Source organism: Dioscorea cayenensis, unplaced genomic scaffold (genome assembly GCF_009730915.1).
Source record: "Dioscorea cayenensis subsp. rotundata cultivar TDr96_F1 unplaced genomic scaffold, TDr96_F1_v2_PseudoChromosome.rev07_lg8_w22 25.fasta BLBR01000273.1, whole genome shotgun sequence".
NCBI classification, from domain to species: domain Eukaryota; kingdom Viridiplantae; phylum Streptophyta; class Magnoliopsida; order Dioscoreales; family Dioscoreaceae; genus Dioscorea; species Dioscorea cayenensis.
The window spans coordinates 12,209-84,297 of NW_024086664.1; the positions used below are offsets into that span (position 1 = coordinate 12,209).

The 72,089-nt window shown below is 33.9% G+C and overlaps 7 protein-coding genes, 1 non-coding gene and 1 pseudogene across 9 annotated transcripts; 8 read left to right on the plus strand and 1 right to left on the minus strand.

Annotated features, from left to right (window-relative positions):
- Positions 1-11,616: 11,616 nt before the first annotated feature.
- On the plus strand, positions 11,617-14,221 carry LOC120253983 (annotated as a pseudogene).
- Positions 14,222-17,235: 3,014 nt separating this feature from the next.
- On the plus strand, positions 17,236-19,187 carry LOC120253979 (putative 12-oxophytodienoate reductase 11). Its single transcript, XM_039262142.1, is given in 6 exon segments — positions 17,236-17,415; positions 17,662-17,802; positions 17,891-18,021; positions 18,097-18,221; positions 18,224-18,272; positions 18,351-19,187. Coding segments are annotated over 6 exon segments (1,104 nt in total). The 5' UTR covers positions 17,236-17,353; the 3' UTR covers positions 18,947-19,187.
- An 8,175-nt stretch (positions 19,188-27,362) lies between these two features.
- Positions 27,363-29,132, plus strand: LOC120253977 (putative 12-oxophytodienoate reductase 4). The gene is made up of 5 exons (XM_039262140.1): positions 27,363-27,526; positions 27,677-27,817; positions 27,906-28,036; positions 28,126-28,299; positions 28,379-29,132. Exons 1-5 carry the CDS (start codon positions 27,465-27,467, stop codon positions 28,972-28,974), a joined length of 1,104 nt encoding a protein of 367 aa, XP_039118074.1. The 5' UTR covers positions 27,363-27,464; the 3' UTR covers positions 28,975-29,132.
- Positions 29,133-38,219: 9,087 nt separating this feature from the next.
- Positions 38,220-40,114, plus strand: LOC120253978 (putative 12-oxophytodienoate reductase 11). The gene is made up of 5 exons (XM_039262141.1): positions 38,220-38,345; positions 38,592-38,732; positions 38,821-38,951; positions 39,026-39,199; positions 39,278-40,114. The coding sequence occupies exons 1-5, from the start codon at positions 38,284-38,286 to the stop codon at positions 39,871-39,873; spliced, it is 1,104 nt and encodes a 367-aa protein (XP_039118075.1). The 5' UTR covers positions 38,220-38,283; the 3' UTR covers positions 39,874-40,114.
- On the plus strand, positions 38,255-57,418 carry LOC120253980 (putative 12-oxophytodienoate reductase 5). Of its 2 annotated transcripts, XM_039262145.1 has the most exons (6): positions 38,255-38,295; positions 55,799-55,848; positions 56,119-56,259; positions 56,348-56,478; positions 56,556-56,729; positions 56,807-57,418. In XM_039262145.1, exons 1-6 carry the CDS (start codon positions 38,284-38,286, stop codon positions 57,400-57,402), a joined length of 1,104 nt encoding a protein of 367 aa, XP_039118079.1. In that variant the 5' UTR covers positions 38,255-38,283; the 3' UTR covers positions 57,403-57,418. The 2 variants fall into 2 exon arrangements, with proteins under 2 accessions (XP_039118079.1, XP_039118077.1); XM_039262143.1 differs by lacking the exon at positions 38,255-38,295 and having other exon boundaries at positions 55,787-55,848.
- Positions 48,202-49,971, plus strand: LOC120253981 (putative 12-oxophytodienoate reductase 4). Its single transcript, XM_039262146.1, has 5 exons — positions 48,202-48,365; positions 48,516-48,656; positions 48,745-48,875; positions 48,965-49,138; positions 49,218-49,971. The coding sequence occupies exons 1-5, from the start codon at positions 48,304-48,306 to the stop codon at positions 49,811-49,813; spliced, it is 1,104 nt and encodes a 367-aa protein (XP_039118080.1). The 5' UTR covers positions 48,202-48,303; the 3' UTR covers positions 49,814-49,971.
- Positions 57,419-65,139: 7,721 nt separating the features above from the next.
- Positions 65,140-67,002, plus strand: LOC120253984 (putative 12-oxophytodienoate reductase 11). The gene is made up of 4 exons (XM_039262148.1): positions 65,140-65,306; positions 65,691-65,869; positions 65,946-66,119; positions 66,198-67,002. The coding sequence occupies exons 1-4, from the start codon at positions 65,140-65,142 to the stop codon at positions 66,791-66,793; spliced, it is 1,116 nt and encodes a 371-aa protein (XP_039118082.1). The 3' UTR covers positions 66,794-67,002.
- A 645-nt stretch (positions 67,003-67,647) lies between these two features.
- On the minus strand, positions 67,648-71,324 carry LOC120253982 (succinate dehydrogenase subunit 6, mitochondrial). Its single transcript, XM_039262147.1, has 4 exons — positions 71,080-71,324; positions 70,200-70,302; positions 69,590-69,733; positions 67,648-67,994 (listed from the first exon to the last, which is right to left on the minus strand). Exons 1-4 carry the CDS (start codon positions 71,257-71,259, stop codon positions 67,957-67,959), a joined length of 465 nt encoding a protein of 154 aa, XP_039118081.1. The 5' UTR covers positions 71,260-71,324; the 3' UTR covers positions 67,648-67,956.
- Positions 71,325-71,426: 102 nt separating this feature from the next.
- Positions 71,427-71,500, plus strand: TRNAI-UAU. The gene has a single exon. It is a non-coding gene; the product is annotated as a tRNA-Ile (tRNA).
- Positions 71,501-72,089: the final 589 nt, after the last annotated feature.

Genomic DNA, 72,089 nt, shown 5'->3' on the forward strand with positions numbered 1-72,089 from the left:
AGTCAGTATGTCCACCGGCCTTGGAGGAAAGATCGAAGAAAGCATTGTCGTTAAGAAGTTCTTGCGTGCTGTCCCCAATAAATTCCTACCCATTGTAAAGTCAATCGAGCAATTTGCCAACTTGACGATGATGAAAGTGGAGGAGGCAATTGGTCACCTCAAGACCTATGAAGAGAGAATTCATGGTGTTGGTGGCGATGAGGATGAACAACTTCTACTCACGAAGACAGACTGGAAGGCACGCGGGAAAGACTCTAGTGATGGCTCATCATCAAATATGTCCAAGGAACACACCAAAGGTGCCAGAAGCGTGCGCGGGTGTGAGCGCGGCCATGACACTGGTAAAGGAGAGGAGTATAATGACGAAGAGCATGTTGAGGAGAAGAAAAGGCTTGACAAGATGAAGATCAAGTGCTTCAATTGCGATGTCAGCGGACACTACCCAAGCAAAGCTGTCATAGTGGCGAGGCGTCAAGATTAGGTGCATCTTACACAGGCTCAAAATGATGAGCCCACGTTGTTGATGGCGAAGATTTGCAAGCTTACGAAGCCCAGTAACATCATGCTCAACGAGATTGACGCATAAGTACACCTTGACCGTGCAGAACAGCACCATGATGACGCATGGTATTTGGACACCGGGGTGAGCAACCACATGTCTGGGTGCAAGGCAAGCTTTATAGAGTTGGATTCTAACATAAAGGGCTCGGTGATGTTTAGAGATGACTTTGTCGTCGATATTTGTCGGCGCAGAATGGTGTTGTTCATGTGTCACAATGGCGAGCACCAAGTATTAATGGATGTCTACTATATTCCAAGGCTTCGCAATAACATAGTAAGTCAGCTAAATGGTTGCCGGATGCTTATCAAGGATGGTACACTGTTGATCTGTGACCAATAGTGACCGCTGTTGGCCAAGGTGAGAAGAACAAAGAATCGCTTGTATGTGCTTAATCTGGTTTTGGTACGACCTGTGTGTTTAGCAACTAGATGCAATGAAGATACATGGCGATGGCACACGCGCTATGGGCATTTGAATTTTCAAGCTCTCCGTAAGCTGGAGCAACATGGCATGGTTCGTGGGCTACCACAAATTAATCCAGTGGATCAAATTTGTGATGGTTGCCTTGTCGGCAAGCAAAAGCGAGCTCCGTTCCCACAGAAGGTGAACTATCGCATAGAGAACGTGATGGACCTGGTACATGGCGACTTATGTGGGCCCATCATGCCAGCCACACCAAGAGGTAAGAAGTATTTCCTGCTCTTGGTGGATGATCTCAGCCGTTACATGTGGGTGACACTACTAGAGTCTAAAGACAAGACAACGTTGGCTATCAAACAGTTCCATACGAGAATTGAGCTAGAAGCTGGGCGCAAGTTGAAGGCCCTCCGTACTGATTGCAGAGGCGAGTTCACGTCTACGGAGTTTGGTGAGTCTCTGCGGACCCGGGGCCTCAAGCACTATCTCACAGGGCCATACTCGCCGCAGCAGAATGGTGTCGTCGAGTAGCGAAATCAAACGGTAGTTGTAATGGCCAGGAGCCTGCTTAAATCCAAGGGGATGCCAGGAAAGTTTTGGGGCGAGGCTGTCACGACGACGGTATTTATCCTCAACCAAGCACCAACCCACAACATTGACTGCAAGACGCCTTTCGAGGTATGGTACGGGAAATGTCCGAATGTACACTACTTCCGTACATTTGGATACATTGGACATGTGAAGATAACGAAGCTAAACCTGAAGAAATTGGATAACAAGAGCATGCCCATGGTGCTCATTAGCTACGAGCCCGGCTCTAAGGCGTATCAAATTTATGATCAGGTCAGCAGAAGGGTATATGTGACCCGTGACGTTGTGTTCGATGAGGAGGCAAAATGGTAGTGGGATACATCAGGGGGTGATGAAGAACTGACTACTCATGGTGAGATATTCATAGTAGAGTATACTTCCCATTCTATCGCACGTGGTAGTCATGATGACATGCCAACACATGGGAGTGACGAAGCGTCGGTATCTGATACTCCACCGATGGCGAAGCCAGCTGCACTAAGTGGTGTTGAATTTGTAACTCCACCAAGCGACGTTTCACCTACATCAGATAGTGCATTGCCGTGGCACCGCACGTTGGTGAACATTTACGAGAACACATCTGAGGTTAAGCACGAGTACGATGGCTTGTGTCTCATGGTGTCTGAAGAACCTAGGAGTTTTGCAGAAGCAGAAAAACACAAGTGCTGGCGACAAGTAATGCAAGACAAAATAAAATCCATCGAGGAAAATGAGACTTGGCATCTCACCAATCTGCCGAGTGGATATCGACCTATAGGCCTAAAATGGATTTACAAAATTAAGAAGGACTCGCATGGTGCTGTGGTGAAGCACAAGGCACAGCTTGTCGCAAAAGGGTACATACAACGACAAGGTGTGGATTTTGAGGAAGTATTTGCTCGGTTGCTCGTCTGGAAACTTTGCGACTGCTCGTAGCATTGGCCGCTCATGAAGGTTGGGAATTGCATCACATGGATGAGAACAATAATCAAAAAGCATTGAAACTCAACAGAGCGCTCTATAGCCTACATCAAGCTCCTAGAGCATGGAACTTGAATCTTGACAGTAGTTTCATGTCACTTGGGTTTGAGAAGAGTCCATCGGAGTATGTTGTGTACAAAAGAGGTATTGATTCATCTAGTTTACTTGTGGGTATTTACGTCGATGATCTTATTATCACAGGATCACATCCGCAAGAAATCAATAAATTGAAGGAGGTGATGAAGAAATTATTCAACATGAGCGACCTAGGTTTGTTGAGCTATTACCTGGGCATAGAGGTGCAGCAGACTGACGATGGTATCACCTTGAATCAGTCGACCTATGCATTGAAGATTTTGGAGAAGTGTGGCATAGTTGGCTGCAATCCATACCAAGTTCCTATGGAATCAAAGCTCAAGTTAAGCAAAGTAAGTACCAGTCCTTCAACGGATGCCATGTTCTATAAATGTGTCATGGGAAGCCTGAGATACCTGGTATGTACACTCCCGGACATTGCTTACTCTGTGGGACACGTGAATCATTTTATGGAGGCTCCAACCACTGAGCACCTAGCAGCCGTGAAACACATTCTGTGGTACATATGTGGTACTCGAAATATGGGCTGCTACTATGAAAGGAGGAGTGAAGAAGAACCACACTTGATCGGGTATAGTGACAGCAGCGATAAAGCAGGAGATGTCAATGACCGCAAAAACACAATAGGTGTGTTGTATCTACTCAGGAGGAGTCCTATCAGTTGGCAATCGTAGAAGTAAAAGGTAGTGGCACTGTCAACCTGTGAGGCAGAGTACATTACTGCCACAACTGCAGCATGCCAAGGAATTTGGCTAGGACGTCTACTCGGTGAGTTGTTGAAGTAGGAGCCCAGCAGTGTCACACTCAAAATGGACAATAAGTTAGCGATATCCTTATGTAAAAACCCTGTTTTCCATGACCGAAGTAAACACATTGATTCCAACTATCATTTCATTAGGGAGTACGTTAAAGGAGGCAAGATTGCAGTCGAGTATATCAGCTCGGATGATCAACTTGCTGACATTCTAACAAAATCACTCGGGTATGTCAAGTTCCTGGAGATGAGTAAGAAGATTGGGCTGTTGGAAGTCAAGCAAATTCAACAAGATTAGGGAGTGATTGTTAGATAATCTTATCACATTGAGTATGTTAGTTATGTTAGCCTGTATGTAGGAGGAAGTGTGTTTGAATTATCAAAGTAGGAGTCAGTTAGTGATCCACTTTTATTGGATTAGTGGCGTAAGTTGTAAGGAGTGTTTTCTCTCTGATATGTACTTTGAGTTTGTTATAACAGAGATATCAGTTCTCATAAAGCGTTGTGTGTTCAAAAGAAAATCTCTTCCCAGTCTATTATATAGTATAAAAGTTTGTTTGATTTACAGAAGTCACTCCTTGGTGTGTACTTCTCTGCATTGTTGTCATTGCACATGTGCTAGTAGCAATTGATGGTGACTCGCCTGTACCCAAAACACTATAGTACATCTTGCTGGCTATCATTCTCATGATCACTTTGTAAGTAAGGGTAAAGAACTTTGTCTTGAGCTAGCCAGGTAAAAGCCGAGGCCAAAGTACTGACGGAGGAAGGCTTTGACAAGGAAGATTACCCTATAGAAGCTAAGGTGGAAGGAGGAGAGAAGCCGGTGGGTGGACAGGAATTCCATGGTGGTGACGCAGTGAAGATTGAGCCGGTGAGTGCTGTAAGCGGGCATGGACATTATATGGTAGCTGTAGCCCATGTACTTGCTAGAAAGGGAATAGGTGCAGTTGGCGAAGGTGATGTCATTGATAGTGAAGCACTTGTCGGCACCGAAAGAGGAGGAGATGAGTGAAGCATGGCTAGAGCCAAAGCATAGAAGCATGGCTAGGTTTGTGAAATGAGCCTATGGACATATGTGCATATTGGTAAATGAACTCCAACATATGTATTCTAGTAAATAAAATTTAAAAATGAAATATTTTTAAAAATAGCCTTTCTCTTTGAACCAGCTCATTAATTGCTCTTCATCACTACTCTATCATGTTTCGATGTAGTGAGTGTGGATTTTGTGAGAAGATTAGCTAACCAATGTGCCCATGCTTTGGCTTAAGCCGTTGGATCATGATCTGATCGGATGAAGTATCTCTGCCCCTCTATCGTTCATGTTGTCTACTTTGCAAGCTAATATCAATGGAATCTTTCAGTTTTTCAAAAAAGAAAAAAGTTAATTGGAATCTTTCTCTTTTTCAAAAAAAAAAAAATGTTAATTGGTATTGACTATGTAAATACCATGACCAAAGAGGGTGGGCCATCTTGAACTTAATTAACTTCAACAACTAACATAATTAACTTGTTAGTTGTGTCTGGACCCATTAGTACTAGTCTCTCTCTGGAAATTAAATTTAGGCTAAATAACTTAAATGGTCTCTTACCTTTCGTGTGTTCCTATTTTGGTCACTCAGTTTAAAAAAGTTACGATTTAATCATTTTTTTAATTTTTGTTACAATTTGGCCACCTGAACATATGCCATTAATGGCGATCACATGTGACATATGCTAACTCAGATGCTAACTTTGAGAAAATTGTGTCCCGTAGTATGCCACATGTGATCACTATTAACGATATATGCTTGGGTGACCAAATTGTAATAAAAACTAAAAGCAAAGGATCAAATCATAACTTTTTTAAAGTTGGATGGCCGAAATTGTAACACAAAAATAATTAGGGGACATTTAAATTGTTTACTTTTAATTTAATTACTACTAAAGAGGATACTTTTTAACCTCTATGACACACATTGCAAAAAAAGAAAAAAAGAAAAAAAAAAGGTTTTCTTTGTCAGGGATTTTAAGCTATCTCACAATTTTTTGGGAATCTTATTATGTGATAAGCATTGGCTTAATAGTTATGCTCCAGAACATAGATGGCATGAGCTCCCACACCCTATGAGCAATATTTAGGAGATCCTCACCAACCCTCCATATCCCACTGCCTTTGTAAGTGAGGATTTGCGTTTCAACTCCCCACATCCTTTTAGCATGTTTTGCAATTACAAGATCTAGTGTCATGAAGCCAACATAGTTTTTTACCACTTTCGTGACATGGTAGATTAAGATGTTTGTTGACCTCGCTTATGTGCTACGGTCCTTATCTCTATAAAATCAACATTTTTAATTAACTTATCTAGGATAACAAAATTTTTACTTCAGACAACTTAGCAAATGAAGACCATAACAAACTGTCAATTGCAATATATGCTTAGTTTGCTACACAATAGTAGAGGAATCCATCAATCACCTTTTCTTCACATGGCCATTAATTAACTAAATATGGAATAATTTGAAAAACTAGTATGCCCTACAAAGCCAATTTTAGTTATTGTTTAATAATAAAATAGTTTTATTTCATTGCATGCATAATTATGGGTATTGTATTATTCATGTTTGATGATATATTATTATGGGCTTGCATTGTATAGATTTCAAATTAATGATAGAGATCATTAAAGTGAGACATGATTATCTATGTTCCTTGCAAACCCAAAAATAGTTCACAACTTATGAGATAAAAATATGATTTTTGTATTCATTATTGGTTGTCACATGTTAGTACTACTATGTGTGATAGAGTGGTATGTCTCAACCCACTAGAGTGGAGACTCTTAGTAACATTGTGGATATTTGTAGTTGACAAATATTGAACTGGACCATACGTAACTCTTAGACCAAACACTCGTCATAGAACAAAAAGAGTTATTCGTTACAGAAAAGTCCTTATTACTTGAGGATGTTATTAAATCTTATGTATAAATTATATGATTTTGATAGTGTCAACCGGTAATGCTAATTACAGGCTATATACGGACATGTTGGGTTATATAATAAATACATGAAGGTTTGTAGTCATCCAAGATGGGATCTATCACTCCTATTGTAGGAGAGAATATTCTAGATTGTGTTTCTTATGTGTTGGATAAAAATCCGGCCAGTTATTTTTTTGAAAGTATTTTATTATATATAATATATATATACATATATTTTTATATATTTTTCCTTAAATTGTTTTATGTCCAATAGTGAAAAGAAACACACATATAAGTGGAGATCGACAGTGTCATTGGTGGTCTAATTATCCCACTTATATGGAATATTTATTGATAGAGGGACTAATATGTAAAAATATTATATTGGGGTCTCACATATGAATATCTCTAATCTTTGGATTAAATTGCAATTTGTTAATGGACATGATTGTGATTATAAAATTAGTATGGACTAATTTGCTAAAGATGTAGTGATCCCAAACGGGTCCACGCTACATGTTCTAACCTTATCCGAATATATTTACTCCCTATAAATATGTGATATGAGATTAGGGTTTCTTGATGAATTAATTTTTGATTAGTGATTGCCATCAAAAGACGCTACTGCAAAAAAACCCTAATATTCACAATAGTTGCTTGGAGCAATAGAAGCCATCACTTCTTCCCGGATCGAGTCCGAAAAGTTCGAGAACATCGCGTGCGTGCGCTGGAGGATTTTTGAGCTTGTGAAATCTCCGTGAGCAGTAACTCCCGATCTTTCACATATATTCATGTGTTCATGTGATCGATCCTTGATAATTAATCAATTGTTGATTAAATATCAATTAATTGTAATTGATAGTCCTAATTTGATTAGAACGATTTTTCTAACCCTAATTTGATTAGATCGATTTTTACTAACATAATTTTGGCTCAATATTTGGTGCTTTCCAATTCCGCAACACTCTTGTTGAGTTATGAGATTAATATTGATGCAATCTCAGGACCCATAGTTGCAATGTTAGGGAGCTTAAGGCTATTTCACATTTACTATCCATTATTGCATTAGGTTTGATTCCTTTTCATCCTTTAAAGTTGTGTCACTTTTATGGTCTTTTTTGGGGTGACATTTGCAATGATAGTAGTCTCGTGCATTTGCAGTGATAGTAGTCTTGTGTTGTGAAAGGAAGTAGCCGCACATCACATGACCAATAAAAATAGCTACCAAAATAGGACTTGCAAATCACACTCACAAGTCACACCAAAAGGCTCTATTAAGGTTGTCACTATACCATCACCAACGGTCCTGATTTGTTGTTGTGCATCAGCCGCGATTTCTAAAGGACATGTACATGAATGGCATTTTATGAGGGTAAGTTTCACTGATGGTCATAAATGTTTCATTATTATAACGCTATGGCTACAAATATTTTTTTTGTAATGTTGTGGCCACAAAACTATTCTCCAGTTGCACTGATGGCCACATTGGCATGTTTGGGGGCTATTTCCGGCGAAGTTGATGATGTGGCCACAAAACACATGATCCACATAGGAAGTCTTTGTGACCACAATGTTATATTGATCAAACATTTGTAGCCACAACGTTACCAAAAAAAAAAACATTTGTGGCCATCAGTGCGACCGTTGAATAGTTTTGTGCCCACAACTTTATAAAAAAAACAAATGTGGCCACAACGTTATAATGATGAAACATTTGTGGCCACCAGTGAAACTTACCCCATTTTATGACCAAGACATGCTATACGGTATTGAACTATTTCCATGTGAATTGCATTCAGACATCGCCAGTAATATTTTAAAATTAATTGGGAAACCATTTACTTATAAATAAAATTACAAGACTTTCTAAATTTGTTTTAACTGAAAATAAAAAAAATTCTCAAACTCTTTGAAAACGTTGATTAAAAAAATTATTTTATACTTGCATTTCACTACTCTTTTATCCAGGTTACGGTAAACATTACCCAAACACATATATCTATAACTTAAAATATATTTTTTATTTTCATTAACATACTTATATTCCTCATTTACAAAAACATTATAATGAGTTCAAAATTTTCACTTTTGTTATTATAAGACTTTATTTTACTTTTTATTAAAATATTTAACGAACACCAACCACTTCTTAATGTATTGGCAGGGGTTCCTTGCGTAAAGTATTTGTATCCTTACTAATGAGATATCTTCAAATATTTAGCTCATATCAGGTATAGGCACAAGTGTGTTAAGCTATTAACACCATGTCTGTACATGTCCCCAACATGGTTTATCCATAATTCATAAAAAAAAAACAAACAACTATATAAAAATAAATAAAATGTTATATGAAACAGTGACACCACATCAAATAATATCCTTTTCCAATTATAAATCACCACATCATACTAAATAGGTTTTTTAAATGATGTGGATGCCAATGTGGCATTTATGTCATCATCCACGTTATTTTTTTTATAAACTTTTAAATCCAAACTGTATAAATCTTTAAAATTTTAAAATTATAAAACATTATAAAACCATACCTAAAACCCTACAATTTTAAACCCAAGTACTACAAAACCTATACCCAAAATTCTAAACAATAAATCCTAGGCCTAAACCATAAACCCTAAACCCTAAATTCTAAGCCTGAAACCCAAAGGGGTTTGAGGTTTACAATTTTGGGTTCACGAGGGGGTTTCGGTTTAATGTTAGAAGTTTAGATAATAAAAAAATTATTTTTTTTTTAAAAGAGAGATAAAATTATGATATGGTAATTTATGATTTTAGTGGATAAAATTCTACGTGGTATCTCCATTTTGTTAAATCCTAATGCATAAAAATAATAGTAAATATTAATCTTCATGATAAAAAAATAAGAGAGCGAAAGAGAGAGAAAGAAAATAGGTTGGATAGGCTCAGGGGAAGAGTTATTATCAATGTTTTTAGACCCCGGACCGGACCGGCCGGTCGGACCGGGTTGACCCGGACCCGGGCTTCAAACCGGTCTGGTCCTATATATAAACCCGGATTTTATTAAAACCGGGATTGAACCGGTAACCCGGCCGATCGAACCGGTGACCCGGTGACCCGGCCGGGTCACCAACCCGGGTTTGCATAATTTTTTATTTTTTTTTAATTTTTTTATTCTATGTTATAATATATTAATATTTTGGGGGTTAAAATGTAAAAATGTAAACAAAGGGTATTCAATTATGAATTATTTAATTGTTTATAATTGTGGATTATTTAGTTGTTTATTTCATGTTTATAATTTAATTTATGGAGTTTTGAACAAGTTTATATTTGATGTATTTGAATTTATGAAGATTAAATACTTTTATGCTTCTTTTTTATGGATTTCTTAGTTGAATATTTTTTATATTTTTCAATTGATTTTGTATTAGTTTATTTTTATATTATTTAGTGTATAAGTGTATTTCACATTTTGAATGCGGTGTACTTCAATATATTTATTTATGTAAAATACTTGCTTAAAATCTTAAAGTTTTAAAAGTTATGTTTTTATTTTTTTAATTTTTTTATTCTTCAATATTTTATTTTTTTTAATCACATATAACTAAAATTTAAATTATTTTTAATAATAATTGTTGACCCCCGTTGAACCCCTTACCCCTATTTTTTTTTTGTGTCGATGCCCAGTTCAGGTCTGAGAACCTACTATTTTCTAGTAAATATTTTTATGTTTCTCAATTAATTTTGTATTAGTTTATTCTTATGTTATTTGGTGTATTTCACATTTTTTAATGTGGTGTATTTCAATATTTATTTATGTAAAATACTTACTTAAAATTTTAAAAGTCATGTTTTTATTTTTTTATTCTTCAATATTTGATTTATTAATTATATATAACTAAAAATTATATTATTTTTAATAAAAATTATTGACCCCGGTTCAACCCCGGTTGAACCCCTCGACCCCTGACCCCTACCCTTCTCCGGGTCGATACCCGGTCCGGGTCTGAAAACCCTGGTTATTATACTAGTTATTTTGGCAAGGAGGAGAGACAGGTGAATGTTGATCCATCAGGCCCTGTGGACTTGCGTAGATTCAAAGCTTACTCATTTCCCTAAAAAAACGTGTGCTTATAACAAACACAAACACATATCCCCTACCCCTTAATCATATCATAATTTAAGTGTGCGTTTGGATGCCCTCAATCATTAATCATTGATTACATATTCCCTTCCATTTGTTTGGATGTTATTTTATGTAGATGATCATTGAGGGTTGGTGGAATTCATTACCTCCACCAAAGGAATAAGTTATTCCCCCCACATTGAGGGGAATACCCATTACTAATAGTTGAATTTATGTTTAAATAAAAATTTTACTTATATATCCCAACTTAAGACCTAACCATCTTTAATTAACTTAATTAATAAAATAATTAATTAACTCAATTAATTAAGTTACTTAATTAATTCAGTTAATAAAATAATTGATTAAATTAATTAATAAAATAGTTAATTAATTTAATTAACTTAATTAAGATAATAAAATAATTAATTGTATTAACTTGATTAATTAAATAATTAATTAAGTTAATAAAATAATTAATTAACTGAATTAATAAAATAGTTAATTAACTTAATTATTTAAGTTAATTAAATAATTAATTGTATTAATAAAATAATTAATTAACTTAATTAATTCTTAATGTCATTAAACATATATACATAATTGTTTTTTAAAAGGGTATAAAAGTAATTGTTTCACATATTCTCCACTTGCTTTTTACATTCTCAATGCATAACCCTCAACCAAACACAGTTTTTATTCCTATCCCCTCCCCATTACCCCTATTCCCATTTTTCCTCTTCATTATCCCCTCCCCATTACCTCTATTCCCATTCCTCTCTTCATTACCCCCATTCTTATCCCAATTCCTATTCTGTCATCCAAACGCACCCTAAGTTTCAAAGTAAAGAAGTTAGACATGACACATTTGATCTAATGATATTTGATCTCGAATAGAGTATGTGCTCAATATTTCTTTACTACTGCAAAATCGAATAACATGACTTTCACTAAGCTTAGGCCAATGAAAAAAAAAACAAAACAAAATAGACTCCAAAATGGCACTTTCAATATTATTACAAAAGCCTGCCTTGTTTCCTAGAAGCCTTCTCCCTTTTGAGGTCTTCTCATACTCTATATTAGACCATGAAACGGACCTCAAAGTCTTCAAAACAATAATAAAAAAAAAATCTAGTGTTCAAGATTTGGTGACTAAGCTTAAGAGATGGCAGCAGAGATCCCTCTGCTTACTCCTTATAAGATGGGCAAGTTTCATCTCTCACATAGGTTCATTACTCATCTCATCAAACTTATTATTCACCCAACTGATGATGCTTTGTTTTGAGTTCTATCTATTTCTGACTTTCTGTCTAATTCATTCCGACAACAATGAGGACTTATTACAAACTTGGTAGTGCTCTACAAAACTGCTCTATCTAATTCATTATGATAACAACTTAGTATCTACATTATTTAATTAATCTTGTCACATTTATTTATTTAATTGGATATAATGACGACATAATTAACATATGTTTCACTTATTTCAGAGTAGTTTTGGCTCCATTGACAAGATCAAGATCTTATGGCAATGTTCCTCAATTCCATCCATTTTGTACTACTCTCAAAGGACTTCCAAAGGAGGCCTTCTAATTGCTGAAGCTACTGGAGTTTCTAATACTGCTCAAGGGTACTTAATTCATTTAATCAACTTTTAAATCCTTTTAATTTTCCATCTTAATCATAAACAAAATGCTTGCTCTTAATCTGAATTGCAGATACCCAGAAACTCCTGGAATTTGGACTAAAGAACAAGTGGAAGCATGGAAACCAATTGTGAAGGCTGTGCATGATAAGGGTGGTGTGTTTTTCTGTCAGTTGTGGCATGTAGGAAGACTCTTAAACTATGGTAAAGTTCAATCATTCACTCATGGAAACATTTATGTGTTTACACTAACAATCTTTGAAATTTTTGTCAAAATAGGTTACCAGCCCAATGGACAAGCTCCGATCTCCAGTACTAACAGGCCAATACTGGCTCAAACACATCCTGATGGTAAGGTTGAAGAGTACTCTCCACCCCGACGCCTAAGAACCAATGAGATCCCTCAAATTGTCATTGATTTCAGATTGGCTGCAAGGAATGCTATTGAAGCTGGTAAGTTCTTTTCATAATAAATACAAGTTCAAACTACAAGCCAATCACATTACCAATCTTTGTTGTTTTTGAAATGCAGGCTTTGATGGAATTGAAATCCATGGTGCTCATGGCTACTTGTGGGAACAATTCATGAAAGAAAGCACTAATGACAGAAACGATGAATATGGGGGAAGCTTGGAGAACTGATGCCGCTTCACTATTGAAGTGATTGAAGCAATTGCAAATGAGATTGGTTCTGATAGAGTAGGCATTAAACTCTTTCCATTTGCACATTTCATGGAAACCTGGGATTCAAACCCAGAAGCTCTCTGGGGCTACATGGTTAATGCACTGATCAAGTTCGGCATTCTCTGCTGCCTTATGGTCGAGCCAAGGATGGCAATTATAGATGGTAGGCAACAGATTCCACACCGTCTTCTTAACATGAGGAAGACATTTAAAGGAACATTTATAGCTGCTGGAGGATATGATCGAGATGAAGGTAACAAGGTCATTGCTGAAGGTTATACCGATCTCATCGCCTATGCATGGTCGCTTGTTCTTGGCATATCCTGATTTACTGAAGATATTTGAGTTGGACGCACCATTGAGCATGTACAATAGTTCCATCTTCTACACTGTGAAGAAACTGATGTACTATATGTAATTGATCAACAAGAGAGTGGATTGGAAAGCAAAAATACACTTCCTTTGGTTTCATTCAAGCTGATACATGCTCTAATTTGAATTTTAAAATACTTGTTGAAAAGATGAGAAGAAGATAAGGATTGTTAAATAGAATGACCTGGTCTCTAGGTAGAGCTATTCTTTAGGCTTTAGAATAGCACACTACTTCTAGTTCATGCACATGATCTCCAGCACTTCTTCTATTTGTGTTATTGTAACTGATTGCCTGTAACTGAAATCACCAATATATATAGCTATGCTACTGCCCAATGATTAATAAGGAGCCTTTCAATACTTTATTCTTCTTCTTGTGTCTTCCTTACATGGTATCAGAGACCTAGAACTCCACCAGAGATGTCGATCCATTCCACAACCACTTCCTACCACACATCTTCTAGTGCTGGGCTCTTACCTACACTCGATTTCCCACCTTCTTTTGGTCATCTAATAAATATCAAACTGACCCGTGACAATTACCTCCTCTGGAAGGCACAAATCCTTCCTTATCTTCGCAGCCAACAACTCTTGGGATTTGCAGATGGTACAATTTCAGCACCGGCAAAGATGATTACCCAAGGCACCGACAGTGGCGCAACTCTTGTGGCAAACCCCGAGTACCAGCAATGGGTTCTCCAAGATCAACTAGTTCTCAGCGTACTCCTAGTGACGTTGTCTGAGGAAATCCTCTCTCAAGTACTCTTCTAGACCACTTCTCATGAGGTTTGGGTCTCACTTGAGCACTCCTTCTCTTCTCGCTCAAGAGCCCGCATCATGCAATTAAAGATTCAGTTGTCTACCATGCAAAAGAAAGAGAGCTCAGTGTCAGATTATTTCCACAAGGTGAAACACCTTGCGACACTCTAGTGGCCATTAACAAACAAAAATTTTTCAAGCTCATAAATCAAGAGCTGCAGGATCAAATTCAGATTTCATTTCAATATACACTCAGGACCCTGTCGTCGGGTATACAGATTTCCCGTTTCTCGACGGGCCTTCTCCTTAAGTTCCTGAAGATTTTGCCTGCCTTCAAGATTTATTCTTGTATCAGTAAAAGAAGAAAGCCACATTATAGATTGAAGATACAAAATTCTCATGTACCCATATTTGAATTGACTGCAATAAAATTGCTTTAGCTCACCAATACAATGCGTGCGATCGATCCTATGCTCTCATCATCAATTAAACAAAACTAAACAAGATCAATCAAATAGAGGAAATTACAAGATTATTAGTTCCTGTGCTTAAGCAGAACACCAAACCAAAAGAAAGAAAATGTTCAGTGAGTAATTAGCTATATCATTTGAAAATCAGAATGACAGAACCCGAGAAAATTTTTGAAGTCTAATCATAGTGCCAAAACACTTGGTGCAGGAAAGGCAGAAAGGAAGCCCATCTCGGTAGAGTACTAGAATCAGGCCTAATCATTGTTGGAAAATCTCCGTAATTGAATTGGAGTTAGCAATTACTATTCGTTGATATTTAATCAGCAATTGATTAATTATCAAGGATCCATCATATAGAAATTTGAATATATATGTAAAATTAGGGTTATCTCACTGAGATTTCACAAGTGTCATCTCACAAAAGTTTCATAAGTGCAAAATCCTCCAATCCTCCAACGCAATTAATGATATGGAACCAAAGACTATCAATTCTTGTGATCATACAGAACATGAAATAGAAAAGAAAATGTTGATTAAGTTAGCTACCTAATGACATGGATAAGACTCAAACATTGGGCCATCCTTATCATTTGAAAAATAAGAATGACGGAACCCCAGAATAAGATCTAAAACTCGTAATTTTACCAAAACGTTTTGTTGCTGGAAAGATAGAAAATAAGCCCATCTCAGCAATAGGACTAGAATCATGTCTAATTTTTGTCGGAAAATCTTCCTTATTAAAATTGAGTTATCAATTATGATTGATTGATTTTTAATCAATAATTAATTAATTATTAAGGATCAAGCTTATAAACTGACATCAAACATATGAGTTAGATCAGAGTTACAACATAATTTCACAAGTCCAAAATCCTCCAACATTTACCCACCATTCATTAATTAAAATGCAATAATTTTGGCTCATTATTTGGTGCCACCCAATTCTACAAAGTAATCTTGTTGAGTTACGCGAGATTATTAGGCTCATTTGCTCTGACGTATTATCAAAAAGTGATCATTTTTAGTAGAAGCTGCTTTCCCGGAAAAAGTGTTTCCTATAGCAAGTAAAGCTAGTGACTTTTTCAGATTTTTGTATTTATGATATTTTCTAGAAAGAAAATGTTTGAAAAAGTTGAAAAAATTGCTTTTCTCATAAGCTATTCATGTAAAATGTTTGAAAAACATTTTTCGTAGTTCTGGCCACGAGCTCCGAAAAATGCTTTCGCTCTGACACTTTAGAAAGCCCCAATCTAAAAACTTTTTGAGCCAAAAATCTTAACTTATAAATGTGCTCTTCTAGGCTTTTTAAAAAGCTAATCCAAATGCATCAGCAGGGATGCAATCTCGGGACCCACTCATTGCAATGTGAGGCAGGTCGGGAGTGAAAATTTAGATAAAAAATGAGCATAATTGAGGTTGTCTTTTAAAAAGTTTATATTAATTAGGTTTTGATTTCTTTTCATTCTTTTAAGTATGGACTTTTTTAGAGTGATATTTGCAATGGTGCTAGTCTTGTATCGTGAAAGGAAGTCGCCACACGCCATATGACAAACAAAAACAATTCACCAAAAATGGGACTTGCAAATCATCACTCACAAGTCACACTAAGAGGCTCAATTGAGGTTATCGCCATGCTATCAGTCTATCACCAATAGTCTTGATTCATTGCTATGCTGCCACTGCGAATCATAAAAGACACCTAGACAACTGGTATTTTATGGCCAAGACATGCTACATGCCATTGAACTGTTTCTATGGGAATATTGTTCAGACATTGCCCATAATCATTTAAAGTTAACTGGGAAACCGTTTACTTATAAATAGAGTTACAAGACTTTCTAATTTTTTTAATTAAAAATAAAAAATTCTCAAAATCTTTTAAAAATTGATTGAAAAAACTATTTTATACATACATTTCTCTACATTCTTTTCCAGGTTACGGTTAACATTACCCAAACACATATATATTCATAACTTTAAATATATTTTTATTTTCATTAACATATGTATATTCCTCGTTTAAAAAAAAATTACAATGAGTTAAATTTTTTACTTTTGTTATTATCGATAGACAACCTGTACAGCTCACCAGTGGATTTCTCTCCAATCAAATTAGGATAGTTTTCAAATTGATTATTGATTGATTCATGTTAATAAACTTTCCAACTATCTCTTATTGTACTCCTATATATGGTGCACCAATCAATGGACAATGTATCTTTTTTTTGCAATCAATCTTTCAATTATAAGATTTTATTTTAAGTTATATTAAAATATTTAACAAACACCAACCACCTCATAATCTATTGTCATTACTCATCAGGTCCTTTACTTAAAGTATTCATGTTCTTACTGAAGAGATATGTTTAAATTTTTAACACAAGTAAAATAAGGGCACAAATATATTAAGCGATTAACTTTATATTTGTGGACGTGATCAATTCATATTTTATAAAAATTGTTTAACAAACAATCATAAAAAATAATAGTAAATATTATCATTTACAAACGATAAAAACTAAGAGAGATATTGAGGGAAATAGGTTAAATGGGCTCTCCTGGTGGAGTTATTATAATATGTTTTTTCGCGGGTAGAAGAAACCGGTGGACTTGTGTAATTCAAAGTCTACTCACGCCCCTAAAAGGATGTGTGCTCATAACAAGCATGTATCCCCTCCCCCTCCATCACATCATAATTTAATCTCGGATGGAGTATGTGCTTAATATCTCTCCACGACTGAAAACTTGAAGGACATGACTTTCACTAATGACAAAAAAGAAAATAGACGCCAAAATGGAACTTTCAATATTACTTACAAAACCCTGCCTTGTTTCCTAGAAGACTTCTCCCTTTTGAGGTCTTCTCATGCTCTATATCAGACCATGAAACGGAGCTCACAAGTCTTCAAAACAATCAAAAGAAAAGGAAAAAAAAAGTCTAGTGTTCAAGATTTGGTGATTGAACTCAAGAGATGGCAGCAGAGATCCCTCTACTTACTCCTTATAAGATGGGCAAGTTTGATCTCTCACACAGGTTCATTTACTCAAATCTCATCAAACTTATTATTATTCAACCTACTGATAATGCCTTATTTTGAGTTCTATCTATTTCTCTCTAATTCATACTGAAAACATTGAGGACTAAATACAAATTTGGTAGTGCACTACTAAACTTCTCTGTGTAATTCATTATGAAAACAATTAGTATATACAAAGTCACATTTATTTATTTAATTGGATATAATGAAGACATAATGAACATATGTTTCACTTATTTCAGAGTGGTTTTGGCTCCATTAACAAGAACAAGATCCTATGGCAATGTTCCTCAACCTCATGCCATTTTGTATTACTCTCAGAGGGCTTCCAAAGGAGGCTTTCTAATTGCTGAAGCTACTGGAGTTTCTGACACTGCTCAAGGGTACTTAATTCATTTAATCAACTTCTAAATCCTTTTTATTCTCCATTTTAATCATAAACAAAATGCTTGCTCTTAATATGAATTGCAGATATCCTGAAACTCCTGGTATTTGGACTAAAGAACAAGTGGAAGCATGGAAACCAATTGTGAAGGCTGTGCATGATAAGGGTGGTGTGTTTTTCTGTCAGTTATGGCATGTAGGAAGAGTTTCAAACTACGGTAAAGTTTAATGCATTCATTCATTCAAAGATTTGTGTTTAATCTAACAATCTATAAAATTTTCGGCAAAAATAGGTTACCAACCTAATGGACAAGCTCCAATCTCCAGCACTGACCGGTCAATACTGGCTCAAACATATCCTAATGGTACGGTTGAAGAGTACTCTCCTCCCCGACGACTAAGAACTGATGAGATCCCATAAAATTGTCAATGATTTTCAGATTGGCTGCAAGGAATGCTATTGAAGCTGGTAAGTTCCTTTATACTAAATACAAGTTCGAACTCAAAACCAATCACATTACCGATCTTTGTTGTTTCTGAAACACAGGCTTTGATGGAATTGAAATCCATGGTGCTCATGGCTACTTGTTGGAACAATTCATGAAGGAAAGCACGAATGACAGGACCGATGAATATGGCGGTAGCTTGGAGAACAGATGCCGCTTCGCTATTGAAGTGATTGAAGCAATTGTGAATGAGATTGGTGCTGATAGAGTCGGCATTAAACTCTCTCCATTTGCACATTCCATGGAAACCTGGGACTCAAACCCAGAGGCTCTCGCACTCTACATGGTTAATGCACTGAACAAGTTCGGCATTCTCTACTGCCACATGGCTGAGCCAAGGATGGAAATTATAGATGCTAAGCAACAGATTCCACGTGGTCTTCTTAACATGAGGAAGGCATTCAAAGGAACATTTATCGCCGCTGGAGAATATGATCAAGATGATGGTAACAAGGCCATTGCTGAAGGTTATACTGATCTTGTTGCCTACGGTCGCTTGTTCTTGGCCAATCCTGACTTGCCCAAGAGATTTGAGTTGAATGCACCATTGAACAACTACAATTTTTTCACATTCTGCACTCAGGACCCTGTTGTTGGGTATACGGATTACCCGTTTCTTGATGAGTCTTCCGCTTGAGTTGCTGAAGAATTTGCCTGCCTTCTCAAGAGTTATTTCTGCATGTGTTTCGGCATGGTACTTAGAGAAGAAAACAACATTACAGATTGAAGATATTTTCAGCCATAGCAAACTGGACAAGAAAAGCAGAGGAATTGGAACCAATATGTTTAAAGAAAACACAGTGATACTTCGAATCTATTTTGTTATGTCCTGTCTATGGTTGGATATTCACATGAATATGAAGGATTAATTAAAAACCCGTGGTGCTTCTTTATATATAATCCTTTCCATAGGACTCTAATGATAAATTCATGAACCACAAGATTTAATTTGAATTTAAATACAAAAAGAAGATTTCCAAAATGAATACATGAGATGCAACCATGCCGGAAGGTCCATTTTCATTTGACCACATCGATCTTTGTTAGTAATGATAGACAATCTTCTCAGAATTAATTTCTTTTGAAGTCCTAAATCATATCTATTTGTTAAGGTAGAAAAAACCAAGGATGCTGTTCTAATCACTTAATTAGCAAAGAGCTAAGGTAAATGAAATATGAAAGTTGCAGGGAAAGGCCTGAAATAAAGTTAATAAAGATAAACGCAAGCAATTCATAATAACAACCAATATTGTTATGTGAACAAAATTGTTACATTAATAAGAAAATATTTTCATGAGAGTTCTTGGCACAAAAGTATAGCTAACACATTATCATGGGGACTCTTTGAATTTGTCCATGAAATTCCTCCCAGATGAGTTTTTTTTTTTTTTTTTAAACCAAAACTCTAGCATAAATCAGCAAGTTCAAGCATAACATGAGAGGAGAGAAAAACTAAAGGACACTAGATCTGGAAGTTGCAATCTAAACAATTAAATCACAGAGGAAACAATGAAGTTGCATCATTGCAAGCATGCATGTAAAAATAACATAAGCAAATAAAAGATTATCAGCATCAAAAGGATACATTATCCAATTATCAACTCAGGATTAAATTAAGAGATTTCCCTTTTTAAGGCTCATGAAAACCAATAAATTTGTCTATCATCGCACCAATTTGTAAGACTTAAACAATGTGTCATGAAACTATAATGTTACAAGAATTTTGTACACTCAATCTCTTGTGAAGTTGTCATGCATGACCAGATCAAGTAGCCAACATGATCAGCAATCTAAATGCTGATTATGACACATTAAAGTAGCTGCAATATTCACTAGAAGGGCATACCTAAAGCCAAAGTATGAGAAAACGTTTATAAACTTTTGAATACAGTTAATTAGATCACAAAACATACACCAAAAAAAATATTGAAAAGATGATAAAGCAATTTATATTCAGATAAAAGCCGCTTCACAGCATTCAACTGTAATTGCAGCACAAAAACATAATGGATGAGTCCAATCCAAGGCACATTCTCTATTTTATTTTTTTAACATGTGGACAAGCCACATGTCAAAGGTGTGTATCACTGGAAATTGATCTTATGCAGTTATCCAGCGAACAGAAGAATTACTTTACAAAACCACTTCGACAGTTGGAAATCTTTTTTGATGTCATTGTGTCCGTATTTCAAATTATGAGTAACTAGAGTTTTTATAAAATACCTTTTGTAATCAGGCTAGTACCATTAGAATAACCACATACCTTTTGGTGGAGGCACACAAACTCTGTTTATTATTATTATTTTTCTTTGAAGGCCCACTAATCCAACGGCTGTTAATGCCTGATGGCTTGATATGTACTCTTTGTTATTTTTTATTTTTTTATTTTTAATAATTAATTGAGATACTTTACTTAATAATGAATTATACACTATTTTTAAATTGATTTAACATATATATCCTTGGCAAATCTGAAATTTACACAAATTTCCATAGATTCTGGCCTTTCATAAAATTATTATTTTCCCTTTCAAATTATATATATATATATATATATATATATTACAAAATATAAAATATACACAAACAAAGAAATAAAAGAATTTTTTTTCTCTAAGTATAATTTAAAAATATCTATATAAGTGCCACATAGAATGGCATATATGATACCAAACTCAAATATAAAAACATAGCTTGCATTTGTCAAATTGGGAATTAATTGATAGAAAAAGGGCTTAAAGCCCATACATAATTCTTTATTTTGGTCAAAGTTTTATAGGTCAATGACATCCACCCTATTTTTAAAGCCATTGGTGTAAGGCATTTGAATCAATCTTGCTGAATACAGTGATGGTAATGGATTCAGAGTTGTGGTTTCAGGCTTACAATTCAACCCCCGCGCCACTGGGTAAGGGCAAACTGGCTAGATATTTAATTCTTAGCTTGTGTGCATACCCCTAATAGTGTTTGTCAAATCTGTCAAAAAAAAATTTATTTTGATAATTTAATTGAAGATTACTGGTCTCTTAACCTACTAGTATATAAAGTCTCATGTCTCGAGGGTGACGAAAAATGAATCCTTGCAGGCATAGAATCAACGTGCATGGAATATTTAAAAAAATTGCGCACTTCTTTGACGAGTTTTATATGGGCTAAGATGTTCATTGTCCGATGGTTATGTAGACTACTGTGGCATGTTCATTTTCCTAAAAGTAAATAAATAATAAATAAATAAATAATTTATTATTTATGAGCACATCTAATGGGCCGGATGAGAGTTTTACAAATTTTTTTTTTTTTTGCAAAAAGCTGAAGCTAAAAAAGAAAAAAAAAAAACAGAAAAAAAGACTTAAAATGAAAGCTGCAATTGCTAGCACAAATCTTTCGAGCCAGTGAAGGGGGTTGAGGCCTTATGAAAAGAGAGAAAGTTGAGGGTTTAAACAGCCGAAAACAACTAGGGAGTCTGCAAGAGTGTTTGAGTCACGGTTAATAAGCTCAAGCGAGAGGTGGGGGAAGTGATATATTGAGACAGTCTTGCATCTGTTGGAATTTCGGCTTGAAGGGCTAAGAAACTGTTTTTTGAAAGTTATTAATCATTTGAGTTATTCCTGGGTAGTCGCAGAAAAGTCTGTTTGGATGCCATCCATTGGAGATGCAAAGGCTTAGAGCTTGAATGACGGCCTCCATCTCAACCAAGATTGGTGAGTCGGATCTGCTACCACAAGCTCCTGCAATCAAGATTTTGTTGTAGTTAGAGATGATAACATATCCTACTCCACACTCATGAGAAGCTATGATCCGGGTTGTATCAGTATGGACAATGATGATAGGGTGAGTATTTCTGGGTTTAGAGAACTCCCTATGTTTGCTGGTAATTGCATGATCAAAATCTGAGCAGTAGGACCAAGCTTTGTCTACAATGGTGTTTAGATGTGGTCTCTGGTTCTTGAAGATAAGGTTGCATCTCTCTTTCCAATTAACCAAACATTAGTGACAATTAGAGCTTTGGCAAAGTGGCTTTTGTGGTGGTGGTTGAAGGAACTGGTAATCCAGAGCCCTGAATTGAGAACATGAAAGTTAAGAAAAGGTAAACCCAAACAGTCTAGGACTTTGTACCAGCAAGCAATGGTCTTTGAACAATTCCAGAAGAGATGGCTTGCGGTTTCAGGCTCTAATTCACAGAATTTGCAAAGAGTGTAAGGGCCGATGTTGAGATCATATAAATAGGCCCCTGTTGGCAATTTACCATGGAACATTTTCCAAATAAAGATCTTGATGAGAGGGATAACTCGAAGTCTCCAAATCTGATGCCACCCAAACCAACCTTCGGCATCACAAACATTGAGATGATCATAAACTGTAGAAGCAAGAGTAATTTTGATAGTTTCATGACCCCAAATTCAGAAGTTTTTCGGGGCATTAGCATCAATCTTGTTTATCCACTTCCAATCCAGATTTTGGCCGAAAATATTACTCAACTTATCTTGATCCAAGGAGTCATTGCAAATAAAGTCAACAAAGGACAAATTCTTCTAGATTAAGTTCATGTTGATGTAGGTCGGCTTCATGTTAATGGGTAAATCCATGATACAAGGGTCTCTCCACATATCAATAGAAAGAGGGTTGCAAGAAGAAATTTTCAAGTTTACTCTGATGATCTCATTAGTTTTACAAATGGATTTGAAAAACCAGGAGGTTCGATTTAAGCAATTCATATTCGAGACATTCCAATGACCATAGTTTGGAAGATATCCACCCAGATTGTCCTCAGAGTTTAAAATTGCAAAAATATTTTTGGTCATTAAGGAATGCTTAACCAGATTTAGATTGTGAATACTTAAGCCCCTTTCAGATTTGTTAAGCGTAGTAATTGTCCAACCGATAGAATGGAAGCCGTTTCGATTGCTTGTCCTACCCTAGATATGCCAACTTAATTAAAATGACATGTGCATGATATGTAAATGGCTCAGAAAAGAAAAAAGGGCAGAAGAATAAAATAAAATTAAATAATTTATACTTAATTGAAGGAATTTTTTAATTATTATTTAAAAGAGCAAAGAATACAATCCTGCCCTAGTGGAGGGATCAGTAAATTACAGTAAAACTAAAAAATTATAAAAGTAATAATTTTTAAATCAATTGTAAAGTAGAACAATTTAATTCGTTAGTATCTTCTACATGGCATTTGCAATGACATTATTAGGGAAACAGTCTCCTTATAAATTGAATTACAAGATTCTTCTCATTATTATGGTTAAAAGTTAATTTTTTGAAAAAAACCCCTAATTTATACTATTTAAAATATATACTTTTTAAAAATTTTAAAAAATTAATTTATTTACTAAAGTTATGGTTTTTGAAATATAATGCATATTAGAGAGATAAGGAGTGAAGCAGCGGAAATTGTGTTGATGAAACTCCTTGGTAAATTAACTAAAGTCAAGATGTGATCATGATTTTTTTCTAAGTTATAGTAGCACTTATTTTAAAAGTGCTTGTGAGAGTAAATTAAGTGCTTTTTAATGTTTTTTGTTTGGGTAAGCTAATGTAAAAGTACTTTTATATGTTTGAAGTTGTTTGGATGTTGATTTTTAAAAGGGCTTTTAGGGGTGGCAAATTACTAAAGTGGGCATTCATTGAGTTATTATTATACATTGCTATTAATAATGATAATAAAAATATTAATGATAATAATAATAATAACTTAATGTATTATAATTATAATTAATAATTATTATTATAACTTAATGTATTGTAATTATAATATAATTATAATTATAATTACAATTATTATTAATTATTATAACTTAATGTGTTATAATTATAATAATAATTATTATAACGTAATGTATTAATAATAATAATTATTATTATTATTATTATTATTATTATTATTATTATAGTCATTTTTTTGTTGTTTAATAAGCTAAGGCTGAGGCCATTAATTTGTTTAATTGTTGAGGGTAAACTGGTAATTTATAACACCAAAAAATAGCATTTTAGAAGTGCTTTTTTCAAAAGCACCTCTTAACTAGCTTTTGAAAAAAAGCTGAATTTGAGCTTTTTTTAACAGCTTCTACTTTTGCAGAAAAGCCAATACAAACATCTTTTCTTTTATCCAAAAGTGCTTAACTTATAAAAAGTGCTTTTGGGCTTCTTAGAAGCCAATCCAAACAACCTCTTAGCTTGTTTATAATTCTATAAGAAGAACTTCGTATAAAAAATAATTGAAAAATTAATCAACACTTCTTGGTCTAATGGCAATGGGCATCCTATGTAAGGTATTTATGTACTCACCGAAGAGATGAATTTAAACCTCAATTGCATTAGATTACGGAGATTACTAATTGAATTAGATTATGAATTTGCATTAAGTTGTTTTTTAATTGGATTATTTGTTACTTGTTAGTTGAGTTCATTGTTAATTATATAGATATGATAGATGTTTTACACTTAACCCAAAATTTATAGATGTACATATATTTCATATAAATTATTATTGTAATCTCAAATTTGAATTAATGGAATTGTTTAAAATGTACTTTTTTTTAGAAAAAATTTTGAATTCAGCATTTCCTTAATTTTGTTTCTGGTTCCGCTATTGACCTCAACTCACGTAGGGTGAGCATACAACTATGCTAAGATATTAACTCTATGTTTGTGCAAGCTCCTAACATGGTTTGTCCACATCTCGTCAAATTATATATATATATATATATATACCCTAAAAAAATCATATTTATATATATACCCAATGGAAAACAATATAATTATGAGTATATCTCACAAATTTCAATCTTTTCTTTAGATAGTTATTAATAAAAAAATATTTTTATAGTATTTAAAATTGAAATACCTAAAATTCACATCTCTTCTTTTTTTTTTTTTCACTTCTTTCCGGTTTGGAGTTTTTCTTTTTAATTTCTTTCTTTAAAAAAATTGTATTAAAGAAAGGAAACTCAATCCAATCAGATATAAAACAATATGGGTATATAGTAATTAATTTTCAACTTTTTTTTTAAGGATATATATATGCATATGATATATATATATATGAAAAAAAGACATTTGCTCATAAGTAAAATATTCCTGTATTTTAGTTAAAATTGACTAAAATTCCGAAGTGAAAACAAGGAATGAAAATTATTACCCAAAACAATACCCATAAAGCATTAATAGAAATTATCAATTTCTGGTAGTTTAGTTTTAATGAAACATAACTTTTATTTTATTTATTTATTTTGACAGAAACGTCAAGAGATAGACATTTACAGAGATGATATTCAAGTAATTCTGAAGAGATGTCACTCTTTTATTTTAATAGTAAGTGGTTTATCCACCTTTTATTCAAGAGATCGAAAATATAACTCTTCCACATAAGATCCACACTGAGACCCAATATATAATGAATAAACATTACCAATAAACAATACTACGACAGTAAAGTTTTGAGCTCTCACTCTCTTCCCTTTACATACTTTGTAGTGAATTATTATAATTATCATAAATACTTTTTAATTAAATTAATTTTATTATGATTACTACGTGGTAATAATCGAGCGGTCAAGATACTTCACTCCTTTGTTAAGTGCTTGCATTGTAATAACAAAAATGTAGTTGGGGTGGTTTCTTGCTGAAAGTATATATATAGTATAATTAGCATTGTAAAGTCTGGTTTTTGGCAAATTAGAATGTCCTTCAACTTCAGCATGCAGCAGAAATATGTGCTAAAAATAAGATAAAATAAAATAAACTTTTATTATTGTCTCTTATGGGTGACATTTGCAATGACGCTAATCCACTATCATGAAACGAAGTAGACGCGCAGCACATGATTAATAAAAAAACAGCGACCAAAAATGGGACCCGCCAATCACTTTTTTTATAAATAAGTTGTCAGCCTGCCACATCAAAAAGGGACCCGCAAATCACACTCACAAAAAAGAGACACAATATAAAGGTTGTGACCATACCATCTCCAACGGCTTCGATTCATGGATTTGTAGCCGCCACGAATCTTAAAGAACATGTGGATGAATAGCTACTTATGGTCAAAATAAGTTACCGGGTTACATCTGTCGGTGGTGCATTGAACTGTTTCATTGGCAGCCGAGTTCAGACATCGCCCACCACTGTTTAAAATTAGTGCGAAAACGATTTCATTATAAAAATAATAACAAAACTTTTTTTTTAAAGAGAAAAAGAAAAAAAAATCTCGAATCTTCTAAAGATTTATTTTTCAAAGAAATATACTATTTTCATATAAACATTTTATTTTATTTTATGTTTTTCTTTTACAAACACAGCCAACATTATCTCTTAAAAGTTGTCAAAAAAAACAAATAAGTACAGTGGTGCACAAATTATAGTCGCTTATCAACCTTTAATTATTTATTAACTTGGTCACCACTCGACTTCCAATTTCAGTGGCTTATTGATCATTAGAGATTTATTAACTCGATTAAATATCACATAGGGTAATTAAAATTTTACCAAATGCACTCTCAAAAGATTTTTAGGAATCAAATAGAGCTGATCAATCTCCTACTATTCAACCTTGAAGAAGAAGAATGAAACAATATTCTTCTCAGGAGATCCAACAGACAACATTGAAGATTTGATCCTGAATCTACTTATTCACAGTCCAAATAACAATCCCCTATATTAAGCAATGATTTATCCCCTCCAACTTCGGTTTTCAATTTTAATAAATTATGATTTTTTTGTTTTTTTAAATCTTAAAAGTATGTAGATTTTTTTTTTAGAAATTTTTGAAGCATAATAAAGATGTCATACATGACACACTCCATCTGATAATATTTAATGTCAAATATTTGTGTACTCGCATGTTTCTTTGTGGCTGCAAAATTGAAGAACATGACTAAATTCAATGTATATTCCAAGTCAAATGCGTTTGACTCCTGCTCATCTTTGACCAAGGACAAAAAAGTAAAATAGCAGCCAAAATGGCACTTTCAATATTATTTGCAAAACCCTTCCATATTTCCTAGAATCCATTCTTCCTTTTGCTATAAATTGACCATGAAATGGAGCTCAAAGTCTTCAAAACAATCAAAGAAAACAAGAAAAAGAAGAAGCTGTTTCTTTTCTGTTCCTCAATTCAGTGTTCAAGTTTTGGTGATTTAACACAAGAGATGGCAGCAGAAATCCCTCTACTAACTTCTTATAAGATGGGCAAGTTTGATCTCTCACACAGGTTCAATACTCAAATCTCATCAAACTTATTAAACAATCTGCTAATGATGCCTTTTCTTAGTGTATAAACTATTTAATTAATCTTGTTACACTTTGTTTATTTAATTGGATATAATGAAGACATAAACAACATATGTTTTACTTACTTCAGAGTAGTTTTGGCTCCATTAACAAGATCAAGGTCTTATGGCAATGTTCCTCAACACCATGCCATTTTGTACTACTCTCAGAGGGCTTCCAAAGGAGGCCTTCTGATCACTGAAGCTACTGGAGTTTCTGACACTGCTCAAGGGTAATTAATTCATTCTATCAACTTCTAAATCCTTTTAATTCTCCATTTTAATCATAAATAAAATGTTTGCTCTTAATCTGAATTGCAGGTACCCTGAAACTCCTGGAATTTGGACTAAAGAACAAGTGGAAGCATGGAAACCAATTGTGAAGGCTGTGCATGATAAGGGTGGTGTGTTTTTCTGTCAGTTGTGGCATGTAGGAAGAGTCTCAAACTATGGTAAAGTTTAATGCAATCATTCATGCAATTCATTCGTGCAAAGATTTATGTGTTTAATCTAATAATCTATGAAATTTTTGGTAAAATAGGTTACCAACCTAATGGACAATCTCCGATCTCCAGTACTGATCGGCCAATACCGCCTCAAACCCATCATGATGGTACTGTTGAAGAGTACTCTACTCCCCGACGAGTAAGAACCGATGAGATCCCGCAAATTGTCAATGATTTCAGATTGGCTGCAAGGAATGCTACTGAAGCTGGTAAGTTCTTTTTATACTAATTACAAGTTCGAACTCAAAACCAATCACATTACCGATCTTTGTTGTTTCTGAAATGCAGGCTTTGACGGAATTGAAATCCATGGTGCTCATGGCTACTTGTTGGAACAATTCATGAAGGACAGCGCGAATGACAGGACTGATGAATACGGAGGTAGCTTGGAGAACCGATGCCGCTTTGCTATTGAAGTGATTGAAGCAATTGTGAATGAGATTGGTGCTGATAGAGTCGGCATTAGACTCTCCCCATTTGCAGATTACATGGAAGCCTGGGACTCAAACCCAGAGGCTCTCGGACTCTACATGGTTCAGGCACTGAACAAGTTCGGCATTCTCTACTGCCATATGGTCGAGCCGAGAATGGCTATTATAGATGGTAGAAGACAGATTCCACACCGTCTTCTTAACTTGAGGAAGGCATTCAATGGAACATTTATAGCTGCTGGAGGATATGATCGGGATGAAGGTAACAAGGTTGTTGCTGAAGGTTATACTGATCTCATTGCCTTTGGTCGCTTGTTCTTGGCAAATCCTGACTTGCCGAAGAGATTTGAGTTGGATGCACAGTTGAACAAGTACAACAGGTTTACCTTCTACACTCCAGACCCTGTCGTCGGGTATACAGATTACCCGTTTCTCAATGAGCCTTCTGCTTGAGTTCCTGAAGATTTTGCCTGCCTTTGAAGTTTATTCCTGCATTTGTTTCAGTAAAAGAAGAAAACCATATTACAGATTAAAGATACAAAATTATCATGTACCCATATTTATTTAAATTGACTGGAATAAAATTGTTTTAGTTCACCAATACAATGAGTGTGATCCTGTGATCCCATCATTAATTAAACAAAAGTAAACAAGATCAATCAAACAAAGGAAATTACAAATTTACAGCAAGACTATTAGTTCCTGTGATTAAGCAGAACACGAAACCTAAAGAATAAATAAAAATGTTCATTGAGTTAGCTACCCAATGACACTGATAAGATTGTTGAACATTTGGCCATACCTGTCATTTGAAAAATCAGAATAACAGAACCCTAGAATAATATCCAGAACTTGTGATTGTGCCAAAGCATTTGGTGCAGGAAAGGCAGATAGTAAGCCCATCTCGGTAGCGGACTAGAATCAGGCCTAATTTTTTTGTTTAAAAAAATCTTCATAATTGAATTAAAGTTAGCAATTATTACTCATTGATATGAAATCAACAATCAATTAATTATCGAGGATCCATCATATGAACATATGAATATATGTGTTAAATCTCACATAGATTTCACAAGCACAAAAAAATCCTCCAATCCTCCAACACGATCAATAATACGGAACTAAAAAGACTATTAGTTCTCGTGATCAAGCAAAAACACGGAACCAAATGAAAGAAAAATATTGATTGAGCTCGCTACCTAATGACACTGATTAGACTATCGAACATTAGGACATACTTATCATTTGAAAAATCAGAATAACATAACCCCAGAATAATATCTAATACTCGTCATTTTGTCAAAACATTTGGAGCAAGAAAGACAAAAAGTAAGCCCATCTCAGTAATAGGACTAGAATCGTGTCTAAATGTTTTTCTTTGTGACAGAACCCCACAATAATTGTTTCTCTAATTGACAATGTTTTGTTTAAATGTTCTATAGTGGTCCAATTTAGTGTTTGTTAACTACAAATATCTACAATGTTATTAAGACTCTTTATTCTTGCAGCTGAAATATATAACTCTATCACATACATTGGTACAAAATATTGTAATTAATAGTGAATACAACATCATATTTTATTTCATAAGTAGTGAATTATTTTAAGTTGCTTAAGTTGCAAGAAACATTAATAATCACGTCTCAATTTAATTATCTCCATCATTAATTCGATTTTTGTACAATACAACCCAAGAATAAATATGCCATTAAACATGAATAATATACACATAATTATATATATGCAATGAAATAACATTATTTTATTATTACTCCCTCTATTATTATACAATTGCCACTTTTAACTGTTTCACATGTATTAAGAAAGTTAGTTACATGTAGAGATGCAAGTGGGGCGGAAAATCTCCGTTTCCTACTGGAACCCGCCCCGGCAGGGCAGGGAATGGGGAAAACCCCCTCCTCGAGTTGCGGGGTGGGGCAGGGAGTGTATTCCCCACCCCGCTCCCCTTGGGGATTCCACGACTTTTAAATTAAATATTATATATATATATATAATATTTATTAAAAATATCTCATATGATTAATTTTATTTATTAAAAAATTCAATATTAATATAATATTATAATGACCAAATATTTGGGTTTTAAAAAAATTAATGAAATATGAAATTTTTGTAATAGTTTTTGTATTATGAATTTTATGAATGAATTTATACATTTAATTTACTTTCAAACTTTCTGTTATTTTCAATAATTAGTTTGTTATTTTCTCATACATAATATTATGTTTATTTTAAAAAATATTTTGTTAATTTTTTTAATTTCATATATGATGTCTTACATATGTAATGTTATACAAAAAAAAATTTGGTAGGGCAGGGATTCCCCGACCCACAAGAGAGTGAGCCGGAGGAAATTCTCCCCCGTGGGAAATTTTGAGACGGGAAATTCCCTGTCCCGTGGGAAAAAGGAAATGAGGATGGGGATCCCATTCCCCCGCCCCGCCTCCCCGCCCCCACTTGCATCCCTAGTTACATGCTTTAATTTTTGTCAAAATATCACTTTGTTTTCCAAAAATTACCCTTTACTTTTATAATCTCATTGAATTTACTCTTTCTTCAATCTTAAATGAACCATCATATTATCTTTCCATAATTGTTGTGAAATATAGTAAATATGATGCATGCTTATTTTCTAGAAAATAATTCCCTCATTCCATGATTTTTAAAATCTAAAAAAAATAAATAAATATGAAAATTTGAATATTCATTCCTACCAAAATTTGTTTTAGAAATCAAAAAGACCACACACACATATATATTTTTAATTAAAAAAATAAAAAAAATACTCCCTCCTATTATAATTTTTTTAAAATATGAAAAAAATATTCAATTAAAAAAAATTTGAACATTCATTTCCACCAAACTTTATTTTGAAAATAACATAAAAATAAAATAAAAAATATATAGTTTCAATCAAAAATTAAAAATATCCCTTCAAAAAATTTAACAATGCGCAAAAATTCCAATTTAATTTTCAACATTTACTCTCACCAAAATTTGTTTTAAAAATAAAAAAACTCAAAGATATATATCTTTGATAAAAATTTTATAAGTTTTTCACAATGCATAATAATTAAATATTATTTTATTGGAAAACAAAAAGGCAACCTATTTTTAGTTGGAGCCACCATTTACTTATTTACTTATGGCATGCATTTTGAAGAGATAATGCATTTAATTCTTTCATCATAATCCAAAACAAAAAATTAATTCTTTTGATTTTTTAGAGTAACAACTAAAAAGAAAAAGCCTTCTAGAAAGTGACAAATAAAGAGTAACAAAATGAGTAAATAATGACTAGAATTGCCTTTGCAGGGCATACTAGTTTTCCGGTTTTCTATTTGTACTCAAAGCTAATCAAACACAAATTTGAAACCTAGCATGTCAATATATTTCTCAAACACATTTTGATTTAAAGGTGTAGTTAATGGATTTGCAACATTTTCCGAGGAAAAGACTTTCAAAATTTCTATACCTCCTCATTTAGCAATCTCTCATGCTAAGTGAAACTTTATTTCTATGTCTTTGACCTTTGATGAGCGCTTGGTTCTCTAGCTTGTGTAATCATTCTATTATTATCACAAAACAAAGTGATAGGAGACTCTATTATATTAAACACCAAGAACAACACCCAACTCGTTAATAATATCAGACAATCTACACAAAACGGAAATCTATTTACAAAAATACAAGAAAAAAACATCATAAGGGCATTGATTATACATAGGGAGTAATATCTAAGTAGATGTTCTAGGTTAAAGAAGATTTCACCATAATTATTGTTGGGTTTCAACCCATTTGGGCTAGATAAATAAAATTGGACTTAGCCCCAATCCCATAATGAAAAACAAAACTACATCAATAGTGGAAGCCACTTGAGGGCACAATGGTAATCTTGCCATTGGGATTAAAATCCAAGTGAGAAGGGGAGAGATGTGAGGAGATAGGGCAAAAGTGAAAGGGAAGAACCCAATAAGAAGAAGGAGAGAGAGTAGGGTTGCAAGATGATCAGCCGGGGAAGTCATGCGAGATCTAGCTCCAATTTGTCGAAGGAATTCCTTGCAAGTTGCCCTACAATTCTTCAAGTTTGATCCTTCCTTGATCTCTTTTTTGGTGTCTGTTGTGATACTCATATTTGTGAAATATAGATCTTCTTTTTGGATTATCTCTTGTGAATCCATCATGTATTGATGATGCTCACCCTCTTGTGAACCTCTAGCTTGTGTCTAGAGAGTAGATTGTAATCCTCTAGTTGTATCTAGAGCGAAACCTCATTGTATCCCATTATTGATGTAGTGAAGAATTTCTAAGTGGCTTTAAGGAGCCTCATGATTTTCCCCTCAATTTGAAGGATTTTTCACGCTAAATTGGGTGGCTTGCATGTTGTATGCGTGTTTATCATCTTTAGAGTTCATTATCTCATTTTAGACTACAAAGAGGGATTGTTTTAGCATTTGTAGGAGTTGTATTATTACTAGAAGGCCATCCCCCCACATAGGAAGCCGCACAAGCTTGGCAGAGAACTGTGCGGGCAGTGCGCGGCCACACAGACTCGACTGAGAACTGTGCGGGCATTTCGAGCCCGCATATGAACAATACTTCCTTGATAGCAAAATATTGTGTGGGCCGTAAAGAGCCGCAAAGGGTTGGCAGAAAGGGGTGCGGCTGCACAAAAGGACGCACATGTGAATAGCAACAGTACTACAGTACAACAAACATTATTTTACGGCCATGATATCTTGTCTCTCCATCTTCAATATCACAATTTGAGGGCAAATTATGAAAGGTTATTACTGCGGATGGCCCCCTCCGTACTGCCACGTGTCTACTTCTTATTGGTTAGTTTGAATTAAAGATACCTCCGAGTATCTTTCTCAGGATTATTCAAATTTAAATATTTAAAAAATCACCTCGAATTCTTCTCCAAGAATCAGGCCAGAGAATTCAAACTAGTGGGCCCTACCACCTATTATAATATTAATTAATTATCATTTATTTGTACGACCAGGAGACATAAAAAACTGTTGAGCGGCTGTCTGTACATATTAGGTATATAATAACTCTGACACTGCATGACTATAGCTATTGATATTTTGACCAGAAGAATTTTCCCGTTGCAAGAACATCATTTTTCCTCTATATAATCAGACCATCCCCTCATAGCTTGTTATAGAAGATGGAGAGACAAGATATTATGGCCGTAAATTATTTGTTTATGGAATACGGTCCTGCGGAGATCATTAAATGCCTCCACGGCATCTGTATAGCACAAGCGATCAAGAAACATCCCCAACCACTCATCAAGTTTGTCAGTGCACTCCAGAAACACGAAGAGTCTGTTTTCCGTATGCTACGAGTAGTCTCGAGTGCAGTCAGTGATGATGAAGATGTATCATATGCGAATCCTTTTATTGAAGCTGATGGCAATAATAAAAAATTAAACTCAGATGTCCCAGACGTTTTGGGGACCTCTGATACATCCGTTTAGCTAGGATTTTAATTTTAGTATTTCAATGTATTTGCAGTGTGCACTTTAGCTAATGGAAAGATTGCTATTTTATATGTCTTCTTATATATTATAATTAATTTAAGAAAAATAAACTTCATGTTGTTAACATTGATCAAACAGACAATTCATTCATTAATACAAATAGAACTGGACATGGGCCGAATTCTCTACATCTATGATGTGCCTTTCGAACCGGCCCACGAAATGTTTAACAGCTCTGATTACAGAATTAATCGAAATAACCCCGAAACTATTAAGGAAATTCATTACATTACATCTAAATACATGTAAGAAATTCTCTGTACGTGGACGTAGTGTTGTCCAAATACGAAAGTATAACCAACATTTATTTATACGTAGAGCCCTTCGTAGATTGTAGTTGAATCTAATCTCCATTGTGATTCTGTCCCAGTTGTTGTTGCATGGTCTATCCATGTGATCTTTGACCCAGAAATACAGGGGATTATGTAGTTGCCAGTAGAATACACCCATATTTGCCTCCTCCTCTGTGAGTAGTTCTCCAGTTCTACTATCCATTATCAGACTGAACAGCCAGATGAATGACTAGTAATGCTGTCTTGGGCCTGGCCCAAGTGGAATAGAGGGTTATATAAGAACTCGAATTTGGCGTTCTTTAATGTCCAATCACGTAGACCTGTATTTTCACTTTTGTCCAGGTATTCTTTGTAACTTGAATCGTTTCCTGGGTTGCATAATATAATAGACGGTATACCACCTTTTATACGGATCGGTTTACCGTATTTGCAATTAGTCTGCCAGTCTCTTTGACAACCGATAAGCTCTCTCCAGTGCTTCAGCCGTAGATATGATGGAGATACATCGTCAATTACATTATAAAGAACATCTTGCTGATAAGTTGCTGGATTGAAATCCAGATGCCCACATATGTAATTATGTTTACCTAGCGACCGGGCCCAAGCAGTTTTACCAATGCGACTTGGGCCTTCGACAATGAGACTTATGGGCCTTATGCAATCTTCCCTTTGACTAATTATATTTTCAACTGGCTGCGCAGCATTATTAATCTGAAAATTATGCTCCAGCCATTCATTCATAATCCTGGTAATACTGAACGATGAATAATCCCAGAAAGATGAGTAAGTCCAGCAAAGATGTAGTCTCGAGTGATTTTCAGATGACCACTTCAATATCACAATTTGAGGGCAAATTATGAAAGGTTATTTTACAAACCCCTCGATCCTTACTCATCTTTCTGGGATTATTCGTCGTTCAGTATTACCAGGATTATGAATGAATGGCTGGAGCATAATTTTCAGATTAATAATGCTGCGCAGCCAGTTGAAAATATAATTAGTCAAAGGGAAGATTGCATAAGGCCCATAAGTCTCATTGTCGAAGGCCCAAGTCGCATTGGTAAAACTGCTTGGGCCCGGTCGCTAGGTAAACATAATTACATATGTGGGCATCTGGATTTCAATCCAGCAACTTATCAGCAAGATGTTCTTTATAATGTAATTGACGATGTATCTCCATCGTATCTACGGCTGAAGCACTGGAGAGAGCTTATCGGTTGTCAAAGAGACTGGCAGACTAATTGCAAACTGCGGATGGCCCCCTCCGTACCGCCACGTGGCTTCGCCAGATTGGTCCATTTGAATTAAAGTATAAATCCTGTCTCCTGATTGTAGAAATAGTTGCGTGGGTCCCACCACGTGTTATCTATACATATTAAGTTATAGGCGACAGATTAAAGAATTAATGTCTCTGTTACCTAATTATAATATAACTATGTTTCCGTTAATAATGTATATTATTAGTATTAAAATTGATTATCTTTTAGATGTATAGGATAGTAGGTACTTATACTTATTAGGTATAGCCTAGTTTCTTTGAAACCACGCAAACAACAGTGATGTATAATACATGTATAAATTACTAGCCAACGGTTATTATTGTATTTGAGATGGCTATCCCTGGCATGTATATGTATTTCAGGAACAGACAACCATATAATGGCTTTCGTTACAATACATTATATATGAAGAACAAATACCCATCCAGGCAGACTTACTACGGTAGGCGTCAATACTCTCGTGGCCCCATTTCTGGGATTATTCCAAAGAAACCATTTGTTCGATCGAAGATTAAGTATATTACAGAACCTATCAAGTCCAGTTCAAATCTTGTTAAACCCGGAAATAGATCAGTGAACTATCTCAGTCTACCATCCTTCGGTATAAAAGATGATGAGCGAGACAAACCATTCATAATATTGAGGTCTTTGTATTTAACTGGAACCGTTAAGGTTATGAAATTGCCAGAACAGAACATGATGGTCGTTGATGATAAAGCAACATACTCACTGCAGGGCGTCGTTGGTGTATTTGTAATTAAAGACAGGAGACCACGAGGAACGACATTACCAAAATTTGAGGAGATATTCAATATTAGTGATAACTGCTCGGCCGATGCATTGATACGGACATCTGTCCGTTCTAGATACTCGCTTATATGTAAGAAGAAAATTGTAATTAATCAATCAGGTGCCACGTATATTGAAGATATACGACGGTATGTTAAACTGTCCACACGGTATCCGGTATGGTCAGTGTTCCGTGATGAGCCAGAAATGAAGACTGGTCAGTACAGCAATACACTGAAGAACGCATTACTTCTGTATTGTACTTGGGAAAGTGAAGGAACAACCTCTGTACAAATTGGTATTAATACAAGGATTGGTTATGTGTAGTTATGTATCCAACCACAATAAAATAAGCATTGAATTAAATATTTATATTTCTCAGGAATATTGTCAATTATAAATACAAGATACTAAAATATACCAGTACAATACATATTAATACATATGTATAACAATATGTATATAAACCAATACAAGAAAAAAAATACATACTAACTTAAATAAGAATTGAAATATACTAATCTTATTCATGAATGGCCATGCAGTGGCATACAAATTTTAGACCGGTTTCTTTGGTGACGTAACAATCAGATTTTCTTGAAGCCTCTGTATTGACTCTGAAATAGATTTACCGATGATTAATCCCAGTTGGGCCGGTTCCATGCTTATGCTTGTTCGAGGATCATATGATGTTCCCGTTCCAACTTCAGAAATAGAAGGACCAATTTGGTCAATATCCTTCATTTCATTTGAACCAAGGTCTGGTAGAGATCCATAAGCGTTAAATTCCCTATCCTTGTATGACTCTCCTGGAAGTAGATTTAAATAATTTGAAGTTGTTACTGCCGAATTGCTACGGCATACAGCCTTACATACCTCTCCGTATTGTACATGTTTGAAATCTACATCCTTGAGTGTGTATTTAGGAGATTGAATCTTAACCATTGGTCCTCTAAATGACACGTGCCTTGCTTTGCGAGCAGCTGATAATTTTAATAATCCTTTTATTTTTGTGAAATGGGACCCAACCTTGATATTGGAATCCTCAGCTCTGAAATAAGCTCTCCATGGAATAGGGTCATTAACAGAAAAATATGAAGCAGAATAATAATGTAGATCAATTTGACAATCTACTGGAAACCGGAACTCAGCCTGTAATGTATGACCTGTTATCATTCTTTCATCATGTATTTCTACAATCATTAATCCAGTTGCATTGAACGATACCTGCGGATTATATTCTATTTTGCAGTGATCTATCTTTAAACAATGGTCGGTTATTTTGGCCCAAGCTATTTCAGTTAGTTGTGGAAAAACAAGCTGAATAGGTTGCAAGTCATATGATAATCTGTACTCTGATCGTTTGGAAACATGATAATCTGAAGTAAGTGATATTATCTGTGAATCCATTTTTTAAGAATTTACCCAATAATTGCTAAAGATGTAATAATCACTCAAATGTGATTTCCGATTATTAACTAGTTATGATTAAATAATTTCAATGTGCAATAGACAAAACTTGGCCCCCAAGTATCTTATATTGGTGCTAGTGGCATTCTGGTAATAAATGGGTTTACACTCTTGTGAATAGTCTTGTGTACAACAAACTATATCTATCCAGTGTAAATGAATATGTGTTGCTTGTCTACCATCCGCATATTAATATTACTTACAAAACCCTGCCTTGTTTCCTAGAAGACTTCTCCCTTTTGAGGTCTTCTCATGCTCTATATCAGACCATGAAACGGAGCTCACAAGTCTTCAAAACAATCAAAAGAAAAGGATAAAAAAAGTCTAGTGTTCAAGATTTGGTGATTGAACTCAAGAGATGGCAGCAGAGATCCCTCTACTTACTCCTTATAAGATGGGCAAGTTTGATCTCTCACACAGGTTCATTTACTCAAATCTCATCAAACTTATTATTATTCAACCTACTGATAATGCCTTATTTTGAGTTCTATCTATTTCTCTCTAATTCATACTGAAAACATTGAGGACTAAATACAAATTTGGTAGTGCACTACTAAACTTCTCTGTGTAATTCATTATGAAAACAATTAGTATATACAAAGTCACATTTATTTATTTAATTGGATATAATGAAGACATAATGAACATATGTTTCACTTATTTCAGAGTGGTTTTGGCTCCATTAACAAGAACAAGATCCTATGGCAATGTTCCTCAACCTCATGCCATTTTGTATTACTCTCAGAGGGCTTCCAAAGGAGGCTTTCTAATTGCTGAAGCTACTGGAGTTTCTGACACTGCTCAAGGGTACTTAATTCATTTAATCAACTTCTAAATCCTTTTTATTCTCCATTTTAATCATAAACAAAATGCTTGCTCTTAATATGAATGGCAGATATCCTGAAACTCCTGGAATTTGGACTAAAGAACAAGTGGAAGCATGGAAACCAATTGTGAAGGCTGTGCATGATAAGGGTGGTGTATTTTTCTGTCAGTTATGGCATGTAGGAAGAGTTTCAAACTACGGTAAAGTTTAATGCATTCATTCATGCAAAGATTTGTGTTTAATCTAACAATCTATAAAATTTTCGGCAAAATAGGTTACCAACCTAATGGACAAGCTCCAATCTCCAGCACTGACCGGCCAATACTGGCTCAAACATATCCTAATGGTACGGTTGAAGAGTACTCTCCTCCCCGACGACTAAGAACTGATGAGATCCCGCAAATTGTCAATGATTTCAGATTGGCTGCAAGGAATGCTATTGAAGCTGGTAAGTTCCTTTATACTAAATACAAGTTCGAACTCAAAACCAATCACATTACCGATCTTTGTTGTTTCTGAAACACAGGCTTTGATGGAATTGAAATCCATGGTGCTCATGGCTACTTGTTGGAACAATTCATGAAGGAAAGCACGAATGACAGGACCGATGAATATGGCGGTAGCTTGGAGAACAGATGCCGCTTCGCTATTGAAGTGATTGAAGCAATTGTGAATGAGATTGGTGCTGATAGAGTCGGCATTAAACTCTCTCCATTTGCACATTCCATGGAAACCTGGGACTCAAACCCAGAGGCTCTCGCACTCTACATGGTTAATGCACTGAACAAGTTCGGCATTCTCTACTGCCACATGGCTGAGCCAAGGATGGAAATTATAGATGCTAAGCAACAGATTCCACGTGGTCTTCTTAACATGAGGAAGGCATTCAAAGGAACATTTATCGCCGCTGGAGAATATGATCGAGATGATGGTAACAAGGCCATTGCTGAAGGTTATACCGATCTTGTTGCCTACGGTCGCTTGTTCTTGGCTAATCCTGACTTGCCCAAGAGATTTGAGTTGAATGCACCATTGAACAACTACAATTTTTTCACATTCTGCACTCAGGACCCTGTTGTTGGGTATACGGATTACCCGTTTCTTGATGAGTCTTCCGCTTGAGTTGCTGAAGAATTTGCCTGCCTTCTCAAGAGTTATTTCTGTATGTGTTTCGGCATGGTACTTAGAGAAGAAAACAACATTACAGATTGAAGATATTTTCAGCCATAGCAAACTGGACAAGAAAAGCAGAGGAATTGGAACCAATATGTTTAAAGAAAACACAGTGATACTTCGAATCTATTTTGTTATGTCCTGTCTATGGTTGGATATTCACATGAATATGAAGGATTAATTAAAAACCCGTGGTGCTTCTTTATATATAATCCTTTCCATAGGACTCTAATGATAAATTCATGAACCACAAGATTTAATTTGAATTTAAATACAAAAGAAGATTTCCAAAATGAATACATGAGATGCAACCATGCCGGAAGGTCCATTTTCATTTGACCACATCGATCTTTGTTAGTAATGATAGACAATCTTCTCAGAATTAATTTCTTTTGAAGTCCTAAATCATATCTATTTGTTAAGGTAGAAAAAACCAAGGATGTTGTTCTAATCACTTAATTAGCAAAGAGCTAAGGTAAATGAAATATGAAAGTTGCAGGGAAAGGCCTGAAATAAAGTTAATAAAGATAAACGCAAGCAATTCATAATAACAACCAATATTGTTATGTGAACAAAATTGTTACATTAATAAGAAAATATTTTCATGAGAGTTCTTGGCACAAAAGTATAGCTAACACATTATCATGGGGATTCTTTGAATTTGTCCATGAAATTCCTCCCAGATGAGTTTTTTTTTTAAACCAAAACTCTAGCATAAATCAGCAAGTTCAAGCATAACATGAGAGGAGAGAAAAACTAAAGGACACTAGATCTGGAAGTTGCAATCTAAACAATTAAATCACAGAGGAAACAATGAAGTTGCATCATTGCAAGCATGCATGTAAAAATAACAAAAGCAAATAAAAGATTATCAGCATCAAAAGGATACATTATCCAATTATCAACTCAGGATTAAATTAAGAGATTTCCCTTTTTAAGGCCCATGAAAACCAATAAATTTGTCTATCATCGCACCAATTTGTAAGACTTAAACAATATGTCATGAAACAATAATGTTACAAGAATTTTGTACACTCAATCTCTTGTGAAGTTGTCATGCATGACCGGATCAAGTAGCCAACATGATCAGCAATCTAAATTCTGATTATGACACATTAAAGTAGCTGCAATATTCACTAGAAGGGCATACCTAAAGCCAAAGTATGAGAAAACGTTTATAAACTTTAAATACAGTTAATTAGATCTCAAAACATACACCAAATAAAAATATTGAAAAGATGATAAAGCAATTTATATTCAGATAAAAGCCGCTTCACAGCATTCAATTGTAATTGCAGCACAAAAACATAATGGATGAGTCCAATCCAAGGCACATTCTCTATTTTTATTTTTAACATGTGGACAAAGCCACATGTCAAAGGTGTGTATCACTTTGGAAATTGATCTTATCGCGATTATCCAGCGAACAGAAGAATTACTTTACAAAACCACTTCCATAATTGGAAATCTTTTTTGATGTCATTGTGACCGTATTTCAAATAATGAGTAACTAGAGTTTTTATAAAATACCTTTTGTAATCATGCTAGTACCATTAGAATAACCACATACCTTCCGGTGGAGGCACACAAACTCTGTTTATTATTATTATTATTCTTTGAAGGCCCACTAATCCAACGACTGTTAATGCCTGATGGCTTGATATGTACTCTTTGTTATTTTTATCTTTTTTTTTTAATAATTAATTGAGATACTTTACTTAATAATGAATTATACACTATTTTTAAATTGATTTAACATATATATCCTTGGCAAATCTGAAATTTACACAAATTTCCATAGATTCTGGCCTTTCATAAAATTATTATTTTCCCTTTCAAATTATATATATATATATATATATATATATACAAAAATATAAAAATATACACAAACAAAAGAAATAAAAAGAATTTTTTCTCTAAGTATAATTTAAAAAAATATCTATATAAGTGCCACATAGAATGGCATATATGATACCAAACTCAAATATAAAAACATAGCTTGCATTTGTCAAATTGGGAATTAATTGATAGAAAAAAAGGGCTTAAAGCCCATACATAATTCTTTATTTTGGTCAAAGTTTTATAGGTCAATGACATCCACCCTATTTTTAAAGCCATTGGTGTAAGACATTTGAATCAATCTTGCTGAATACAGTGATGGTAATGGATTCGAGTTGTGGTTTCGAGCTTACAATTCAACCCCGCACCATCGGGTAGAGGGCAAACTGGCTAGATATTTAATTCTTAGCTTGTGTGCATACCCCTAATAGTGTTTGTCAAATCTGTCAAAAAAAAATTTATTTTGATAATTTAATTGAAGATTACTGGTCTCTTAACCTACTAGTATATAAAGTCTCATGTCTCGAGGGTGACGAAAAATGAATCCTTGCAGGCATAGAATCAACGTGCATGGAATATTTAAAAAAATTGCGCACTTCTTTGACGAGTTTTATATGGGCTAAGATGTTCATTGTCCGATGGTTATGTAGACTACTGTGGCATGTTCATTTTCCTAAAAGTAAATAAATAATAAATAAATAAATAATTTATTATTTATGAGCACATCTAATGGGCCGGATGAGAGTTTTACAAATTTTTTTTTTTTATGCAAAAAGCTGAAGCTAAAAAAGAAAAAAAACAGAAAGAAAAAGACTTAAAAAGAAAGCTGCAACTGCTAGCACAAATCTTTCGAGCCGAGTGATGGGGGTTGAGGCCTTATGAAAAGAGAGAAAGTTGAGGGTTTAGACGACCCGAAAAGCAACTAGGGAGTCTGCAAGAGTGTTTGAGTCACGGTTAATAAGCTCTAGCGAGAGGTGGGGAAGTGATATATTGAGACAGTCTTGCATCTGTTGGAATTTCGGCTTGAAGGGCTAAGAAACTGTTTTTTGAAAGTTATTAATCATTTGAGTTATTCCTGGGTAGTCGCAGAAAAGTCTGTTTGGATGCCATCCATTGGAGATGCAAAGGCTTAGAGCTTGAATGACGGCCTCCATCTCAACCAAGATTGGTGAGTCGGATCTGCTACCACAAGCTCCTGCAATCAAGATTTTGTTGTAGTTAGAGATGATAACATATCCTACTCCACACTCATGAGAAGTTCTGATCCAGGTTGTATCAATATGGACAATGATGATAGGGTGAGTATTTCTGGGTTTAGAGAACTCCCTATGTTTGCTAATAATTGCATGATCAAAATCTGAGCAGTAGGACCAAGCTTTGTCTACAATGGTGTTTAGATGTGGTCTCCGGTTCTTGAAGATAAGGTTGCATCTCTCTTTCCAATTAACCAAACAGTAGTGACAATTAGAGCTTTGGCAAAGTGGCTTTTGTGGTGGTGGTTGAAGGAGCGGTAATCCGAGCCACGAATTGAGAACATGAAAGTTAAGAAAAGGTAAACCCAAACAGTCTAGGACTTTGTACCAGCAAGCAATGGTCTTTGAACAATTCCAGAAGAGATGGCTTGCGGTTTTCGGGGCTCTAATTCACAGAATTTGCAAAGAGTGTAAGGGCCGATGTTGAGATCATATAAATAGGCCCTGTTGGCAATTTACCATGGAACATTTTCCAAATAAAGATCTTGATGAGAGGGATAACCCGAAGTCTCCAAATCCGATGCCACCCAAACCAATCTTTGGCATCACAAATATTGAGATGATCATAAACTGTAGAAGCAAGAGTAATTTTGATAGTTTCATGACCCCAAATCCAGAAGTTTTTTGGGGCATTAGCATCAATCTTGTTTATCCACTTCCAATCCAGATTTTGGCCGAAAATATTACTCAACGTATCTTGATCCAAGGAGTCATTGCGAATAAAGTCAACAAAGGACAAATTCTTCTAGATTAAGTTCATGTTGATGTGGTGGGCTTCATGTTAATGGGTAAATCCATGATACAAGGCTCTCTCCACAGATCAATAGAAAGAGGGTTGCAAGAAGAAATTTTCAGGTTTACTCTGATGATCTCATTAGTTTTACAAATGGATTTGAAAAACCAGGAGGTTCGATTTAAGCAATTCATATTCCAGACATTCCAATGACCATAGCTTGGAAGATATCCACCCAGATTTTGTCCTCAGAGTTTAAAATTGCAAAAATGTTTTTGGTCATTTAGGAATGCGTTTTAGATTGTGAATACTTAAGCCCCTTTCAGATTTGTTAAGCGTAGTAATTGTCCAACCGATAGAATGGAAGCCGTTTCGATTGCTTGTCCTACCCTAGATATGCCAACTTAATTAAAATGATGTCTGCATGATATGTAAATGGCTCAGAAAAGAAAAAAAGGCAGAAGAATAAAATAAAATAAAATAATTTATACTTAATTGAAGGAATTTTTTAATTATTATTTAAAAGAGCAAAGAATACAATCCTGCCCAGTGGAGGGATCAGTAAATTACAGTAAAACTAAAAAATTATAAAAGTAATCATTTTTAAATCAATTGTAAAGTAGAACGATTTAATTCGTTAGTATCTTCTACATGCCATTTGCAATGACATTATTAGGGAAATAGTCTCCTTATAAAATTGATTTACAAGATTCTTCTCAAGAACAAAAAGATTTATTTAAAAAGAATGTTTAAAGAAATTCACATACCTCTATGGTTAAAAGTTAATTTTTGACCCCTAATTTATACTATTTAAAATATATACTTTTTAAAAATTTTAAAAAATTAATTTATTTACTAAAGTTATGGTTTTTGAAATATAAGGCATATTAGAGAGGTAAGATGTGAAGCAGCGGAAATTGTGTTGATGAAACTCTTTGGTAAATTAACTAAAAGTCAGATGTGATCATGATTTTTTTTCAAGTTATAGAAGCACTTATTTTAAAAGTGTTTTTGAGAGTAAATTAAGTGCTTTTTAATGTTTTATGTTTGGGTAAAGCTAATGTAAAAGTACTTTTATATGTATGAAGTTGTTTGGATGTGGATTTTTAAAAGGGCTTTTAGGGGTGGCAAATTACTAAAGTGGGCATTCATTGAGTTATTATTATACATTGCTATGATAATAATAATGATAATAATAATAATAACTTAATGTATTATAATTATAATTATAATTATAATTATAATTACAATTAATTATTAATTATTATAACTTGATGTAATTATGATAATATATAATAATAATAATAATAATTATTATTATTATAGTCATGTTTTTTGTTGTTTAATAAGCTAGGATTGAGGGCATTAATTTGTTTAATTGTTGAGGGTAAACTGGTAATTTACAACACAAAAAAACATCTTTTTAGAAGTGCTTTTTTCAAAAGCACCTCTTTACTCGACTTTTTGAAAAAGGTGAATTTGAGCTTTTTAACAACTCCTACTTTTGAGAAAAGTCCAATACAGTCTTTCTTTTCATCCAAAAGTCGCTTAACTTATAAAAAATGCTTTTGAGACTCTTAGAAGCCAATCCAAACAACCCCTTAGCTTGTTTATAATTTTATAAGAAGAACTTCAGTATAAAAAATAATTGAAAAATTAATCAACACTTCTTGGTCTAATGGCAATGGGTATCCTGTGTAAGGTATTTATGTACTTACCGAAGAGATGAATTTAAACCTCAATTGCATTAGACTACGGAGATTACTAATTGAATTAGATTATGAATTTGCATTAAGTTGTTTTTTAATTGGATTATTTGTTACTTGTTAGTTGAGTTCATTGTTAATTATATAGATATGATAGATTTTTTACACTTAACCCAAAATTTTTAGATGTATATATATTTCATATAAATTATTATTGTAATCTCAAATTTGAATTAATGGAATTGTTTAAAATATACTTTTTTTTTGAGAAAAAATTTTGAATTCAGCATTTCTATAATTTTGTTTCTGGTTCCGCTATTGACCTCAACTCACGTAGGGTGAGTATACAACTGTGCTAAGATATTAACTCTATGTTTGTGCAAGCTCCTAACATGGTTTGTCCACATCTCGTCAAATTTATATATATATATATATATACCCTAAAAAATATATATATATATATATATACCCAATGGAAAACAATATAATTATGAGTATATCTCACAAATTTCAATCTTTTCTTTAGATAGTTATTAATAAAAAAATATTTTTATAGTATTTAAAATTGAAATACCTAAAATTCACATCTCTTCTTTTTTTTTTTCACTTCTTTCCGGTTTGGAGTTTTCTTTTAATTTCTTTCTTTAAAAAAATTGTATTAAAGAAAGGAAACTCAATCCAATCAGATATAAAACAATATGGGTATATAGTAATTAATTTTCAACTTTTTTTTAAGGATATATATGCATATGATTTTTTTTTTTTTTTTTGAAAAAAAGACATTTGCTCATAAGTAAAATATTCCTGTATTTTAGTTAAAATTGACTAAAATTCCGAAGTGAAAACAAGGAATGAAAAATTATTACCCAAAACAATACCCATAAAAGCATTAATAGAAATTATCGATTTCGCTAGTTTAGTTTTAATGAAACATAACTTTTATTTTTATTTATTTATTTATGTATGTCGATAGAAAGACTCAGAGATGATATGTACATGTACTAAGAGATGTATCATTTTAAAAAGTAAATTTCGAAGAGATGTAGAAAAATATAACTCTTTCCACATAAGATCCACATTGAGACCCAATATATAATGAATAAACATTACTCAAATAAACAATACTACGACAGTAAAGTTTTAAACTCTCACTCTCATCCCTTTACATACTTTGTAGTGAATTATTATAATTATCATAAATACTTTTTAATTAAATTAATTTTATTATGATTACTACGTGGTAATAATCGAGCGGTCTAAGATACTTCACTCCTTTGTTAAGTGTTTGCATTGTAATAACAAAAATGTAGTTGGGGTGGTTTCTTGCTGAAAGTATATATATAGTATAATTAGCATTGTAAAGTCTGGTTTTTGGCAAATTAGAATGTCCTTCAACTTCAGCATGCAGCAGAAATATGTGCTAAAAATAAGATAAAATAAAATAAACTTTTATTATTGTCTCTTATGGGTGACATTTGCAATGACGCTAATCCACTATCATGAAACGAAGTAGACGCGCAGCACATGATTAATAAAAACAGCGACCAAAATGGGACCCGCCAATCACTTTTTATAAATAAGTTGTCAGCCTGCCACATCAAAAGGGACCCGCAAATCACACTCACAAAAAGAGACACAATATAAAGGTTGTGACCATACCATCTCCAACGGCTTCGATTCATGGATTTGTAGCCGCCACGAATCTTAAAGAACATGTGGATGAATAGCTACTTATGGTCAAAATAAGTTACCGGGTTACATCTGTCGGTGGTGCATTGAACTGTTTCATTGGCAGCCGAGTTCAGACATCGCCCACCACTGTTTAAAATTAGTGCGAAAACGATTTCATTATAAAAATAATAACAAAACTTTTTTTTTAAAGAGAAAAAGAAAAAAAAATCTCGAATCTTCTAAAGATTTATTTTTCAAAGAAATATACTATTTTCATATAAACATTTTATTTTATTTTATGTTTTTTTTTACAAACACAGACAAACATTATCTCTTAAAAGTTGTCAAAAAAACAAATAAGATGCGACTAGCATAAATTATAATCGCTTTATCAACCTTTAATTATTTATTAACTTGGCTACCACTCGACTTCAATTTCGATGCACTTTTGATCGATCATTAGAGATTTATTAACTCGATTAAATATCACATAAGGTAATTAAAATTTTACCAAATGCACTCTCAAAAGATTTTTAAGAATCAAATAGAGCTGATAAATCTCCTACTATTCAACTTTGAAGAAAAAGAATGAAACAATATTCTTCTCAGGAAACCCAACGGACAACATTGAAGATTTGATCCTGAATCTACTTATTCACAGTTCAAATAACAATCCCCTATATTAAGCAATGATTTATCCCCTCCAACTTCGGTTTTCAATTTTAATAAATTATGATTTTTTTTGTTTTTTTAAATCTTAAAAGTATGTAGATTTTTTTTTTAGAAATTTTTGAAGCATAATAAAGATGTCATACATGACACACTCCATCTGATAATATTTAATGTCAAATATTTGTGTACTCGCATGTTTCTTTGTGGCTGCAAAATTGAAGAACATGACTAAATTCAATGTATATTCCAAGTCAAATGCGTTTGACTCCTGCTCATCTTTGACCAAGGACAAAAAAGTAAAATAGCAGCCAAAATGGCGCTTTCAATAGTATTTGCAAAACCCTTCCATATTTCCTAGAATCCATTCTTCCTTTTGCTATAAATAGACCATGAAATGGAGCTCAAAGTCTTCAAAACAATCAAAGAAAACAAGAAAAAGAAGAAGCTGTTTCTTTTCTGTTCCTCAATTCAGTGTTCAAGTTTTGGTGATTTAACACAAGAGATGGCAGCAGAAATCCCTCTACTAACTTCTTATAAGATGGGCAAGTTTGATCTCTCACACAGGTTCATTACTCAAATTTCATCAAACTTATTAAACAATCTGCTAATGATGCCTTATCTTAATGTATAAACTATTTAATTAATCTTGTTACACTTTGTTTATTTAATTGGATATAATGAAGACATAAACAACATATGTTTTACTTACTTCAGAGTAGTTTTGGCTCCATTAACAAGATCAAGGTCTTATGGCAATGTTCCTCAACCCCATGCCATTTTGTACTACTGTCAGAGGGCTTCCAAAGGAGGCCTTCTGATTACTGAAGCTACTGGAGTTTCTGACACTGCTCAAGGGTAATTAATTCATTCTATCAACTTCTAAATCCTTTTAATTCTCCATTTTAATCATAAATAAAATGTCTGCTCTTAATCTGAATTGCAGGTACCCTGAAACTCCTGGAATTTGGACTAAAGAACAAGTGGAAGCATGGAAACCAATTGTGAAGGCTGTGCATGATAAGGGTGGTGTGTTTTTCTGTCAGTTGTGGCATGTAGGAAGAGTCTCAAACTATGGTAAAGTTTAATGCAATCATTCATGCAATTCATTCGTGTAAAGATTTATGTGTTTAATCTAATAATCTATGAAATTTTTGGTAAAATAGGTTACCAACCTAATGGACAATCTCCGATCTCCAGTACTGATCGGCCAATACCGCCTCAAACCCATCATGATGGTACTGTTGAAGAGTACTCTACTCCCCGACGAGTAAGAACCGATGAGATCCCGCAAATTGTCAATGATTTCAGATTGGCTGCAAGGAACGCTATTGAAGCTGGTAAGTTCTTTTTATACTAAATACAAGTTCGAACTCAAAACCAATCACATTACCGATCTTTGTTGTTTCTGAAATGCAGGCTTTGACGGAATTGAAATCCATGGTGCTCATGGCTACTTGTTGGAACAATTCATGAAGGACAGCGCGAATGACAGGACTGATGAATACGGAGGTAGCTTGGAGAACCGATGCCGCTTTGCTATTGAAGTGATTGAAGCAATTGTGAATGAGATTGGTGCTGATAGAGTCGGCATTAGACTCTCCCCATTTGCAGATTACATGGAAGCCTGGGACTCAAACCCAGAGGCTCTCGGACTCTACATGGTTCAGGCACTGAACAAGTTCGGCATTCTCTACTGCCATATGGTCGAGCCGAGAATGGCTATTATAGATGGTAGAAGACAGATTCCACACCGTCTTCTTAACTTGAGGAAGGCATTCAATGGAACATTTATAGCTGCTGGAGGATATGATCGGGATGAAGGTAACAAGGTTGTTGCTGAAGGTTATACTGATCTCATTGCCTTTGGTCGCTTGTTCTTGGCAAATCCTGACTTGCCGAAGAGATTTGAGTTGGATGCACAGTTGAACAAGTACAACAGGTTTACCTTCTACACTCCAGACCCTGTCGTCGGGTATACAGATTACCCGTTTCTCAATGAGCCTTCTGCTTGAGTTCCTGAAGATTTTGCCTGCCTTTGAAGTTTATTCCTGCATTTGTTTCAGTAAAAGAAGAAAACCATATTACAGATTAAAGATACAAAATTATCATGTACCCATATTTATTTAAATTGACTGGAATAAAATTGTTTTAGTTCACCAATACAATGAGTGTGATCCTGTGATCCCATCATTAATTAAACAAAAGTAAACAAGATCAATCAAACAAAGGAAATTACAAATTTACAGCAAGACTATTAGTTCCTGTGATTAAGCAGAACACGAAACCTAAAGAATAAATAAAAATGTTCATTGAGTTAGCTACCCAATGACACTGATAAGATTGTTGAACATTTGGCCATACCTGTCATTTGAAAAAAATCAGAATAACAGAACCCTAGAATAATATCCAGAACTTGTGATTGTGCCAAAGCATTTGGTGCAGGAAAGGCAGATAGTAAGCCCATCTCGGTAGCGGACTAGAATCAGGCCTAATTTTTGTTTAAAAAAATCTTCATAATTGAATTAAAGTTAGCAATTATTACTCATTGATATGAAATCAACAATCAATTAATTATCGAGGATCCATCATATGAACATATGAATATATGTGTTAAATCTCACATAGATTTCACAAGCACAAAAATCCTCCAATCCTCCAACACGATCAATAATACGGAACCAAAAGACTATTAGTTCTCGTGATTAAGCAAAACACGGAACCAAATGAAAGAAAATATTGATTGAGCTCGCTACCTAATGACACTGATTAGACTATCGAACATTAGGACATACTTATCATTTGAAAAATCAGAATAACATAACCCCAGAATAATATCTAATACTCGTCATTTTGTCAAAACATTTGGAGCAAGAAAGACAAAAAGTAAGCCCATCTCAGTAATAGGACTAGAATCGTGTCTTTAGTGGTCCAATTCAATAATTGTCTAAATGTTTTTCTTTGTGACAGAAAACCACAATAATTGTTTCTCTAATTGACAATGTTTTGTTTAAATGTTCTATAGTGGTCCAATTTAGTGTTTGTCAACTACAAATATCTATAATGTTATTAAGACTCTTTATTCTTGCAGCTGAAATATATAACTCTATCACATGCATCAGTACAAAATATTGTAATTAATAGTGAATACAACATCATATTTTATTTCATAAGTAGTGAATTATTTTAAGTTGCTTAAGTTGTAAGAAACATTGATAATCACGTCTCAATTTAATTATCACCATTATTAATTCGATTTTTGTACAATATAACCCAAGAATAAATATGCCATTAAACATGAACAATATACACATAATTATATATATGCAATGAAATAACATTATTTTATTATTACCCCCTTCTATTATTATACAATTGCCACTTTTAACTGTTTCACATGTATTAAGAAAGTTAATTACGTGTAGGGATGCAAGTGGGGCGGAAAATCTCCGTTTCCTACTGGGACCCACCCCGGCAGGGCAAGAAATGGGGGAAAACCCCCTCGTCGAGTTGCTGGGTGGGGCAGGGAGTGTATTCCCCACCCCACTCCCCTTGGGGATTCCACGACTTTTAAATTAAATATTATATATATATATATAATATTTATTAAAAATACCTCATATGATTAATTTTATTTATTAAAAAATTCAATATTAATATAATATTATAATAACCAAATATTTGGGTTTTAAAAAAATTAATGAAATATGAAATTTTTGTAATAGTTTTTGTATTATGAATTTTATGAATGAATTCGTACATTTAATTTACTTTCAAACTTTATGTTATTTTTAATAATTAGTTTGTTATTTTCTCATACATAATATTATGTTTATTTTAAAAAATATTTTGTTAATTTTTTTAATTTCATATATGATGTCTTACATGTGTAATGTTATACAAAAAAAAAAATTTGGCGGGCAGGGATTCCCCGACTCACAAGAGAGTGAGCCGGGAGAATTTCTCCCCTGTGGGGAATTTTGAGACGGGAAATTCCCATTGCGTGGGAAAAGGAAATGAAGATAGGGATCCCATTCCCCGCCCCCTGCCCCCGTCCCCATCCCACTTGCATCCCTAGTTACATGCTTTTAATTTTGTCAAAATATCACTTTGTTTTCCAAAATTACCCTTTACTTCATAATCTCATTGAATTTACTCTTTCTTCAATCTTAAATGAACCATCATATTATCTTTCCATAATTGTTGTGAAATATAGTAAATATGATGCATGCTTATTTTCTAGAAAATAATTCCCTCATTCCATGATTTTTTTAAAATCTATTAAATATGAAAAATTTGAATATTCATTCCTACCAAAAATTTGTTTTTAAAAAATCCAAAAAGACCACACACACATATATATTTTTAATTAAAAAAATAAAAATACTCCCTCCTATTATAATTTTTTTAAAATATGAAAAAAATATTCAATTAAAAAACTTGAACATTCATTTCCACCAAACTTTATTTTGAAAATAACCTAAAAAAATAAATAAATAAATATATATATATATATATATATATATATATAGTTTCAATCAAAAATTAAAAATATCCCTTCAAAAAATTTTACAATGCGCAAAAAATTCAATTTAATTTTCAACATTTATTCTCACCAAAATTTGTTTTAAAAATAAAAAAAATCAAAGATATATATCTTTGATAAAAATTTTTTTAAAAAAATCCCCTTCTTCTATAATCCAAGTTCACTTATAAGTTTTCTCACAATGCATAATAATTAAATATTATTTTATTAGAAAAACAAAAAGGCAACCTATTTTTAGTTGGAGCCACCATTTATTTACTTATTTACTTATTTACTTATGGCATGCATTTTGAAGAGATAATGCATTTAATTCTTTCATCATAATCCAAAACAAAAAATTAATTCTCTTGATTTTTTGAAGTAACAACTAAAAAGAAACATAAAAGTCTTCTAGAAAGTGACAAATAAAGAGTAACAAAATGAGTAAATAATGACTAGAATTGCCGGGCATACTAGTTTTCCGGTTTTCTATTTGTACTCAAAGCTAATCAAACACAAATTTGAAACCTAGCATGTCTATATATTTCTCAAACACATTTTGATCTAGGTTAAAGAAGATTTCACCATTATTACCGTTAGGTTTCAACCCATTTGGGCTAGATAAATAAAATTGGGCTTAGCCCCAGTCCCATAATGAAAAACAAAACTACATCAATAGTGGAAGCCACTTGAGGGCACAATGGTAATTTTGCCATTGGGATTAAAATCCAAGTGAGAAGGGGAGAGATGTGAGGAGATAGGGCAAAAGTGGAAGGGAAGAACCCAAGAAGGAGGAGAGAGTAGGGTTGCAAGATGATCGGCCGACGAAATCATGCGGGATCTAGCTCCAATTTGTCGAGGGAATTCCTTGCAAGTTGCCCTACAATTCTATCAGTTTGATCCTTCCTTGATCTCTTTTTTGGTGGCTGTTGTGATGCTCATGTTTGTGAAATATAGATATTCTTTTTGAGTTATCTCTTGTGAATCCATCATGTATTGATGATGCTCACCCTCTTGTGAACCTCTAGCTTGTGTCTAGAGAGTAGATTGTAATCCTCTAGTTGTATCTAGAGCGAAACCTCATTGTATCCCATTATTGATGTAGTAAAGCATTTCTAAGTGGCCTCAAGGAGCCTCATGGTTTTCCCCTCAATTTGAAGGATTTTTCACGCTAAATTGGGTGTCTTGCATGTTGTATGCGTATTTATCATCTTTAGAGTTCATTATCTCATTTTAGACCACAAAGAGGGATTGTTTTAGCATTTGTAGGAGTTGTATTATTATTAGGAGGCCATCCCCCCACATAGGAGGCCGCACAAGCTTTAGCGAGAACTGGCAGCGGGCGGTGTCTGCCACACTGGACTCGACAGAAGTCATGCGGGCATTTCGAGCCCGCATATGAACAATACTTCCTTGATAGCAAAAGACTGCGTGGGCCGTTGAGAGCCGCAAAGGGTTGGCAGAAAAGGGTGTGGCTGCACAAAAAGACGCACATGTGAATAGCAACAGTACTACAGTACAACAAACATTATTTTTGCTACAGTGTTTCAGCTAAGTTTTACACTTTTGCATAACCGGAAAACTCCAACAATCACAAAAACTTCCACTATCATTTTAAAGGGTTATGCTTCTTCTATTAATGAAATAATATTTCTGTGTTTGTATTAAAGAAAAAAAGGATTTGAAATAAGAGCCAAATCAGGCATTCTTACAAATGAGAAAGAAAATCATATATTTTTGAGAGACACTAGAGTTGATTTTTACACAATTGTTACTAATAATAAAATCTTTTGAGTATGTCTCTGTTTCTCATAATTATTCTAAGTATTATTTATGTCATTTAAGATTTGGATACATAAATAAATAAAATAAAATACTTAAAATGAGCCAGCAGGAACACTGCCTAAATTAAATATTAATGTTTTTGATATTTATGAATTATGTGCCAAAAGGAAAATTATCAAAGAAGTCATTTTCCAATGCAAAATCATTTGCTTAAGTAACCCAAATATCTATCATTTAGATTAACTCCATCCCTCTAAAGTTGCATAGCAATGGATTCACCATTGTAAAGTTATTGTCCATAATATATCATCTTAGTTGTATGTAACGGACTTTTTATTATCCCCATATATTATCCCCACCCACATGGTAAATCTTTAGAGAATCATTAAGCTACTGTAACAAGTGCATTTCTGTACATGTCTATCTCTTGATAACATTTGTCAACTTTGTCAAAAATAAAAAATAGTATCTAAAACTTAAATCACCTAAAATAAATATTCATCTCTTCTCATTCATTATTTTTTTTCACTTTTATCAAGTTTTAGTCTCTTAATTCTTACTTTTAGAAGAAAAAAATCTATTAAAGTAAAGAAAATAAAAGACATGAAGCAATATGAGTACATAAGAAGTGATTCTCAATTTTTTTTTTTTAAGGAATATATGCATTTTTTTAAATTCCGAACATATTTAATTAAATTACACTATAATTTTGAAGCCAAAACAAAAGAGGAAACCATTTTCACAAAACAAAACCCATAAAATATACAATACAAAGTGATCTGATGGTTTTAACCTCCATGAATTTTTTTTGAAAAATATTAAATAACCAATAATTTTTAACATTTAACATTTTGGGTTTAAAAACCATATTTTGCAGTGCCATCTTTTGTTGTATTAGGTTAAACAAATTAGCTCACTTTTATTGTGGTATCTTTTGGGATGGCATTTGCAATGACACTAGTCTATTGTTATAAAACACAATAGGAGCAAAAGCATGTCCAATAAAAATAGTCATAAAAAAGGAGCCAAATACATTTATTGTCGTCACTTTTATTGTGGTTTTATACTCTTTTTATTGTCTTCTACATTTTTGTAAAAAAAAAACAGTTACAATCAATTTAGAAATTTCACTTCAAATTTTTTTTTTTTAAAACAATCCTATCAGGACATCCTAGCTTTTATTATTATAAGACTTCATTTAAATTTTTATTAAAATATCTACCAAACACCCATATAAAAGTAATACACGCATATCCCCCCGTTGAGCACATCTAATTTAAGCATCAAAGTATAATAATTAAAGACGTCATACATGACACACTCGATCTAATAATATTTAAATCTCAAATGTATGTCCTCAAAGTTTCTTTATAACTGCAAAATCCAAGAACAAGAGTAAATTCAATGAATATTCCAAGTCAAAGGCCTTTGACTCCTGTTCAGCTTTGACCAATGACAAAAAGCAAAATAGCCGCCAAAATGGCACTTTCCAATTTTGCTTGCAAAACATTGCTTGTTTTCTAGAACCCTACTTCCTTTTGAGGTCTTCTCTTGCTATAAATAGACCATCAAATGGAGCTCAAGTCTTCAAAACAATCAAAGAAACCAAGAAAAAGAAAAAGGTGTTCCTTTTTTGTTCCTCAATTTAGTGTTAAGTTTTAATAATTGAACTCAAGAGATGGCAGCAAAGATCCCTCTACTTACTCCTTATAAGATGGGCAAGTTTGATCTCTCACACAGGTTCATTACTCAAATCTCATCAAACTTATTATTATTCAACCTACTGATAATGCCTTACGTTGAGTTCTATCTATTTCTCTCTAATTTATACTGAAAACATTGAGGACTAAATACAAATTTGGTAGTGCACTACTAAACTTCTCTGTCTAATTCATTATGAAAACAATTATATATACCCTATTTCATTCATCTTGATACATTTTATTTTATTGTTTGGATATTATGAATACATGATTAAGTTGAGATTAACATATGCTTTACTTATTTCAGAGTAGTTTTGGCTCCATTAACAAGAACAAGATCTTATGGCACTGTTCCTCAACCCCATGCCATTTTGTACTACTCTCAGAGGACATCGAAAGGAGGCCTTTTGATTAGTGAAGCTACTGGAGTCTCTAATACTGCTCAAGGGTAATTAATTCATTTAATCAACTTCTAAATCCTTCTAATTCTTCATTTTAATCATCAATAAAAAGTGTGGCCTTAATCTGAATTGCAGATACCCTGAATCTCCTGGAATTTGGACAAAAGAACAAGTTGAAGCATGGAAACCAATTGTGAAGGCTGTGCATGATAAGGGTGGTGTGTTCTTCTGTCAGTTAGGGCATGTAGGAAGAGTATCAAGCTATGGTAAAGTTCAACACATACATTCATGCAAAGATTTATGTGTTTAATCTAACAATCTATGAAATATTTTGGCAAAATAGGTTACCAACCTAATGGACAAGCTCCAATCTCTAGTACTGATCAGCCAATGCCGGATCAAACCCATCTTGATGGTACGGTTGAAGAGTACTCTCCTCCCCGACGACTACGAACCGATGAGATCCCGCAAATTGTCAATGATTTCAGATTGACTGCAAGGAATGCTATTGAAGCTGGTAAGTTCTTTATATTAAATACAAGTTCGAACTCAAAACCAATCACATTACCGATCTTTGTTGTTTCTGAAATGCAGGCTTTGATGGAATTGAAATCCACGGTGCTCATGGCTACTTGTTGGAACAATTTATGAAGGACAGTGTGAATGACAGGACTGATGAATACGGAGGTAGCTTGGAGAACCGATGCCGCTTAGCTATTGAAGTGATTGAAGCAATTGTGAATGAGATTGGTGCTGATAGAGTCGGCGTTAGACTCTCTCCATTTGCAGATTACATGGAAGCCTGGGACTCAAACCCAGAGGCTCTCGGACTCTACATGGTTCGGGCATTGAACAAGTTTGGCATTCTCTACTGCCATATGGTTGAGCCAAGGATGGCAATTGTAGATGGTAGGCAGCAGATTCCACACCGCCTTCTTAACTTGAGGAAGGCATTCAAAGGAACATTTATCGCTGCTGGAGGATATGATCGAGATGAAGGTAACAAAGTTGTTGCTGAAGGTTATACCGATCTCGTCGCCTATGGTCGCTTGTTCTTGGCTAATCCTGACTTGCCAAAGAGATTTGAGTTGGAGGCAACGTTGAACAAGTACAATAGGCTCACCTTCTACACTCAGGACCCTGTTATTGGGTATACAGATTACCCGTTTCTCGATGAGGCTTCTGCATGAGTTCCTGAAGATTTTTCCTGCATGTGTTTCAGTAAAAGAAGAAAACCACATTATAGACTGAAGATACAAAATTCTCATGTACCCATGTTTGACTTGGCTGCAATAAAATTGTTTTAGCTCATCAATACAATGCCTGTGATCCTGTGATCCCATAATCGATTGAAGAAAAGTAAACAAGATCAATCAAATAAAGGAAATTACAACAAGGCTATTAGCTCCTGTGATTAAGCCGAACACGAAACCCAAAGAATAAGCAAAATGTTCATTGAGTTAGCGCAATGACACTGATAAGACCGTTGAACATTTGGCCATACTTGATATTTGAAAAATCAAAATAACAGAACCCTAGAATAATATCTAAAACTCACAGAATCCCAGAACAATATCTGAAACTAGTCATTTTGGCAGAAAAAGCAAAAAGTAAGCCCATCTCAGTAATAGGACTAGAACCATGTCTAATCATTGGTGGATAATCTTCCTAATTATATTTGACTTAGCAATTATTATTAATTGATATTTAATCAACAATTGATTCAGTGTTGTTAAGGCGCGCGCCTAGGCCCCAATGCGCAGCGCTAAACCTCCTTAGCGCCTCTAAGGGTCTAAGACAAACCGCTTTTAATAAGGCAAGGGCTTTTTGGGCTTTTTTGCGCCTTTTTTTTTAAGCCTAAGGCTCCAAAAAAGGCGCGCCTTATTGAAAAAACTGTTGGTCGATTTACAGCTTTACTAGGCATTGGTATTTAAAAAGTCTCTAAGTCTATTAAAAAAAATAGAATATAATAACTAAGCAATAAATATATTAAAATTAGAAGTCTAGTAATCTTCTTGGTTTGAAGAGGGAGAGCAACTAAGCAACCGCCACTACACTTCAAGGATCAACAAAGTGCAGCACTGCAGCAGCAATCTCATTCTAATAAAGGTACAGCTGATTTTTCATCTTCATATTACTTTCTTCTTTTCCATCTTTTTACAAGAGTTTTGCCATCAAATTAGTTTTTGTTTTTTTTATAAAAACAGAGATAAACAAAGATCTTTGAAACTATTCATTTTTCATTCCTTTTTTGGTTTCCTTTTTAGAAAACATAAAACATGTTATAAGAATATAATTAACCATCCATATTCATGTTTTCATTGATCTTCAAAACAGAGCATAAGTTTATGTTTTTACATTGATTTTGTTTACTTTTCACTAACAATGTTTTCTCCTTTAAATTATGTAGAAAATGTCGAATGATATGGGTGCATCAAGTGGACATGTAAGCAACAAAAAAGACCCTGCATGGAAGTATAATTTTCTAAGTAATCCCAACGACCCAAACACAGTCACCTGTATGTTTTGTCAAAAGATAACAAAATGAGTGATCTTTCGGGCCAAACAACACCAAATCGGTAATTTCAGAAATGCCAAACCTTGTTTGAAAGTTCCAGAACATGTCAAAGAGGAGCTTTTTTCTTATATGAAGGAAAAAAAATGCAAAAAGAAAACTACAACTTACCAGATATTGATGATTTTGGTAATATGGTGGAAATTAATGAAGAAGAAGATGAAGGCAACACTAAGCGGAAACAATTATCACAACAATTTAGTAAAGAGTCTAGGGATAATGCCAAAAGACCAAGGCAAAAGGGTCCCATGGATGTGTTTGTAAAACAAAAGCCAGATAAAGTGGTTGAGTTGAGAAATCATGGGAAATTGAAGCAAGTAAATATCAAAGATGCATGTGACAAAAAGCAAAGAGAAGAAGCATGCCAATATATTGCTCGTTTTTTCTATCAAGCAGGAATTCCTTTTAATGTTGCAAAGTTAGATTCATTTAAATGGGCAATTGAAGATATTGGACAATATGGCCCAAACTTGAAACCTCCAAGCTACCATGAATTGAGAGTTACACTACTTCAAAAAGAGATGGACTATACAAATGAATTGTTCAAGAATCACAAGGAAGCTTGGGTTAAGCATGGTTGTTTTGTCATGTCAGATGGACGGACTGATATAAGGGGTAGAAGTTTGATGAATTTTTTAGTAAATTGTCCAGCTAGAACTATGTTTGTCAAGTCCATTGATGCTTCTGCTTATGTGAAAACTGGTGAGAAAATGTTTGAGTTGCTGGATTCTTTTGTGGACTATATAGGAGAGGCCAATATTATCCAAGTAATCACTGACAATACAATTAACTTTGTCATGGCTGGTAATTCTTTTCTTTTATTCTTAATTAGCATTTTTCAATTCATTTTCATTCATAAATTATGATTCCAAAATTTCAGAAGTAACTCACTAATTTATAATCTGATTTTCTTTGAAATAGGAAAGCTATTGCAAGCAAAAAGACCACACCTCTATTGGACACCATGTGCAGCACACTGCATTGACCTTATGCTAGAAGATATTGGCAAGCTTCCTCTAATTAGCAAGACTTTAGAAAGGGCAACCGCACTTACTAGATTCATATACAATCACACTAATGTTTTGAATATGATGAGACAGTTCACAAAGCAAAGAGATCTAGTTAGGCCTGGTAAAACTCGCTTTTGCACATGTTATCTCACATTACAAAGTGTTCATAAGCAAAAAGTGAATTTAAGAACTATGTTTACTTCTTAAGAATGGACGACAAGCAAATGGACAAAGAATCAGAAGGCTAAAAGGGTTGCTGAAACTGTTCTAATGCCTTCATTTTGGAATGGTGTAATTTTTACTCTTAAGGCTATGGGATATATATATGAGACTATGGATAGAGCTAAGGAAGCTATTATAGAAGCTTTTGGTGAAAATGAAGGGAAGTACAAGGAGATTTTTAAAATCATTGATAAAAGATGGGAATGCCAGCTACATCACCCATTGCACGCAGCTGGATACTTATTAAATCCGGAGTTCTTTTATGATAATCAAAACATAGAGTTTGATGAAGAAATAACTTCGGGATTATATGCTTGTATAGCGAAATTAGTTCCAAGCCAAGAGATGCAAGATAAAATTATGAGTGAACTGCACATGTACAAAAATGCAGGACTTTTTTGGATTCCACTTGCAATTAGATCAAGGAAAACAAAAGCACCAGGTAACTTAAAGTTTACTAACTTATTCATAGTTTAAGTTTTTTTAAGTTTACTAAGTTATTCATATTTTTTGTTTTTATATTGATTATTATCTTATTTGTATTCAACTATATAGCTGAATGGTGGAACTTGTACGGGGAGCTCAACACCAAACTTACAGCAACTAGCAATTAAAATTTTAAGTTTGACTTGTAGTGCTTCCGGTTGTGAACGTAATTGGAGTGTTTTTCAGCATGTATGTTTTCCAATTTCTACCTATTCTTGAGTTATAGAATTACTTGAAAAGAATTTGAAATAAATATTAACTACACTAAACAATCAATTTTGCAGATTCACACAAAGCGGAGGAATAAATTAGAACAAAAACGGCTAAATGATCTAGTTTATGTAAAGTATAACCAAAAGTTGAAAGAAAGATATGATGGGAAGAATGTTGTTGATCCTATTTCATTAGGTGACATTGTTGACAGTAATGAGTGGCTAACAAGAAAGACGGGTGCAAATTTAGATGAAACAAAAGATGATTTGGTGTTTGAAGATGATGAACTGACTTGGGGTGTAGTGGCAAGTGCTGCTGGTCTTGGAGAATTATCAAGACGAACTAGATTGCAATCAAAATCTAGAGGAAATTGTTTAGCTGATGAAGTGGAAGATGACAATGAAGTAGAGCATGATGTAGATAGTTATGATTCTGAACAAGGAAAAGAAGATGAAAACATGAATTTAGAGTTTGACATTAATGATGATGATTATTAGTTGCTTATGTCTTATGATTTTAGGAATAGAATTTTGATTTTAAGATAGAAAAGTTTGTTAATATTAGAGTTTAAGCCTTTAAGCTTTCTATTTATCTATCATATAGCATATATATATATATATTATTTATGTGTGTGCACCTTACTTCAATCAGGCGCGCTTTTTTTTTTTTTGCGCTTTGAGCCTCGGGCAATATAAGGGACCTAGCGCCTCGGGTGCGCCTTGCGCTCTTAACATTGAATTGATTAATTATCGATGATCAATCATATAAACACATGAAATATATGAGTTAGATCAAAGTTACATCACAATTTCAGAATTTCACAAGAGAAAAATCCTTCACTGTGCACTCACGATTCTCTTGATCTTTTCACCATTGACCCTAAAAATGTGATGGCCAATATGAATATTAGGGTTTTATTGTAGCCGTCCAATCACAATTTTTTTTATAAGCAAAACCCTAATCCCATATCAGATATATGCAGTAATTAGATTAGTTTAGGCATGTAGCATAGGACTTATTTGAGATCTCTACATCTTTAGTAAATTAGTCCTTAGTAATTTTAATAATCACAATCATACACATTAACAAGTTGCAATTCAATCCAAAAGTTAGATATATTAATAAATGTTTCCCAATGTAATATTTTACATATTAGTTCCTCACTTCCTGTATCAATAAATAATTCATGTAAATAGGTATGATTAGATCACCAATGGCATTGTCAATCCTGGTTTGATGTTTGCCTCCTTATTATATTTGACATGATACAATTTTTAAAAATATTTATAACAATATATACTTTCATATAGTCAAATACTTAAAATTAACCAGCCAAATTTTATCAAACACATAAAAAACATATTTTAAAACCATAATCTCGTAAATTGTGATTGTAACCGTCCAATCACAACTTTTTTATAAACAAAACCTAATCTCATATAAGATATATGCACTAATTAGATTAGTTTAGTCATGTAGCATAGGACTTGTTTGGGATCTCTACATCTTTAGCAAATTAGTCCATAATAATTTTAATAATCACAATCATACTCATTAACAAATTGCAATTCAATCAAAGGTTAGAAAATATTAATATGTGAGACTCCAATGTAATATTTTATATATTAGTTCCTCATTTCCTCTATCAATAAATAATCCATATAAATAGGTATGATTAGACCACCAATGGCAATGTCGATCCTGCTTAAATGTTTGTCTCCTTATTACATTTGACATGACACAATTTTTAAAAATATTTACAACAATATATACTTTCATATAGTAAAATACTTAAAATTAACCAGCCAATTTTTTATCAAACATATAAAAAACATATTTTAAAAATATTCTCTCATGCAATAAGTGTGATAGATCCATCTTAGATTATTACAAACTTAATATATTCATTATATAACCTAACATGTCCATATATAACCTTTAATTAGGTATCATCGATTGACACCATCAAAGCGATATGATTTTATGCATAAGATTTAATGACACCCTTAAGTAATAAGGGCTTTTCTGTAACAAAATAAATGCCTCTATGACAATGTGTAGTATGACAATGTGTGGTCCAAGAGTTCTATAGTGGTCCAATTCAGTGTTTGTCAACAACAAACATTCACAATTTTACTAAGAGTCTTTATTCCAGTGGCGAGCACGTACCACTCTATCACACACATAGTATTACGACATGTGGCAACTAATAATGAATACAAAATTATATTTTATTTTATAAGTTGTGAATTATTTCAGGTTGCAAGTAACATAAATAATCGTGTTTTAATTTAATGATCTCCATCATTAATTTGATTTTTATACAATACAACCCAAGAATAAATATGTCATTAAACATGAATAATATAATCCCAACAATTATGTATGCAATGAAATAAAGTATTTTATTATTAAATAATAATTCTAATTGGCTTTGTGGAGCATACTAGTTTTTCGGTCTTCCGTTTGTACTTAAAGCTAATCAAATACAAATATGAAACCCGCCCTTTCTATATGTTTCTCAAGACTCAAACACATTTTGACTTAAAGGTTTAGTCAATGAATTTGCTACATTTTTTACGGAAAAGATCAGACTTTCTATATCTATTTTTATTGGATGAAATCATATTTCTATGTTTGTATTAGAGAAAAAAAGGATTTTGAAATAAGAGCCAAATCAGACATTGTTACAATTGAGAAAGATAATCATATATCTCTGAGAGTATTAGAGTTTAATTTTACACAATTGTTACTAATAATAAATATTCATCTTTTCATTATGTCTTTGTTTCTCATAATTATTCTAATTCTTATTTATGTCATTTAAGATTTGGATACATAAATAAATAAAAAATACTCAAAATGAGCCAGCAAGGAACACTGCCTGAATTAAATATTAATGTTTTTGATATTTATGAATGATGTGCCAAAGGAAAATTATTAAAAGAAAACCGTTTTCCAAACATTAAAAAATTGTCAAATTGACTTGAGGTAGTTCATTCATATTTATGTGCCCGTGTGACAAAAGAATGCAATATTTTATTACTTTTTACAAGTAATCACTCCATCAGCGATTCGATGCAAAATCATTTGCTTAAGTAACCCAAATATCTACCATTTAACTCCATCCCTCCAAGGATGCATAGCAAAGAATTCACTATTGTAGAGTTATTGTCCCTAATATATCATCTTAGATGCATGAGTAACCCAAATATCTACCATTTAACTCCATCCCTCCAAGGATGCATAGCAAAGAATTCACTATTGTAGAGTTATTGTCCCTAATATATCATCTTAGATGCATGTAGCAGACTCTCATTGCCCGCATATTACCCCATTCCACATAAAGGAATCATTAAGTTACCTAACCAGTGCACCTCTATACTTATCTGTCTCTTAGCAGCATTTGTTAACTTTGTCAAAAATAAAAAATAATATCTTCAACTAAATCACCTAAAATAAATACCCATCTCTTCTCATTCATTTTTGTTTTTTTTTCACTTTTATCAAGTTTCAGACTTCTCTTAATTTTTACTTTTAAAAGAAAAAAATCTATTAAAGCAAAGAAAAAAAAAAGGCATGAACCAGTATGAGTACATAAGAAATAATTCTCAATTTTTTTAAGGAATATATGCATATGATATTTAAAAAAAAAATCCAAACATCAACATATTTAATTAAATTTCACTAAAATTTTGAAACCAAAACAAAAGAGGTAACCATTTTCACAAAACAAAACCCATTAAATATAAAGTACAAAGTTATCTGGTGGTTGTAACCTCCATAAAAACTTTTTTTAAAATATTAAATAACCAATAGTTTTTAATATATAACATTTTAGGTTTAAAAACCATATTTTGCATTGCCATCTTTTGTTAAGGTTAAAAAAATTAGCTTACTGTTTTTGTGGTATCTTTTGGGAATGGCATTTGCAATGACGCAAGTCTCCAATCATGAAAAGCAATAGCCTCAAAGCATGTCCAATAAAAATAACCATAAAAAAGGGCCCGCAAAACATTTGTGGTACTTTTATTGTGATTTTATAATATTTCACTACATCACTACCCATGTCATAGTTAAAATTTATTCATAACTTCTATAATTTAAATATATATTCCACATTTACCAAACACCTATATAAAAATAATACACGCATATCCCCCGTTGAACACATCTAATTTAAGTATCAGCCATGACACACTCAATCTAATAATAATTAATCTTAAATGTATGTCCTCAATGTTTCTTTATAACTGCAAAATCGAAGAACAAGACTAAATTCAATGTATATTCCAAGTCAAATGACAAAAAGCAAAATAGCCGGCACAATGGCAATTTTCAATGTTACTTGCAAAACCATGCCTTGTTTCCTAGAACATTCTACCTTTTGAGGTCTTCTCTTGCTATAAATAGACCATGACATGGAGCTCAAAGTCTTCAAACAATCAAAGAAAGCAAGAAAAAGGTGTTTCTTTCCTATTCCTCAATTCAGTGCTCAAGTTTTGGTGATTGATTTAACTCAAGAGATGGCAGCAGAAATCCCTCTACTTAAGCCTTATAAGATGGGCAAGTTTGATCTCTCACACAGGTTCATTAATCAAATCTCATCAAACTTATTATTCAATCTTCTAGTAATGCCTTATTTTGATATCTATCTATTTCTCTCTAATCCATTGTGAAAACAATGAGGACTAAATACAAATTTAGTACTACACTACCAAACTTCTCTGTCTAATTCATTACAAAAAAACGACATGATTAACATATGCTTTACTTATTTCAGAGTAGTTTTGGCTCCATTAACAAGAACAAGGTCTTATGGCACTGTTCCTCAACCCCATGCCATTTTGTACTACTCTCAGAGGACATCCAAAGGAGGCCTTCTGAGTTCTGATTACTGAAGCTACTGGAGTCTCTGATACTGCTCAAGGGTGATTAATTCATTTTAATCAAATTCTAAATTCTTCTAATTCTTCATTTTAATCATCAATAAAAAGTGTGGTCTTAATTTAAATTGCAGATATCCTGAAACTCCTGGAATTTGGACTAAAGAACAAGTTGAGGCATGGAAACCAATTGTCAAGGCTGTGCATGGTAAAGGCGGTGTGTTCTTCTGTCAGTTAGGGCATGTAGGAAGAGTATCAAGCTATGGTAAAGTACAACGCATACATTCGTGCAAAGATTTATGTGTTTAATCTAACCATCCATGAAAAATTTGGCATAATAGGTTACCAACCTAATGGACAAGCTCCGATCTCCAGTACTGATCAGCCAAAACCGGATCGAATCCGTCTAGATGGGACGGTTGAAGAGTACTCTCCTCCTCGACGACTAAGAACCGATGAGATCCCACAAATTGTCAATGATTTCAAATTGGCTGCAAGAAACGCTATTGAAGCTGGTAAATTCTTTTTACATTACATACGAGTTTGAATTCAAAACCAATCATATTACCAATGATTGTTGTTGCTGCATGCAGGCTTCGATGGAATTGAAGTCCACGGTGCTCACGGTTACTTGTTCGAACAATTCATGAAGGACAGCGTGAATGACAGGACTGATGAATACGGAGGTAGCTTGGAGAACCGATGCCGCTTCGCTATTGAAGTGGTTGAAGCAATTGTGAATGAGATTGGTGCTGATAGAGTCGGCGTTAGACTCTCTCCATTTGCAGATTACATGGAAGCCTGGGACTCAAACCCAGAGGCTCTCGGACTCTACATGGTTCAGGCACTGAACAAGTTCAACATTCTCTACTGCCATATGGTCGAGCCAAGGATGGCAATTATAGATGGCAGAAGACAGATTCCACACCGCCTACTTAACATAAGGAAGGCATTCAAAGGAACATTTATCGCTGCTGGAGGATATGATCGAGATGAAGGTAACAAGGTTGTCGCTGGAGGTTATACCGATCTCATCGCCTATGGTCGCTTGTTCTTGGCTAATCCTGACTTGCCAAAGAGATTTGAGTTGGACGCGCCGCTGAACAAGTACAATAGGTCCACCTTCTACACTCACGACCCTGTCATCGGGTATACAGATTACCCGTTTCTCAATGAGCCTTCTGCTTGAGCTCCTGAAAATTTTGCCTGCCTTTGAGATTTATTCCTGCATGTGTTCCGGTGTCAATAAAAGAAAAAAACGACAATATAGATTGAACAAAATTCTCATACACCCATATTTGAATTGACTGCATAAAATTGTTTTAGTTCAACAGTACAATTTGTGAGATCCTGTAATCAATCCCGTCATCAATTAAACAAAAGTAAACAAGATGAATCAAAAAGAGGATATTAGAATAAGACTCTTAGTTTCTGTGATTAAGCATATGAAAGAAAATGTTCATTGAGTTAGCTACCCAATGGCACTGATAAGTCAAACATTGGGCCATACTTGACACTTGAAAAGTCAGAATAACAAAACCAGGACCAGAACTTTATCTAAAACTTGTTGTGTTCCAAAACATTTGGGAAAGCCTTACAAAGGAAATGATACACAATAATTATTTAAATAAAAACCTAATATATGGCAGACAAACTACCAGATGAAGTGGATATAAAAAAAAAAAGTCAAACTGTTCTTGGCCCCCATTAAACAAGTACAATAGCTTCTATGCTCTGGACCCTGTTGTCAGTATTATAGTTTACCTTTTTCTTGATGAGCTTCTGCTTGTGTTTCCGAAGAGCTCGTTGGTCTTGCAGACTTTTATTCCTGCATGTGTATCAGTGTTAGTATAAACCACGCTATAGAGTGAAGATGCAGATTTCTCATGCAGCAATGTTTAAATCAATTGCAATAAAACCCTCATACTTAATGATGTTTGTTCTACTGTGATTCCATCTTTGTTAAAATAGAAGGAAACAAGCTTATCATCCTGTAGCAAAGATCAAAAAGAGGAAAATACAACAAGCCCATCATCATGTGAATTTGGATGATAAAACTGGGGTGTGATTGATAGCATTCAGTCCATGCACAGATTGGCCTTGTCTCAATAGTTCATTTAATTGGGCCAAGATAAGCCATCAAAGAACACAAAAGTAAAACCACCTCTGCTTGGACAAAGAACAGAGCTTTTACAATTGTAACATATGGTCCAATAAGATTTTCAACGGGACATTACAGCAGGCCATGTTATTAAGGTAGAAAACTGGAAGTCAGGGAATACAATTGCTGCAATCCTGAGGCTTGCAATCTTCATCCTGATGCTTATTACACTGCCGAACACATGGAGAGTCTCAGTTGCGCGGGGCACTGGACGACAACTGTTGGCTTCCTGCGAGACAAACATAAAAGTAAAATTTGAAGCATGTTGGAAATAATGAAATTTGTGTGATAAAGCAGATAAAGAAAATAAAGGAAAATTTTGGGTTAACAATTAGCAGCTAAAGCATAGTTAATACATGGAATTCTCTATTTTAATTCAGACAACATAACAAACCTCTCAATAAGGGAATCCTAGTCATGTTCATATTGACTTATGGGGGAAAAATTATGCTCAAACTGCATTAGTGCTTGGTGTGTCCTAGACAAACAGCACTTTTCGAAGTTGCTGTACATCTTTAAAGGTTAATAGTAACAATTTGACGCCACAAAAAGTTTCAAAAGCTTCTAACTTTCCCGCTTAAACTACAGAGTCTACACCCATACAAACATTATCTACAATCCCAGCCTTCATCTGAATCTAACATCAATCCATCATCATAGTTACAATGACAAATCAAACCTTGCCCAAAATCAAAGTCAAACCATCTTAAAAAACGCTTCAAAAGAGCTCAAATTACCTGAAAAGGCATGCTGGCCAGGATGAGGAGCACTACAAAAACAAATCATTTTTTCTCTCTCACAAGTATTCAATTTATTTGTGGTTAATTTTTTCAATGAATTGTAATTCATCCCCTTTATTTTTTTTTAAAAAAAATAACTTGAATTTATAATGCAGTTTTCATAAATTAATAAATAATTACTCGAAGATTCAACAGAATTGCCCTCCAGATGTAACTAGACAACGATCAAGAACTGAATGACAAACAGAGATAGTAGAAGGTTTCTACTAACAGAAAGCCAGTTTATATGCAACACAAAACTTTGTTTGGAAATCTTTGTTCTAATTATGCTGATTGAGAATGATCCCAAGTCCTTACTTAGGATATTTCCTGGTTTTCATCTGTTCTAATTATGCTGATTGAGAATGCAACACTTGACTAAGACATCTTTGATTCCTATTTCATCATTTTCACCAGCACATATTCACTGTAATATTTCTATAAACTCACTTCCATCAGTCAGCAGATGATAAATGTTGGTTTCCTGGCAGACATAAAGGAAAAACTTTAGTATGTTGGATAGCATGGGATCCTTGTGATTAAGCATATCAAGAAATGAATAAAAAAGTTGGTGTCCATTGAGTTTGCTACCGAATTGATGACACTGATAAGACAATGTCCAACACTGGCTCAATATCACATCCTACCCATACTTATCACTTGAAAAATCAGAATAACAGAACCAGGGCCAGAATAATATCTAAAACTTGTCATTGTGCCAAAACATTGGTGCAGGAAAGGCAGAAAGTAACCCATCTTAGCAGCAGCACCAGAATCATGTCTAATATTGTCATTACGCCAAGAGCATCAGTCAGGAAGTCAACAAGCAAGCTACACTACCAATGATGGACAACTTCATTATAATTCTCATGAATGTGAACTAGTGATGAAAGTTCAATGGACTGCAACAAGTCAATCAATAAAGAGACCATATAGATGACCAGAATTTGTAGAAGCTGATTGTCCAATTATGTTTGTGAGCCACTCTTGAGAAGATAAAATGATTAAAATAGTCTAAAAATGTTTGCTCAATGATATAACTTACCTAGAGTTTTGTCCTCCCACCAGTAGAGAAACCTGAGATTAGCAGCTTGTTTGTCAAACTTGTAGAGCTGTTTGACATGTTCAGCAACTTCTAGGCCAAATACACCACCGCAGAGAGCACCAAATCCAGTAGCGAAGACAAAACCTGCACACAGGCATTACAATAAAAAGCCAAAAAATGGGGAAAAAAACAGAACTTTGTGTGCAACATGGCTTATGGTATTATTATGATATCCATAAGTAGTAGTTCCAATAAATACAAATGAATACTTCCACAATGAATATGCAAGATAGACAATGCTGGAAGGTCCATTTTCATTCGACCACATGCATCTTTCTTCTTAATGATTGACAATCTTCTTAGATTAATTTTCATTTGAAGTCCTAAAACATATCTACTTACTAAAGTAGAAATAACTTGAGAATGTTTTTCTGATCGTTTGATTAGCAAGGAGTTAAGGCAAATAGAAATATTAATAAAGATCAACATAGAGAGCAATTCAAAGTTATAACCACCAACGTCATAATGTCAACAAATTGTTACCTTAATGAGCCTATATTTTCAGAGGAGAATGAGAGTTCTTGTCATAAGAGTATAGTTAACACATTACCATGGGGACTCTTTGAATATTTCCACGAAATTCCCCCCAGATGAGCTGCACCAAGAAGGGCACCAGCAATACCATATTTCTTTGATTCTCTCAATGCTTTCAACTGAGGAAATGGAACAACTACTGGTTACCGGTGAAACCAAAACACTAGAAATCAGTAAGTTCAAGCATAACATGACAGGAGAGAAAAACTAAAGGACGCTAGGTCCACAAGTTACGATCTAACCAAGTAAATCACAGAGACAGCAATAAAATTGCACCATTGCAGCAAATTGCAATTCAGCATGCACGTGACAAACAAAAGCAAAAAAAAAACATTATCAGCATCAAAAGGTTACAACATCCAATTATCAAATGAGGATTAAATTGCATTTTCTAGTCATGGGTGCCCACAAGCAGCAAATTATGACTGTTAGATTCCATGCCAGATCTATAACTCAAAATGTTTGAGGTTAATATGACCACTTCAACTAATACCCTCACATCAATTCATTCTCTTTTGAATTACAAAGAATGAAACTGGTATAAGACAAAATTACAATTCTCTCAAAATTAATAAAATAGAGTTGTTAAGATGTTATAACTATAGAAATCACAGTCACTCCATCAAATGAGTAGGAATTCGGACAATCATCAAGAGATCCAAAATATTGGTTAGAAACATGAATTCTGGAAACTCTGTACAAATCATTAAAATAGTGAAAAAAATAAAGCAGATCTAATACCCATGAAAACCAAGTTATCAAGACAAAGCAGCACAAAACCCTAACCTGGAACACGGGAAAATCACAAAATACGAATCAAAACAGGTGAAAAAAAAAACCAAAATTTCACACAAAAAAACATAATAGGATAAAAGCAAAAATTCAAAGAACAAAACCTGAGGACCATAAACAGGATCAGAAGCGATGAACTCCTCAACATCGGCGTCGTTCCACTTGGGCAGCGGCTCTCGGCGGCCCAGCGTCTTCTTGTAGTAATCAAGATAAGAGAAGTTGGATCTCCAGTGCTCCTTCACATCCTCAAAATGCCTCCGAAGGAAACCCATCTCGTCCGCCATGGCTGATGAGCTCGAGATTTCGCTGGTCTAGGGCTTGATATGAGCAATCTAACCTATCTCATGAATTCTAATCCTAATTTACTATATAATAAATAATTAAGGAATGTGGAGCAAATTCATGATGCTATCTTTGTATATAAAAATATCTTTTCAGTAAACTGCATTGAGGTCCCGTAGCTCAGTTGGTTAGAGCGTTGGTCTTATGAGCCGAAGGTCGCGGGTTCGAGCCCCGCCGGGACCAATCACCGTGAGAAGGTTTCACAGTTATTTTAAGCTTTTATATATATATATACACATTAGTCATAGAACCCCCCCTTGGTTTTTCTGTTAACCTAATTAACCAAATGAGCGCACCAATGATTCATTCCTTAACATTTTTTTTATAGCTGACCATTTATTTATTCTTAGTTTGAACAACTTTATATTTAAATTGTATTTTTCATCCGTTGTTTAAATTGCAAATTTATTCAGAATATTCCATTTCTAATTATTATTCATTACCACTTTAAAAAACTTTTTTCATTTTTGAAATTCTCCTTTCCACCCGTTGAGATTTCTTTACCGTTGTGATTTTCTAACGGTAAAAAAAATTCAAAAATACTATCTTCATCCCCTTCCTATATATAATAAAAGAACTAAAACCAAAGAAGCATAAAGAGGTGGAGCTTCTTCTCCTGGTGATCGCCATTCACAGAGCGTGCTGGGTTTCTACGAGCTCGCCGCCGTGGCATCACCAGTCTCATTGTCACCTCCTTTCAGTCACGCGGCGTATTAGAGAGTATATGGTGGATTCCGATGGATCTCGCACTTGGAAGGACGGTTTGAGCCAG

Coding starts and splice junctions, on each gene's coding strand:
- LOC120253977 (XM_039262140.1), top strand. CDS start 27,465: ATGGCAGCAGAAATCCCTCTACTAACTTCTTATAAGATGGGCAAGTTT. Junction 27,527..27,676: donor AAGTTTGATCTCTCACACAG/GTTCAATACTCA, acceptor TACTTACTTCAG/AGTAGTTTTGGCTCCATTAA. Junction 28,300..28,378: donor AAGGAATGCTACTGAAGCTG/GTAAGTTCTTTT, acceptor TCTGAAATGCAG/GCTTTGACGGAATTGAAATC.
- LOC120253978 (XM_039262141.1), top strand. CDS start 38,284: ATGGCAGCAGAGATCCCTCTACTTACTCCTTATAAGATGGGCAAGTTT. Junction 38,346..38,591: donor AAGTTTGATCTCTCACACAG/GTTCATTTACTC, acceptor CACTTATTTCAG/AGTGGTTTTGGCTCCATTAA. Junction 38,952..39,025: donor AGGAAGAGTTTCAAACTACG/GTAAAGTTTAAT, acceptor TCGGCAAAATAG/GTTACCAACCTAATGGACAA.
- LOC120253980 (XM_039262145.1), top strand. Junction 55,849..56,118: donor AAGTTTGATCTCTCACACAG/GTTCATTACTCA, acceptor TACTTATTTCAG/AGTAGTTTTGGCTCCATTAA. Junction 56,730..56,806: donor AAGGAATGCTATTGAAGCTG/GTAAGTTCTTTA, acceptor TCTGAAATGCAG/GCTTTGATGGAATTGAAATC.
- LOC120253981 (XM_039262146.1), top strand. CDS start 48,304: ATGGCAGCAGAAATCCCTCTACTAACTTCTTATAAGATGGGCAAGTTT. Junction 48,366..48,515: donor AAGTTTGATCTCTCACACAG/GTTCATTACTCA, acceptor TACTTACTTCAG/AGTAGTTTTGGCTCCATTAA. Junction 48,657..48,744: donor GTTTCTGACACTGCTCAAGG/GTAATTAATTCA, acceptor TCTGAATTGCAG/GTACCCTGAAACTCCTGGAA.
- LOC120253984 (XM_039262148.1), top strand. CDS start 65,140: ATGGAGCTCAAAGTCTTCAAACAATCAAAGAAAGCAAGAAAAAGGTGT. Junction 65,307..65,690: donor AAGTTTGATCTCTCACACAG/GTTCATTAATCA, acceptor ATTCTTCTAATT/CTTCATTTTAATCATCAATA. Junction 65,870..65,945: donor AGGAAGAGTATCAAGCTATG/GTAAAGTACAAC, acceptor TTGGCATAATAG/GTTACCAACCTAATGGACAA.
- LOC120253982 (XM_039262147.1), bottom strand. CDS start 71,259: ATGGCGGACGAGATGGGTTTCCTTCGGAGGCATTTTGAGGATGTGAAG. Junction 70,303..71,079: donor ATCCTGTTTATGGTCCTCAG/GTTTTGTTCTTT, acceptor CCATTTCCTCAG/TTGAAAGCATTGAGAGAATC. Junction 67,995..69,589: donor GTGGGAGGACAAAACTCTAG/GTAAGTTATATC, acceptor TTTGTCTCGCAG/GAAGCCAACAGTTGTCGTCC.